The 72,089-nt window shown below is 37.1% G+C and overlaps 2 protein-coding genes across 2 annotated transcripts; both read right to left on the reverse strand.

Moving 5' to 3' along the window:
* Window positions 1-521: 521 nt before the first annotated feature.
* On the reverse strand, window positions 522-29,426 carry LOC145686019 (uncharacterized). The gene is made up of 3 exons (XM_081758865.1): window positions 29,061-29,426; window positions 10,487-11,194; window positions 522-3,921 (listed from the first exon to the last, which is right to left on the reverse strand). Exons 2-3 carry the CDS (start codon window positions 10,969-10,971, stop codon window positions 2,328-2,330), a joined length of 2,079 nt encoding a protein of 692 aa, XP_081614991.1. The 5' UTR covers window positions 10,972-11,194; window positions 29,061-29,426; the 3' UTR covers window positions 522-2,327.
* A 16,794-nt stretch (window positions 29,427-46,220) lies between these two features.
* Window positions 46,221-47,534, reverse strand: LOC145685178 (uncharacterized protein F54H12.2-like). The gene has a single exon (XM_081757532.1). The coding sequence runs from the start codon at window positions 47,532-47,534 to the stop codon at window positions 46,221-46,223; it is 1,314 nt and encodes a 437-aa protein (XP_081613658.1).
* Window positions 47,535-72,089: the final 24,555 nt, after the last annotated feature.

Genomic DNA, 72,089 nt, shown 5'->3' on the forward strand with positions numbered 1-72,089 from the left:
GTGATTAAAGTGTACAAGTGATCACTGCCAAAAATTATGGTCGACACGCCAGTGAAGATTAACAGCAAATCGTGGGTACAAACAGAAAGATTCAGATGTGAATACATTCCTGTGGCAGTAGTAAACCTGTTGGACTGCCATCATTTAATAAAATAACATGTGAAATGTCGAGAAACATTACAAAGACTCGACCTCCAGGCTTAGTACGAATGGTACTCCACAACTCATGATAACGAGTGTAAGTATCCCACCAGAATAAGTGAGTGTGGGAGTTGACCATCTACAACAGCTGATGTAAAAACTTCAGGACGTGAGATGTAGCTGTTACAGAAAATGATTGATTGTTCAAAGAAAAACTCGAACAGGTAAAACTTGGAAATTGCTCTACACCTGGATGGAAGTGGTATGATACTTATACTGTACTGCAACTCCTATATCCGCTAGCTGCACGACAATCACCGACCATGTGGTGGTAAACAGTAGCTTGAAACAACAGAAGAATGAGTAACAGTGAAATGAGGTTTTTTTTTTTTTTTTTTTTTGCATGTTTAATAAATTATGCCCTGGTTTGACGCGGTGTTCAATCTCAGCTGCAGAGGTCTTTTCAGTAACCATAAGTTCACGGATTCCTTTTCCATTTTTGAATGTGGGACAGTCTCGAGAACACAGTGTGCTGTGGCAGAACAATTGTCACAGATGGCAGAGGGATTGCAGGATGTAAATAAGTGGCAAAACGTTGCCATTTAAAACAAGGCAAAGGGAGGGGGTTGTACGATCTTATCTTAAGCGATAGTAAGGTACAGTAAGATTGGCAGGTAGTTCTGGAATTCCAGACGTAATGATGTATGACTCTGCTGGTTGTAGTTCGTCACTCCTGTGTGTGCTGATTCGCTTAATGTCTACGTCACGCTGCTTAATTAATTAATTTTCGATCTCGCTTCCAAGCTTCAAAGGTAGAAGCAAGTGACCACATTTTTAGTGCTTCATCTTTAATCAGACTATTCCCAAGGTCCATTCTAGCAATAACTTCTATTATTTATCACTAACAGTCTGTAGAAGAAAGTCCCATTTCTGTTTGCGAATATGTCCCGGGGGTAGGGGGGGGGGTGTCCAAGGCCAATATGTTGCAGATATTGAAATATAATAAAAATTAGAAATTTATTTAAATTGCCAACAGTTTCTTCCGTATCACGGCTGCTAGCTAAATATTGTGGAACGTGATCCACGATCTTTCTGTCTTTCACTTTCTTTATATGGTATTACTATCTAGATTGGTTAAGATGGGTTCATACTGCACCAAGTTTTACAGAGATTAACATCTCCCCTTCTTTCCATCACAGATCCGGACAAAAAAGGCGGGAAGGTATTTCCGACCGCAATCCTTGTTAGGAAGCTAAGCAAAAACTGGACGCCCTGTATGCGAGGATGCTAGGCTACTTCTATCATCAACTGAGGGTACACTTAAGAAGACCAACATGCCACAGGGTAATGATAAAGACCACGCTTCTTTGGAGGTCCAGAATGCCTCATTCCTCGTTTTCCCTTTTAGGACATCACTTCATCCAGTACGACTACGCGCTACCAAGCTTTACTCCGTCGTTACAAAATCGAAAGGCACCAAAATCAAACCCAAGAACCACAGCTAGGTCCAAAAAATTTTAAAAATGTAAATCTGTCGCAGTCCATGAATTATTGCCAGGGCACAACAGATGATCCACCCAGTGTTAACCAAACCATAGCCAGTTGTCATGTGAAGGCCAGAACAGAAAATAATTCCAGCTTCATCCATGGTCAAAATCTTTTAATAGGAACATTATTCTTTTGATGCATACTATTGTTCTGGGAGATACTTTTAATAGATATCAGAGGTATTACAGGAAGGGTAACGAGCGCCCTACCCACAACACGTAGAACTTGACGATGGGGTCGCCATATTCCCTGCACCGGAATTGAAGTAAGTTAGTGTGTGAGTTCAACTTAATGCAAAATGGACATCTCTGGGTTGAAACCATTATTCAAAATCAACAATTCCAAAATCCATGAAGTTTATTCTTTTCCTTCTTATGAGAATAAATAAATCAGTTATTAAAAACTGTAAACAAACTGAAGATTTATAGAAACGTTACATAGTATATTATACAAAAAACTGATTGAAACGTTCGCTTTTCTTTTTTAATTTCGTTACACGAATCGTCTTGATTTCTATGGATTATTGGTCAGAATTTCATTTTACTTATTTTTCAAAATAATATATTTTTAAATTACTATAAAATAAATTATATCAATTAAAATTTCAGTAAAATAAATTATTTACGTAAATTTGTATATTATGAATGACACGTGTTATGAGATTTTACATGTCTCATAAGGTTACACTTTTGAGTAAAGCCTTCACCACAAAATTCACAACAATACACTGTTTCCTGTGTGTGTGTCCGACGATGTTTGGTAAGTAGATACCGTTCAGGATAAGACTTGTCACAAAATTCGCACTGGAAGGGAGCGTTAGTAAAGTGAGTCTTTACATGTTGAATTAAATCACTTTTCTCGACGAAATGCTTTCCACATTGGTCACACGCTAACTGAGCACCATCTGCCACATGACGTCGTATGTGTTTTATAAGATGACTTTTATCTGTAAAACATTTACCACAATGCCCACAATCGAATGGACGCTCACCGGAATGTGATCTTATGTGTCTTTCCAACTTGCTTCGAGATTCAAACATTTTAAAACACAGCAGGCAGGGAAAACGACGCAGTTCTCCTGTATGTGCTTTCATGTGTCGCGCAATTTCATTTCGACTTGGAAAAACCTTCTGACAAAATTCACATTCAAATCTGTTGTCTTCTGTATAATGCAACAGAACATGATTTCTAAAACTCTCTTCACGAAGAAATGTTTTCCCACAAGAGTTACATAAAAACGGATTTTCCTCAGTCTCATTTTCTGGATGTTTATGCATCAACCTCATGTGAGACGCAAGGTCTGCTTTCCATTTGTATGAACTTCCACATATATCACACACATATCGCACCTCTTCGCCATGAAGCATTTGATGATCCTTGAGCTCGTACAATCGAGCAAATGTTTCTTTACATACTCCACAAGAATAACCACGGTCTCGATGATGATTCCGATGTGAACCCAATGCACGTCTTGTGGCAAATGATACCCCACAATCATCGCATGTGTATACCACTGGCTCATTCCCAACGTGTATTTTACAGTGCTTTAAAATTTGTCTTCTTGTTGTCACGGTTTTGTTGCATAAATTACACGTGTAATTATAGACATATACACCACGTTCCCTCCAGCGTGAGACGAATGGAGGAAGTTCTTCATGAACAAATGAATGTTTCTCCAAACCTTCCTTCGTTAAAAATGCTTTACTACACCTACTGCACGGATGCGTGGCAATAGGCTCACCACTTAAATGTCTTTTAACGTGATTAGTTATAGTTATTCTTCTACTTACGGTTCTATTGCAGATTGTGCAAGTGAACTTGGTTTGGTTTCCGACCTTGCGCTTGAGGATGTGTGGTAAATCTTCATGAATTGTCATATGTTTTTCCAAAGCAGCATTTGAGCGAAACTGTTTTTCACAGACGGGACATAGGAACAGAGATTTACCATCCATATGTATTTTGATATGTTGGAGAATTTGATTTTTTCGTGGCCATATTTTTTTACATACATTGCATTTGTAATTATTATTAGTTCGTCTCTTTTTGCTTCGCACAATCGTAATGTAAGGATTTTCCCCATGACCAAGTTCATGCTGCCGTAGCTGCTTCAATTTTTTAAAACGTTTCGAACATTTGAAACACTTATGCTTAAGCGATTCGCCACTACCATTAGCAGACGAAGGAAAATACATCCGATTTGCAACTTCGCTATTGATGCTCGTAGTCTCGCAACTGAAATAAAATAAAATATTAATTAATTAATTCCGTGTAACTGGAAGACTTCAACGTTCATTAAATACTATATACCTAGGTATTTCCTGTAAATGTGACATTATCTAACATATACTTATCAGTGATATAGCAGTGTGTAGTCCGTCTAGGACAGCTACCCAATGTCTTGCGCATGCTTTTATTTTCTTTCTTTTTTTTCTCTTCCTTTTTATTATATTATTATTATTATTATTACAGTAAAACCTCTCTAAAGCGGGCAGCCGTGGGGAATCAAAAATTGTCCGCTATAGAGAGGTGTCCGCCTTAGAGAGGTTTCAATATTTTCTTACGTAAACTAATAAATAAGGTAATATGCGATTAGAAAAAAAATATTTTTGCATGAATCACGTATTTATGAATATTTCCAAAATGTTATTGTACCTGCATTATCTTGCGCCATCCAATTCGAGGCACAACCTTAATAAGATGTTATAGTTCTCTGCACTTTACACTTATCGCTACTTACTACGTTTTCGGTGTATTGCTTTAATTTGTGAGTTAATTACAGTCCAGCAATGACTTTTTTTTAAAAGACAATATGCGTACCCGTGGTCAAAAATACCAAACTTGTCTTCTGTTTGGTTAGAGATTCCAGAGGGACAGTAGAATGATGTGTCATCCCAAACAGTGGGCAAATGTCAATCACTTTTGTTTCTGAAACAGGTTGGGTGGGAGTGGAATGCAAGCAAAGGATACAAGGGTGTTGTGAAACAGAGACCCTTCCTCAGAGTTGCTGGACAGACAGTTTAGGAGGCAAAATGTTCTCACACCCACATGTTCTTCCTTGGTGACATAGTATGAATTACTAAAATTGTATTTTTACTGTACTTTTCAACTTGTTTTTAGAGAAAGTGTCCGTAATAGGAGGTAAATAATACCTATAAAAGACAAGAAAGACTGTCCGTATCCGTACTAGAGAGTGTCCGCTTTAGAGAGGTTTGCCAATATGTTTTTTTTTTTTTTTTTTTCCTATTACGGTGTTTGGGGATTATAAAATGTCCGTTATGGGAGGTATCCGCTTTACAGAGGTGTCCGTTAGTAGAGGTTTCACTGTATTATTATTATTATTATTATCCATTAACCTGACTGATAGTTAAATGTTTGGGTTAATCATTCATAACTATATACCTCATAATTTCTGGCACAATATATTAAATAACTATATAAATTTTGACTTGATATATTGTGGAAAACAATAAAAAACAACCAAACTTTGGAACATGAATCCTTACATTACATGTACTGCAATGGAACGAATTTACCATTGCCATGCCATTTAGGCTAAAGGAGACGCAGTATTAGTGAAAGTGAATGACTATAAAGTAACTGGTGGAATGAGAATATGGGAGGAAACGGAAGAACACCACGAAGTTCGCGTGGCCGGCGATCGGTCCAGGAACCTCTCGCACGAGGTTAGGGCTCTATCACTGAGTCACCGTGACTCCCTCAGCTCCTTCATTAAAGGATAGATAAACTTATAACAATCATGGACCCAGAAGCATCTTTTTGCCAAATCTATAAAATGCAAGCACAAGGTAAGTTAAACAGATAAATTTTTGAAACACCCTGGCTTGAAATGTATGGGATCTAGGTCAAGCGGTTTACGAAACTGGTTTAGAAGTGGTATTATCTGTCCGTTTTACGAATTATTAGGGTTATGAGATCTTACGTTTTATCTATCCCGTAAAAGGATTTAGTACTTCTTTCAATAAATAAAAGAAATCATAATCCTCGACATATCTGAAATGCTTTTATACGATTTTGATAGTGCGCTTTTTTTATTATTATTATTAAAGGAACTGATTTTTCATACATTGCTAACAACGCAAGCCAATGATGCAATTTAATATTCAAAGACAAATTACAACAGACCGTATTTTTACCTCATATCTAGGTAACATACCCCAAACTTCTGATTAAGAAGAATGAACTGGTTTAGCATCTTAGCCTTCGTCTGTCAACATTGTATCGATCATATCGTAGTTTCGATCGATTGCGATATACTGATCTAAGAAACGGAAGCTGAAAACTTATGAAATCAGAGCTCCAAATGCTTGTAAATTTCGATATATCCTGTAAGTATTTTTGAACCTATATAAAAAGATGTAGGACTGTTAAGAGATGCAATCTTCATTAAGACACAGTGAAAGGCAACAAAGATTTGTGAAATATACTTGATTCCTTAGATTTGAGCGTAACGTCTCTTTCAGAACCAAAAGTATGTGACGCCAGAATCTATCGCTTAACGTGAAATCCGAGGCACAAACTTCCCAAGAATGTTATTTTTTCATGTTTTATGCCCAATGTTTTAAATGAAACTGGTCCAGTTTTCAATCAAAAGTATTCGGCGTTACTATAAGAAACTATATATATATTGGTTATGAAAATTATTAATATCACATCTCATCCGTTTGTTCCCCTAAATTCGTAAATTCTTCTTACTTTCTCTCTGAAAGATCTGATAACCCTACGTATTATCTCTTAGATAATAAGTAGACCCTAACAGTGCCACTCTACAAAAACAAGTGTCTAAGATATAGTGGAGAATCAAGCAGATTGGTCGTTAAGTACCATAATTCGGATGTTATAAGATACAAGTAGATAGAAGTTACCACTCCATGATGCCCAGACATTGGAAATAAGTTTTCTGCTATGTTAAAAAAAAAAAAAAAAAACTCTACGTGTTCTTCTCACAACGTTGATAAATAGACTTCAATTCCTTGTGCTCTGAACGCTTCAAATAACAAGGCACCCCGACATTTTCATAGGACGGAAATGAAATTTGGGCTGAGTTAAAAAGATGTAAAATTCCGGAATCTTTATGCTGATGATGAAAAGCGACATTGTTTTTTTTCCATGACCAGGTGGCAATTCCTTTTTATATCACAAATTGGACGAAGGATTTTCATTGTGCTATTTTCAGCTATAAATTTTCACACGTTTCACATGAGCAACGAAATATTTCTGAGATTGGCAATTCTAAGTCCTGTTTCACAGAAAGCATCATCCTTGTAATATTAATGTAGAAATGATAATAATTAAGTTCGTTTTTCTTCTATTCTATCTAACATATAATTTAAGCTTAATACACATTGTTATAACAATTATTATCACTAATAAGCCTACAAATATTTACAAATACATTTTACTGTTATGACGTAAAAACTCAAAATTTTTAAATGTGTTTCTGATGACATTAAACAAGTTCGTAACACAATACTCTTGGTTTTGTATCAGTCCGCTCTGTAAGTTGGGTAACACTTACACATACACATGCAGTAAATTACTCTAGCTGCGACTTTTCTTAGGACATGATATAACAGTGTCGATGCCAACAGGTTGGAGTTAGTATCAACTTCTACTAGATTAAATGAAAAGTTGTACAAGTAAAGCAACTTATTCTTCAATAATCGCTAATGAAGAACGCTGAAACAGGTAGTTGACCAAACATGTTAGAAAAATTCCAAATACCCTCAATTTGACTGTTAATGTAATAACACGCATAATTTTAATATATTCCTCGTCTACCGTTGCGACATAGTGAAATTTTGGCTCTCCACAGTGCCTGAATAAAACCTCCGAAAGTATATCATTATGGAGCATTTTCCCTTCATTTTGACCTATAGGATAGTGCTTAATCGTCCGTGGGTGCCATTTTTAGCACACACGGTATACCCTCCTAAAAATAGCACCAACGGACGACTGAGTACTATCCTATTCAAAAATGCTGTATTCGCGTAACTGGATGTGATACTTATCTAAGCACTTCTTCGAAATAACGTTCTTTGAAGAAAACAGAATTTTAATTCCTTGTAACTTTGTTTTTACTTGTTCGAAATGCGTCACATAATGACCGTAGTATTCAACGCTAATGTAACAATACCTCGTATAAAACCTAAACGGAAGCCATGTTTTAATTTATAGACACCCATAATCGCTACCCAGACTTTTGTAGTCTAGTAATTTACAGAAAACTGCTTGAGTGACGATAGCTTATTCAAAATTACGACATTCATTGTCATTAGTGGAAATTATCCCTCATAAAACCAACTTCATAGAGGAACCATATCGTTGTTTACTTAATTATCCTGCTTGTGTTGCTTTATACCAAATCGGGTGGAGACTAGGTAAGAATAAGGAAAGTCAAATTGGGATGTTTACGGAAGTGTGCAAAGAGCCTTTGACTATAGGTAATGTTCTTTACTATTTGGTCTAGGAATTAATTCGTGCGGTTGGTACGCACACATTGAAGCTGTAGTACAAACACAAAATACATAAATACCTTAAGAAAAATATTGTCCATCGCTAGCCACCACTTTCGCCCATCTGTCAGGCAATGTACGGATTCCGTGGCGAAAGAAGTCCTCATCCTTGGAAGCGATCCAGTCAGAGACCCATGTTTCGATATCTTCTGAAGAAGTAAACCGCTGTCCAATCAAATCGTTAAAGTAATGCAGCAGGACACCCCGCAAAAACACTTTATCAGGCACAAATTGCGCCATGTTCACTTAACTACAAACTGGTGTTGTTGACGCTTTAATCCACTGCCCTATACTACGAACGATACGCGATGACAGGGGTTTGCAACACATGTGTGGATACACGGAACTGTGGGACGCTCCGTTCGTTGCGCCATCTCTTGTCCACCCGCACGAATTAATTCCTAGACCAAATAATAAAATAGAGAATCATCTGCAGATGATGAACTGCTGAGTCACAGATGTTGAGAGTCGAACTCAGGATTCGTGGTACACAACACTACGGTACTTCGAATATGCATCGCCTTGTCCGTCTCACTTGCGTTATTACTTTTGTAGAGTTTATTTATTTATTTATTTTTTTGTCTGTGATACTGTGGCATCCTTAGATTACAACACTAAATAAAAAGTGTGTTATCGTAGGTTTTCGCTTAACATGTAGATTTGAAATATGTAATAATCTGACGTAGTGTCATTTGAAAAAAATACAACTTTATGATTGGTTGGCATCACTGTTAACCTGGTTGTATTGCACTGCATGTCAAACAATGTCCCCCTGTCGATATTTGCATGGTACAAAATTTCACAGTGATCTATCTATTACTTTGAATGTATCGGGGCGTATCAAGATAAATGATCCACCCTGTTATGTATATATATGATTTACTCGGTAGAGTTAAACAAATTATTGTAATGTTCTTATTAAAATGAATGCATCGAACTGAAACTTTTTTTGGTTTTGTTTTTAACGGTATATGAGTTTGTAAATGAACAGGTACGTTTGGCAAATAAGTGCTAAAAGCCATGGGATATTTACTTAATACCGTCTAAGATACCCTCGAGCATGAAGAAGTGCAGCAACTCGACTTGGTAGGGACGCGACAAATCGGTAAAGGGATGTGAACCCATGCAGCTAGGTAGTTGTTGAAGGTGGAGGATCCTGGGCATGAATGGTCGGTTGGATGATATCCCAAGTTCGATATCATCGAACATCTTATCAACATATGCTCGATAATTTTCATGTCCGGAAATCTAGGGAGCTGAATCATGTGTTGCAAGTAACCACAACGTTCCTCAAACTCTTTGTGCTCCACTGCGACCCGGTGACATGGCGCAGTCATCGTGGAAAGCTCTATTGTTGGGAGAATACAAGAAATCAATAATGGGACGTAGATAGTCACCAAGCAGAACATAGAGATGACCAATCAATTGTGGTTCAAGCGGACCCAAACCATGCCATCGAGACACACCCCACACCATTAACGAGCCAGAAGCAACTTGAATGCCTTGTTGACAACTTCGATCCATGGCTTTATAGGGTGTGCGTCACACTCAGAGCCTACAATCCGTGACTACCACCTGGAAACGTGACTCACGTAATCACTTACATGTTGCCAGTTATCTAAGGCCCAATCGACTTCCACTGCTGCCGATACTCAGCAGTTAGTAGCAACATTCTTATCAGCCTGCGGCTGCGATCTCTCATAGAGATCAAATTGCGCTGGATTGACTACTTGAGACACGTCGCTGGGCGTCCTGCATTGATTCATTCTGTCAGTTCACGCACTGCCGCTTGCCTGTTTGACTGGATAAGTCCGCTCAAACGTCGGCGGCCGTGAGCCATTCAGCACACATGGGTGGCCAATGTGTAGTTCCTGATGGGTGTTAATACCGTCAATGCTACACAGTCCATCCTTGACAATATGGAGCGAGAAAAGTTCAATAATCGTACGACTTTCGAAATAGCATACCTCATTCATCTTGGATCAACTACCATCCCACACTCAACTTCAATAATTCCAGTCAGTTGTCATCACTACAGTATACAACGTTTCACTTCACTCACAAAAGTTTAAGTGACTAAAACTTCTTCGCGCAATTCGACTGGTTTTCCGCGATGTTCCTGCGCTGTCAACAGGTTTCATAGCACTATCCCATGACTTTCGTCACGTAGTGTATAACAAACTAAAATACAAGAGCGAAGAAAAATATGAGAAAGACATCATAGCAAAATGTTCGTAAAGGATAAATAAAGGACCACTACAAACCTGTCTTGAGGGAGATCTTCCAACGCTTCTTCAAAATCATCATTTTCGTCGCTACTTTCTTCAACCTTTATTTCACATTTTATCGTCTGAAGAACAGTGGATTCGATTGGAACTTCACTTCCTTCTTCATCACTTTCATCTTGAGTACTGTTTTGACTTTCTGGGTCAGCTCTCGCAGCGTCAGCCGGGCAATCTGAACTACTACTGCTTTCATACTTATCCGTTGAAACTTCAGAAGGATTCACAGAATCATCTTTGGACTCTGAACTACTAACAAGTTCCGTAGAATGTAGTTCATTTTCTTCCGGAACCTCTACATCCATCTCTAACGGTATACATTCATTTTGGCGTGAAGAAACATCTTCGTTTTCCAAATGCATTATTGCACTTTCTCGTCGAACCAATACTTCATTATCATTTCCCATCTCCTTTTTAAATGATTCAGAAACTACTTCAATATTTTCATCTGAAATTGTTGCTTCCATTTTTTGAAAAGTCTACATCAATCATGTATCCTTTTCTTCAATTCAGAACGCTGATTCTACTTCCAGTTTTCATGTAACACCGAAACTACGAAGAATAAAATCAACTTTTATAAGTCTGGTTCTCTACTTGAGTTCGTATCCTACGCATCGAGTTTGTATTCTCAGCAGGGTTTCCCATAATACTTGAACCTCTCCTATTTTCAATGGTTCGTGTAACACAGTACTTGAAGAAAGAAAAAAAACAAATTGTAAGTAAAGTAAAACGGAAGGAAAAAATCGAATACTGCAGCAATTTTAACTTATTCTATACAGGACTACTTATAAGTATAATCATATTTTGCACACAGATACTTTCACACGTTAAATAAAACTAGTAACACTCGTCTTTCTTGATTATATCCTCTACATATGAGTAAATATAATTTTTTCAACATTTCGGCACGAAGATAGGAAAGTTCTTTTGAAGATTTCAAGATAGTGTACAATTATTACAACTGTACTCTAAAAGTTGTAACCTAAATGAGCGCTGTTTTATGAAATGACAGTTGCCATTTGTACGGTCTCACTATTACACATGCAATGTTATCTTCTTAATTTCCTATTGCTTTGACAATATGTATCTCATTTTCATTTCAAAGGTTATTTCAACTAGTTAGTTCCATTTGTCGTTAAGATATTTTAATTTTCTATGTGATTAGTGTTATAAAATGTTACGTAATATATTATTCATTATGTTCTCTGTGAATCCACTTCACAATTTAGTATAATAATATTCATGCTATCGACTATTTGCAGATTGTGTGTCCTAAAATATTGTTAGAAGAGAAAGTAAATAACGGGTTCGAAACACCGTACTAATTTTTCTCGCTCCCTGGTTGTTATCACCAATTAATGTAATATTTTTCCCGCCATTACAAGAACAAGGAGACACTAAATAAGTCCTGGGTAAGTCAAGCCAATTTACGTATTACATCTTAGCGCAACAGTTATTTCATTTAAATATCAATCATTTCAATTTCATCCCAATAATCTAAATTTTTGCATATATAAAATATCATAGATATGAGTATCCAGGTTCTTGATAAGACAATATTCCAGTGAAGAACTCCCGATATCTATTTGGCTACTTCGAATTATATGACTTTATCTCGATTTATATTTAGTATATTGCTTGAATAACACATGTAAAATTCCGATTGTAACTATTTTATTGTTCATTATTATTTCAGGTAACAAGAATAACATATAATGCTTGCTATGAAGTTTCGTTAACATGAGAAAGGAAAGGAAAAAAAATCTATACAGTATCAATTGTTATGTGTCGAAATTTGTGACATATCCCAATAAATTTCGATTACTATTCAGTTTTATTGTATTTGTCTCTTCAATAAATAATATGTAATTATTCACATTTACATTATGCCAAACTATTATATTCTCCCTAAGTTTTTATAGAAACCTGCGTTCATTAGCATACTAAATCGTTTAAAATTTTACTACTATTGTTTTGTCCTCCATCCTTCACCCTTTTACATTATGACTGTCATGATACTGAAACTTTTTCCTTATTTTTAAATTATACTATCATTATTATTATAATGATTATGATTGCTATCACCTACCAACATAATGCCTCTTCCAAGAGAGCTTAATAAATTATCAGGTTAGGTTAGCATCATCTTTGCTTAACAACTACTACTACTACTGTGCATACGATGATGAATCATGAAGTATATACAAATGAATATGAACATAAAACGGAACCAATGACTCATGACAGCACATTCTCTGATGCAGAGGGGAAAAATCAATCATACATTTATATGGATAATGAACGAACAAAAGAAATATATATATATATATATATATATTGAATTGCAATCAGGTTTCTCATAATCACACTTAGGTTAACTCCACGAACACCAAGCTGACTAGTCGGAAAAGGCTTTGGCAAATGAGGTTAAGTCCATACCGCGAGCAAATATCAGTTTTGTTTAATATTAAACATAGGTTCAAAGTGAATTTTAAAAGGGAAGCAAAGTCTTATGCATGTTAATTTACCCGAGCTAATTCAGACATTTATATTGATAGACTAACGTATATATATATAGAATTAGGTATACCCGTTAACTTTCTTTCCAAAATTAAATTTATTCATAGAATGTGAATACATATGTATTTTGATTCGGAATACCGGAAGTGAGGTTCGTTTAGAAGAAAAAACTACGCACACAGGCGGGGGTCGGAGCTTGTGCTAAACATAAATTTAAGTGGCAAATTGCCTGATTTTGGAGTAAACCATGAAAAAATTATATTATTTGAACTAACCTAGAATTTTAGGATTGCACAGCTCCATCGAAATTATTATTATTAACCTTTTTGGAAGATCCCCTAAGTGCATCTATGAAATCGGCCATTAAGCGGTCGGAAGCATTTCATCAACTACAGGAGTGCGTTGTCACCTGTGCGATTGTTTACCAAAATCTCAGAGGAAAACAGACTCACCGTTGAGGACGAAATCGTGGAGTTGGTTTTAAGCATCCTCATTACTAAGGTAATGTGATTTTGATTTTTAATTATTCGTCGGGAAGATGGGCTTAGTTTTTCAAGATGGCGTCACATGATTGCATCGATGGTCCCACATCATCATTTTGAGTAACTGGTCCAAAGTGATTGAATATTTTGGTGGTACCAATCTATATATAAAGTTTTCTTTTAAAATGTGTAGTGGCACAATGCAAATAATGCACTAAATTTTGCTTAAGGTCACACACCGAGAACGTTCCATGACTGTCTTCCCACTGACCATACATTGAAAAAGTAAACTCTTCAATAGTCTTGATATAAAATTCTTATCGTTAACAATTGAATTTCTTTTGGATTAGTATGTTGTTTACTCGGCGAAATAAGAATATTTCGGGATTTATATATATATATATATCTATATATAAACTTTTTTTTAAAAAAAAAAGATACGAGCTTAAAAGGATAAGCATTCAACAAGTCAGATTACCGTTTTCAGATAGTTCTAGCAATTTATTAAAAAAATACGTATAATACATATATATATATATATATATATATATATATATATATGTTTTCTTTAATTAGAAATATGACCGCTTCCCTAAATTTTTGAAGTCTAACACTATTTTTCTTTGGTAAGAAAACTTATATTTAACCATTAGTGCATTATAACAATAATAACTAAACGAATATCGAAAAGGTATCTGCTCAGATTGAGAACAAGGGTGCTGCTTATTTGGTTAGTTACTTTATTCAATCACAAGAACAAAACAAGAGTACGTGTTGATACTCACGTAGTCAACTTATAAAACCAAAACAATGCGTACAGGTCAAAATTAAGGCTACCATCACGCCAAAAGAAAAAAATATTTCAAATTAATTAACTTGAAAACAAAAACATTAACATACAGTTACGCAACAACAAATTAACATATCTGGGCACAGACAGATTATACTCCGATTTCGTACCACAATGTAATACTACCGAAAGGTAACGTTACACACTTTTATTAAATAAGTCATGCTGCAGTTATTACTACAACATTTATGTATGAAATACACTAGTTAACAAATTTAAACTTTTTGTTTGTTACATGAGAAAAATCACCTGATCTTAAAGGAACTTTTTGCGCTGAATTCGAATATGCACTCGGTTTCTCTCCATCACGTACAGTTTTCCCGTAACAGAGGGATTTTCGGGAAATTCCCTCAAAAATTTCCCTTTTTCAGATATTTTATTCCCCTAGCTCCTGTCCCCTTACATATAGTAACATAGAAATTACACCTAAGTATACCTTGATTCAGCGTTGGGAAGTAACGTAACGCAAGTAACGCGTTACTTGTAACGCGTTACATTTTAAGTAACGTTTCCTAGTAACGCGTTACATTTTTTCCAAAGTAACTGTAACGGTAACGCGTTACAAATTTTTAAGTAACGTACCTAGTTTGCGTTACTTTTTTCGCGTTACATTTCGGATGAGTAACTACAATATATGTATATTTTTTTTCGGAAATAAATGTTTCCTTCCTGTAAGTGAATTTCTCAGAATGAAACAATCGAGCATGAACAGTCACAGACACACAGAGAAACAGATAAGTTCGTAGTGCCACTTGCTGTTTTTTGAAGATGAGGACAGTCTTAGGGAAATCACGTGTACTGATTGCAAGCACCTGGAAGATTTTGTAGTAGATTTTGACAGCTCCAAATCAATACATTCAGTGAGTGAACTAGGAGTGAAATGATACCGGTAGTCTATTTTACTTTGATTCGTGTTGTTTTTATAAAGATGGAGAACGAAAATATTTTACCGTTCGAACATTTAAAAGAATGCTTTTTTCTTAAAAGCTGATGATGATGGTGGACAGAATTTAAAAGCAAAGTGTCTGAACTGTCCCGGCAGAAAATATTTATCATCAACTAGGATGCCATAATTAACGATTTACAATAAGGGGTTAATATGAATAAGCTGTGTTCTAATGAGCAGGCGTACTTTATTACTAGAAAATAGTTTGCTGATGGTATGTAATATTAGAGTTCTTTCAGTTCAGTTTGCTTATCCTACAGTCCAGTTGATTATAGAGTAGTGTAATGTTTCTCTATATTCTTTATTTTTAATTGTACATAACAACATTGTCCAGTTTCGAATTCAAGTCGAGTTTCGAGTCAAGTCAAGGGTAATATCCTCAAGTCAAGTTCCGAGCCGATTCAGTTTTTCGCGTCGAGTTTCGAGTCCAGTCGAGTTTGATAAATGGCTCGTTCGTTTTAAGTCGTCTTGAAATCATAGCCTGATTACACTGGAAAACGAAAGCCATGAGAAATGTAAGCTAAACAGTAATATGGAATACTTTTAGTGTTGCTCACGAGAGGGGACACTGCTCGCATCTCGTCTCGTCTCGATAGCGAGACCACAAGAGATTTTTTATAACAAGCTCAGCTCGGCTCGGTTCAACTGAGAAGATGGCTCGAGCCGGGTCACTTGGGGTGAACGATCGGCTCGAACTGGCTTGGTAGGGATGAGCCATTTGCTCAGTTCGGCTCAACTGAGCTGAGGGCTGTAGCCGAGTCGGTTGGGTGAGCTGTTGGCTCGGCTCACTTCTCGGTTCGGGTCGATAGTGAATAAGCTGTGAGTCGAGCTGCTCGAGTCCTTGACAATTCTAAACCCGGGCCGAGCAGTTTTGAAGATATCTGGCCAGTGCCCTATAACTTTCAACATTGTTCGGCTCGAGCCTGAATACTTAACCTAGACCCTCAACCCAAATTCAGAAGCTCGTGAACAATGTTCTTGACTCCTAGACTTCACGACTACCGAGGATGGCAATCAACTAGTTTTTTAGTATTCAACTACAAACTGCCAATCTTTCACTTTTATATACAGTGTTATAATAATAATAATAATAATAATAATAATAATAATAATAATAATAATAATAATAATAATAATAATATAAGTTGTAGTAGTAGTAGTGTCATTGATAATAATTATACTATGTAATATACTTGAAGAATGTACTCGAAACTACACACCGGATTTGGCTTGAGTCGACTCGAAACTCGACCCCAATTCAAGTTGAGTTGGAGGAAATTTTTCGAGTCGAGTTCTCGGGTAGAGCTCAAAGATGTCTGTTTCTAGTCGAATCGAGTGTCAAAGAAAACTCGCTCGAACTCACTCGTATCCATCCCTACAAGTAACGTAGTATGGCATTTTATTAATGTTACATTATATGAAAATGTTCATATATCAAGTAGAAATTTGTCCTTGCATTTACATAAAGGGATTCAGAACGTGCAATAATAATAATAATAATAATAATAATAATAATAATAATAGCGGTAGTAATAGTAGTATGGAAAATTGAAGTCATATTTTTTTCACATTTTTAAAGTTTCGGACCTAAAAGTAACGCGTTACTTTCGAAGTAAGGTAACAGTTACTTTTTTGGGGCAAGTAACGCGTTACTTTTTAAGAGAAAGTAAAGTAACTTGTAACGCGTTACATTTTTACAAGTAACTTACCCAACACTGCCTTGATTTATATTTAATAAACCCTAAAAGTTTCGTAAAAATAGCTTTGTTCTTTCTAGAGAAATAAATATATTTGTATGTATACTGTGTGCACTGTTTATTGCACCTGATAGTAATGCTTTCAGATCTCCTGAGTTGGGGTAAAAACGATTTGCTTTATTACTACAAACACAGACATAAAAATGAATATTTACAATAGTCAACAACACACTTGTATTGCTCTCTGTAAATTAGAAACGTGTATAAAAATAGAATGTACTTCCAACGTATATTTTTTTAAACGTACAGTATATGTATATCTCAATACATATATATACAATTCTCCAAGCAAATACACAATAAGTTATCCCAACGTTAAATCCGCAATTAGACCTATTCCGCACGGGGATGAACTTCCACTTCCCGAGCCCCCTACCAACTGGGAAGAGATATAGCCAAAAGACTCTGATGATGATCATGACCTTGTTGAACCATCGACATCAACATGTACATCCAAGGATCCAACGTTCATCCCTGACTGTGTTCGCGAGCCACATTTCATCCGGCAATGTGAACTTAATGACCTAGTCCGTGATTTGCACCTGACAAAACAAGAGGCGGAACTTCTGGGATCAAGGCTCCAGCAGTGGAACTTATTGGATGCAGAAACGAACATATCAGTGTACAGGAAAAGGCATGTTCAATTTTCAAGCTATTTCTCAATGCAAGATAATGTGTGCGTATGTACGGATATAAATGGGTTGATGGCGGAGCTAGGAATTCCTTACGTTCCAGAAGAATGGAGGTTATTTATCGACGCGTCAAAGGTCAGCCTTAAATCTGTCCTTTTACATAATGGAAATAAAAAACCTTCTATACCACTTGCGCACTCAGTGAAGATTAAGGAATCCTATGACACCATGTCAACTTTGCTAAATCTTATAAATTACAAGGACCATTGTTGGCAAATATGTTGTGATCTCAAGGTAGTTGGTATTTTATTAGGACTGCAGTGCGGTTACACGAAGTACCAATGTTTTTTATGTTTATGGGATAGCCGAGCTGATGACAAACATTATGAAGTGAAGGAATGGGAACCTAGAGTGAATTACGTACCTGGAGAATGCAACGTCAAATACGCTCCTTTGGTAGATCCTAATAAGATATTACTACCGCCACTTCATATCAAGTTAGGACTTATGAAAAACTTTGTCAAAGCGATGGACACATCTGGTGAAGGTTTCAAGTATTTGCGAGATAAGTTCCCTAACCTGAGTGATGCTAAGATTTCAGCGGGAGTGTTTATTGATCCCCAAATTAGGAAATTAATGCTTGATGATAGCTTTGACAGCAAGTTAAACAGTGCTGAGCTAGCTGCCTGGACAGCATTTAAGTGTGTTGTGCGCAACTTTCTGGGCAATAACAAAGCTGAGAGTTACACAGAAATCGTACAGGACATGATACAGAAATACAAAGAGTTGGGTTGTAGGATGTCTTTAAAAATCCACTTTTTGCACTCCCACCTCAGCTTCTTTCCTGCTAACCTAGGTGCTCTCAGCGACGAACAGGGGGAAAGATTCCACCAAGATATAATGGCAATGGAGAAAAGGTACCAGGGACGATGGGGGACTATTGTTGGGGTCTTGTTAGAGAATGCAACATTTCTTACAAAAGAAGGAAGTAGTGTACGTTTTTGTAACCCAATGGAAGTTTCATATATTGTGATAGTTTTGATTGTCTTTTCATGACCTTTTGGTACATTTGTATTATTGTTTATTGTAAATTGTCACACTTGTAAATTATATTGTATTATATTTTATATATGTGTTTGTGGTAATAAAGCAAAACGTTTTACCTCAACTTAAGAGATCTGAAAGCATTACTATAAGGTGCAATAAACAGTACACACAGTATACATACAAACATATTTATTTCTCCAGAAAGAATACAGCGATTATTACGAAACTTGGAGGGTTTGTTAAATATGAATCAAAGTATACTTAGGTATAATTTCTATGTTAGTATATGCAAGGGGACAAGATCTTGGGGTGTAAAATAAACGAAAAGGGAAATTTTTGAGGGATTTTCCCGAAAATCCCTCTGTTACGGGAAAATCGCACGTGATGGAGAAAAACCGAGTGCATATTCGAATTCAGCGCAAAAAGTTCCTTTAAGAACAGGTATTTCCTTTTATGTAACAAAACCTTTGTTAACTAGTGATATCAACACAAATTATAATAGCCGTTTAGAAAAATATCGAAGAAATCTTACCCCAAGGTTAAACTATTTACTTGTGAATATTTCTTTAAAAATACGAGGGCCATACTGAAAGTCTTGAGCAACATGTTTTCACAACCGCAATCTTTAGATGTAAGTTAAACCAAGTATATCATCTCAATCTACAGACCTTTTTTTTTTTTTCTTTCTTTGTTTCTTTCCAGACGACGCTGTTTGTTGCTAGAAAGTGACCACAGGCAGGATTTCCAAAATGGCAGCGATGTTTCGTTTCAAGAGTATGCTGTGATTGAGTTCCTTGTTAAAGACGATCAACCTGTTTCTGAAATTCACCGCAGACTGCAGCGTGCCTATGAGATGTGTGCCAGCAGTGTTAGGAGGTGCGTGAAACATTTTAAGGATGGAAATACGAGTATCGAAGATGAGCCTCGCAGCGGGCGGCCTCGAACTGCCTCCACGGAACGCAACAAGTTAAGGGTTGATGAGCTGATTAGAAGAGATAGGCGTATCACTGTGAATGAAATCGCTGCAAAACTTGATGTTGGGCATAGTGCGGTGCAAGAAATGATTTACAGCTTAGGTTATCAGAAAGTTTGTGCCCATTGGTTTCCACGTTTAACTGAGGACCACAAACGTCAGAGATTAACTATTGCCCAAACCCTTCTTCAGAGATTTCGATATGAAGGTGATGACTTTTGACGAGTATTGTGAATGAAGATGAAAGCTGGTTCCATCATTATGAACGTGAAACAAAACGACATAGTATGGAATGGCACCACTTGAATTCGCCACCGAAGAAGAAAGCGAAGACAGTTCAATCGGTAGGGAAAGGGAAAGTTATGGGGATCGTCTTCTGGGATACACAGGGTTGCATTCTGGTTGACTTTCTTGAGCCTGTTCAAACCATAAATTCTGCCCGCTACATCCGGACACTTTTCAAGCTCGTGCCTTGCGTGATAAACGTCCTAGAAAGAAGATCATCCTTCAACAGGGTAATGCGCGTTCACATACTGCACGTGCCACTATAGAGCAGATCAGGAGATTTGGGTGAGAAACACTTCCACATCCTCCCTACAGCCCCGACATGGCACCCTCCAACTACTATCTTTTCGGTTTTGTGAAGGAACAGATGCGAGGCCATCCCTAAGAAGTGAGTAAGAAGTGAGGCAGTGTCTACGGGCAGCTGGAACGGAATTCTATAGCAAGAGTACTTTCAAACTTGCAGAACGATGGAAAAAATGGGTGCAATAAAACGGAGACTACGTGGAAAGGTGAAAGAAAGGTCTAGATTGAGATGATATATTTGGTTTCACTTACGAATAAAGATTACGGTTGTGAAAAAATGTTGCTCACGACTTTCAGTAATAGATATATATATTTACATATATATATATACAGGGTGTTTCAAAACAACACCGACAACGTTTGGAAGGTGATTCCTGATACCAAGATAACACAAAAAGTATAGACCAACCTGGGTGCACAAATGCTTCCTTTCGGAGTTAGAGGCTTACGAAAACGTGAAAAATGAACTTTAAAGGTCCATAGTTCCAAAACTACGGGACCTACCGTAGCCGGCTTTAAACTTTACTAAGGAACTAATATGTGGCCTTTCCAAAAATACATGCTTCAGAATCCTGCAGTACTTCCGCAACAATTTTTATAGAGGTAGTTAGTCAGTACTTCAGATTATATGTCCGTTAACCAAACTGCCCGTACGAAAAATGTTGCGTGAGTACCTTAGGATTTTGAAACATGTATTTTTGGATAGAGCACGTATTATTCCTAAGTAAAGCTTTCACCATACTATGGTAGGTCTCATAGTTTTGGAGCTATGGACCTTTAAAATTCATTTTTTCATGTTTTCGGTACCCTATAAGTCCGAAAAGAAGCATTTGGGAACCAAGATTCTTCTATACTTTTCGTCTTATTTTGATGTCAGGAATCACCTCCCAAACGTTACCGGTGTTGTTTTGAAACACCCTGTGTATATATTTGAGCAAAATCGCTCGAATTGTTTTTGAAAGTGAAATGAAATTGTTCAGTTTAACGTCCCTTTAGGCTAAGGGAGACGGATGATTAAGGTAAGTGAATAATGATGGAAGAACTGGTTACATGTGAATGTCGGAGGAATAGAGTGTGTCTCGAGAAAACCCATGGACATATGTTGTCCATCACATACTTGGCTGGGGATCCCAGGCACCAGAGGTCAGCGCTCTGCGTCTTAGCCACCGAACTGTTGTTGGGAAATTTATCAAAAGAAACTCACCCCAAGAATAAAGTAGCACGTTTGGATTTTTTCACGAGACACGACTTATGCATACTGTAGCGAGAGTTTTGTGAGAGATCTTAACAAATGCGAAATGAATTGCAACGTCTTTGGTATTAACAGTGCGGTGTTCACACAAAATTCAATAGCAGAAATAAGAAGAAAAAAAAATAACTAGTTAACTGAATTCTGGAAAGTTACAATAATGTTCAGAAAAAACAATGTGTTTCTGTAATGAGTAATTTCCTATGACATGCACTTTAAAGTAATAATAAAGATATACTCTTCTTGCAGTGCGTGTTTCTAGTCTATATTTCAGTTGCTCTGGCGGGCAATTCTAATCAGTGCAGAGGATTTAAATTACCAGTCCTATGCAGCTCTTTACATAGTTTTTTGCTACTATCAGTGTATGTTGTAATTTATTTTAACCCTTAACTGTGCTGGTAAAAAAAAAAAAAAAAAAAAAAAAGACGTTTGTCCAGGGTTGGATCCACCTGAAAAAACCCACTTTAAAACCCACCTGGTTTTTGGGAGTTTTTTGTTAGTGTATTATTCGTACATCTAAGGTGATCACATTGAAAGTCATTTTTATCAGATTTTAGACTTTCCTTGGGAGAATCAGGTGCTTTCACGTTAAGATATAGAACAACATTCAACATGAGACCTTTATACAGTTGTGAATGCAATGAATGAATGAAAAAAAAAAAAAAAAAGCTTAGCCTGAGATAATTATAGAACAAATTAATGTATGGATTATGCTTATAGCCTGTTCGAAGTAAAATATGCAGTTTTGTACTTTAGAAAATACCCCACCAGCACAGTTAAGGGTTAATTTATTATTATAGCGTCCTTATATGAGGTATCCAGGACCAGTTTACTTACCTTACTAGTCAAAAGCTCAACTTATCAATATACTTTTTTTTTATCACAATATTGCGAGCGGTGATTATATTCAGTGAGAAAAAGCAGAAAGGCTATTACTCACCGCAAAAAATAGGTAGCAAATTTTCTTCTACATGCAACAGGTAGCGCTTTAGGTTCCATACATTCAATCAGTAATCACTTTAAGGTGCTCGTAAATACAACATAAAAAGCACGATGTTGTGGCCACCTAGCGTAGGTTAGTGTTTAGTTTTCGCATGAATAATCGACTTTGCAAACACCTACCGCCATTTCACACCTGCTCCCTATGGACGCATCTCCGCGGGCCCAGCAGGTTCGCCCTGCCCTAAATCGTTGGTGCGAGAACCTCGCAATTGTTTCCTTTTACGCACATACTCATATCGCCAGCAAATGTGAACTTCAACTGCACAAAATGAGGTATTGTTCCATTGCTCACTGGAAATATTTCGAAGAGGTATAGAAAGATAATTCGTGATAGAATTTTAATTTTTTTGAACGATTATTTGGTGGTCCCACTTGAATTTCACTTGTGCTACGTGGGATATTGTAATTTCACTGGAAATGCAATACCAATAAGTAGATAATTTGTGACAAGTTTCCTTTTTTTTTAAAAAAAAAAAAAAAACTTAAGTTGTGCTCTTAAACTTAACTTAACACACATGTAAGTCAATATTTACAAGATGTGTGTTTTATAATTCTACACTTAAATTAAAGTAGTGAAAACCGGATGGCATGCAAAAGTTATATACATAAAATCTGTTACAACCATGTGCACTGCGCAATTTGAAATTAGTTTCTGTTTTTCCTTCCTTTCTGCTTTTAATTTTCGCGACTTTCTTTCAGAAATACAATGAAATCTGTGCCACTAGTCTGATAACCGTTTTGAAATTTTGATTAATGTAGGGCAGTGCTTCCCAACTTCGTTTACCTGTTGAACCCCTCTCCCCTCCCCCAGCGTCGTGAACCCTGAATAGTTCACGCCTTCTCCTTGCCGCTCATTCTTCTGACACACTTTTGATTTCAGAGGCAGTACTCAATTCTCAAATACTCAAGATTTATAATCATAATTGTTATCAATTTATATTTGTTTCCACCAAAAGTTCTGCACACTATTATAATAAGTATTATTTTTGGGTTAAGTTCCGCAGTTGACCAACCAAATTAGAAAATTTAGGAGGAAACTGATAGAATTATGAGAAACTTAAACCTCAGATAAATGAAAAAGGTAACGAAGATTGCCACTGTACGCCGATTAATTACGGAGAAATGTATGCACGGTGTTTCAAATCTACTGTCTTAGTAACTAATCTAGGAAGTATGTGATGCAACATGGAAGTGAAAGATGCAGATCGATCCTAGCAAGACTAGATAGTGTCCCATAACTGATCGTTTCTTCGGGCTGGGTGCTATTCTATTTTAAAGGGGGGAGGGGGGTAAATTTGTTGAATCTACGAAAGAAACATGTGAATTGATTTCCAAAATAAGATTGTACAAGTAATCACAATAGCTATATCTGAATCTCTCTCATATGTATCTGGTACAAATACGAAGTACAATGCAAAATGTACTACGTAGTACTCCATAAAGAAGAAATGAAGTGAAGTGCTATGTGAAAGTAGTGTACAAAGTGAATGCATAAGTACCGCAAAGCTGTTCCACCTGCAAGACATGTTTATATGCCATACGAAGCATTTTTCCACTATTCTGGGAATTGCGTGTAAACAAATCGTCGTTGACGCAACTACGCGCAGGTCCTCCAACTGCCCACCTATCCTTGCTCTGTTAGACAGCATTCGTGTTTTTAGGAGACATGTAGCACAAGTTAGTTCTTATTTTATTGTTGGGTCATGTTTTATAAAGTATACTTTCTATACCACATGTTAACACGCTGAATTTATAAGCTAAGAGCAGTAAATGAAGTAAGTTTACGTCCCATAGGTATGCCGGCTAGACTAAAGGAGACGGTGATGATGAAAAATGAATGATGGAATGAATAAAGTGGGAGGAAACCGGAGAATCCAGAAAAATCCCACGTACACGGTGTTTGTCCACCACAAAGTTCACTGGGCACGAACTGTGATCGGACCAGGGACCTCATGCATCAGGGGGTGACCGCTCTACAACTGAGCTACCGCGGCCCAACGATAATAGAAGTGTCGAAGCTATATCCTTCTTCACAGTGATAAGGAAACAAGTTCATAATTCCATTCAGACAATGTTTTCGTTTTTTTCTGCATATGATCGAGTTTCCAACACTGTTAATTGAGAAGATTTTCTTTTGCGCAATGATACAATATCGTAAAACAGATCTAATTTGTAATTTCTAAAAGGAATACAAAATAAATCAGAAAGGAGTAAAAAGGAAATAAAGATACGCGATTATTCTAAATTTAATTTTACATTGCATAGAAACGATTTCTTTTCGCGTCTCATGCAATTAGCTTGCAATAGTTCAACATTAGCCGGAAGCAAACATGCAGATAGAGCAGAATGGAAAAAAAAAAAAAACAAACACACACACACAACGAAACTGCAGACATAAGATGGAAACACACTGAAGAGAACGTTCTCATCACAGGCAATTGATTTGCTGAGATAGGGACGCCAGATCCTTCGAACAACGCCGAGCGAACTTACAAATAGAAGCAAGGACTTGTAACACTAAGCTTTTTACCTCGGTATTTCAAACTCGCAACACCTCTGTGCGCGAGCTACTCCGATTTGTGTTATTTTGTTATCCAAACATATACGAATCTGAAGAAGAAAATACCTAAAATGAGAAAAGGACTATCATAGACTTTTAGGGTACTTCAGATCCTTAGAAGACACCCTCGTGGTCCTCCCAAAAGAGGGAAAATCATCGAAAACTTCGTCCATACCCAAAAGAAGGAAGAGATAATTGCCTAGCAGTCTACGATGCTGGAGTCCAGATTCATAAGTGGTCGTCGCCCAGAGTTAATCTCCAATCAATCTAGATGCTTAATGGACTAAAAACCTTCCCACCTCATTTTTCGGACTAGTGTCACTTAACAACCTTCAGGAACTGTGTATTAGTGAAGTGCTAGTGTGAGTGTTAATACAGACTACTACGAACTGGAATGGTTGGAACCAAAGCCGTAAGTAGTATTCATTTATTGGAAAATCCGAGACAGTTGCAGTTTCTATACATACATTCTCCATCCTGCTCTCATATCTGAATGTTTCCTTTTAGGCTGTGTTGTTTCCAATCCAACACCAACCCAAAAATCTATCGGGAATTAAATTTCAAATTAGATTCGTTTTAAGAAACAAAGGCACTCGCATTAAAGCCTCACACATTGCCTTTGCTGTGAATGAATATTTCCTTTCTGCTCGCACATTTCCTCCTCGAAACTGTGTACCTTTTCATTCACCCAAAATGCTCTCCCAATAACTTAAAAATGAAGATACGTTCTAGGTTGAAGGTACGGAAACCTCATCTTGACAAGAACGTTTAATGTGCGCTGTGCCCTGAGACCAGGTAAGACTCAGGAGCATATGCACACAACGTGGTGCCGAAACCCGATTTACACGAACCGTGGTGCCGCACCCTGCTCGTACCCTTGTGGCCCCAGGCTCACAACGTATTGCCCGAAACCCGCTTTTCCCGTAGTGGTCCTGCGGACAAACAACGTGATGCTGAAACCCGATTTATCCACAACGTGGTACCCGTGCTTTGTATGCATCTTACTTTTGTAATGCCATTCGTACCTAGGGACTTCACTATTCTTTTACGGCTCTTCGCCTTTAAGGATATTCGCTTTGTTTATGGCTGAACATCAGAGTGTTTCTTTTACTAGAACGACGCACTCCCAACGCTCTTGGATTTTGTGGCCGGGGTTCCCCGTTCATTCCCCGCCAGGGCACGAGTCCGAACCCGCTCAACTTTTTGGTCGTTGTCGCCCTTACGCCCTAAACGTGGCTTTGTGCGAGGTTCTGATACTTTGTCATCATGCCCCCCCCTGGATCAAGTTTTGTTGGCCGCACTAACTTTTCTATGGATAACTCGTCTCGAGTTCGATGTCCGCATACGTACTATTTTTGTGGTGTCTGTACTTCTCCAGATTTTCACTGACCTAAGGACCATGTTTAATACATTATCCATAGACAGACCATTATAGTTAGCGTAAGTTTTATCGCGATTGTTTACTATGCCATATTCATACCGACTACCACATATCCTGCAATTCTCTCGTTTTGTCGTGTCAGCTTCAGCTGAGTTACGTGCAGACGCGTAGACTTTTACTTGCTTTAGGTGAATAACCTTCTTATCATCATGAAGCATGTCATCTTGCTTGTTTGTGTAATTGTCTTCATGGTTACTGATGGTAGTTCTTTCTCAGTCCCGCTGTCCGCGCAGTATTCATTCCCATCTCTTGGAACAGTTTCAATCCCACGGCTTGGCCCTTCTTTATTCGAACACCTATTTTGTACCTGTTCGTATCCATTTGGATTTTGGCTTCCAAACTTATCGATTGTCTGGTTGCCCTACTTGGAATAGACATTTGTCGTCTCATAGAGAAACGGATCGGGAATTTCGTGACAGGATTATTTCTCAAATCCCTTGTCATTTTCAACTCGCGGAAAAACGGGACGACTTAACTTGTTCCAATCGTCGTACGAAAAGGGCTGTTATTCCCTTTTTACTTGGTATTACCACCTTGGGACTATCGTCGTACAATACTTACCAAATACACAAGATAAATGGTGTGGTCAACTCCTTAGAAAAACATGATCAAATTTTAGCGTCGGAAATAGACTCTCTTAAACGTACGCTTCACAGGGAAATTTCTATCATGCATGATGTTGTCCTTACTGTTAGACGGACTTTGGCAGGAATTCAGTCTTCGTTAGGAGCCTTGTATTGTCATCTTGCGAATACAGAAGGCTTCCTTATTGCTAATTTGACTCTTGTCTTGACTAGGGAAGACATAATTCGTATGTTTGAAGATATATATGCCAATCGTTTAACTATGCGTTTGTTGCCATCCCATGTTGCTCGCCAATACATACAGGGAAACAAACAATTACGTGATACAGTATACCTTTCGGACATAGGTTTGTTTTACTCCGTTACAAAGGTCTCCTTATTACAATATTCCCTTGACCATGATGTAATTACCATTCTATTGAAGATCCCTCTCGTATCCCACACGGATATAGCTCACCTCTATTCCATTGTTAATACCGGAGTTTTATCTGGAAACACGTTAACATCTCTTGTTTTACCACCATTTGTTTACCTGCATAACGCCAATTTTTATACTGTAAATATGGCCCATTGTCAACAGCCTGCTCCCTAAGGACGCACCCCCTCTCTAACCGCTAAGGCCCTCTGCTGGACTCCTGCTATGACCGTTAGATAGCATTGGTGTTTTGTACACTGAACTTTTTATGCTATATGTCCAGATTGTATTTTTAGTATACTAAGCCCTCCTGAAGTAAATCTTCAAGTGGTAATAAAGCTTCTCATTTAATGCGAGCTCTGCTAGAAGAAATACAAAGCTCGAATATTGCCTCTGGTCCTTATAAACACGTCTGTTCATGCAAAGTATGCCAGCACCTTAAATTTAACGTCTTTATGTTCGAACATTCGTAATATTTATAATTACAAATATAGTTTCGGGGTATGTTTAGTACAAGGGGTCCAGAAGCACGTAAAAAAACACAAAATTTACAGGAGAAATGAGTGATACAAATACTTAGACGTAACATAACGTAACCAAATCTAACCTAATCTAACATAAACTAACGTAAGCTAACCTGAACAAACCTAAACTAACGTAATATTAGTAGAAATAAGCGAAATTCTATCATTTTTTTGGAAATGTATGCGGGACTCCTACACTAATATAACATAAACTAAACTAACCTAACGTAACCTAAACTAGCCTAACCTAACTTAAACTAACTAACCCTACCATAAACTAACCGAATGTGAACAGAAATTACCAAAATTGTAACATTTTTTAGAGAAAAAAGCTGGACCCCTTCTGCTAAACATAGGCCATAGTTTCTATCAGTAATTTGCGTTCCCTTCGTCACCTCCCAGCGACCCCACAGGTTGGGAACACTGATTTTCGAAGTATGGCAACTAAGAAAGTTCACGTAACATATATCTAGATAAGTCTTCAACACTGCACCTCCACATGTAACAAACAGGACAATGTTTAGTAGAAGGGGCCCAGGTATTTTTTTTTTTTTAATCTGCAATTTCGGTAGTTTTAGTTCACATTACGTTAGTTTAGTTTATGTTACATTGTACTAGTGTAGGGGTTCTGCATAATTTTCGAAAAATTGATAGAATTTCCTCTATTTCTATTAATATTAGGGTAGTTTAGATCAGTTTAGGTTAGATTTGGTTACATTATCTTACGTCTAAGTACTTAAACCTAACATATCTTTGCCCCGTAAATTCTGAATTTTTAAAGTACTTCTGGACCCCTTATGCTAAACATTTACCAACAGAAGTATTACATCAGGTATGTAAAATATAAATCCTTTGTTAATTGACACATACCACCCGCAAACTTTCAATAAAAGTCCTGTATTCTTAATCTACTTCGTTTATTTATTGTAGAAATTAAGAGTAACCCTTCGTTTTATTCTGTACAATCTCAAACGCCATATACATACCATACACATATACTTGCATTTACTGCTACGTCCATCTCGGAATCCTGAACGAAAATACCTTCCACAAATTCCTTTACGTGGTGACAGAGGCGTAGATGTAAGTCTAAGGTTTGCCTCGATCCTCCTTAAATATTGTTATAAATAAAGTTAAGGCTTCGCCTCTATCCTGATATATTGTTATTAATGCAGTTAAGTCCAGCCTCATCTCATTGAAGACACAAAAAATTTCCGACCTTTTAACCCTTGCTCCTGACATCTATTGATTTCGACTAGTATTTACTCATGCACTGTGAACTTATGATGCATTTATGTCAAATTTATGCCAAGCAAACAAAATAATCTTTATTTCTTTTTCTTCTTCTTCCACCATTTACAGACGAATATAATTGTATTCTTCTTCTTCTTCTGTTTCGTATTAACTCGTATGAGGTTAAATTTAAATTGTAGTTGCTTTAACCTATCGTGACGTACAGTTATGTGGAACTAGTCCAATATTGTCCATGTTCCTTATTCAATATACTAATACTGCGTAATGTAAAACGTAATAACTTGTAAGTAATGATGCGAGGTGGAAAATTTGCCGTTATATTTTTTCGGAAAACTTTTCGTTCTAAAGAAATATTAGTGATCAAGTAACAATTCTTCGTTAACCATAAAATTGATTGAATTCATGTGAATTCATTAAGGTGTCGGGTCGGGTCAGGTTGAACACCAACCCGACCCGACCCGTGGCCCGAATTGACTGACCCGATGCGAGTATCCTGACCCGAGTCGGGTCGGATCGGGTCAACCAGACTCGTTTGAAAGCACTACGGTCACGACACTGGGTGAACGCCAAAATGCACTTCCATTGGGAATTAAACCCGGACCACGTGTACCGAAGTCTTACACGTTAACCACTAGCTAGATCAAGCGGGGGATTTGTATATGCATCTTAGGGAATGTTTGGCACTTTTGAGGTTTGGTTCTTTCTTTTTATAACTGATACCAATGTCCGACGTGGCAGAAATTTATTTATTTATTCTTGCTTTAGTTCTATGTGACGAAATTTTAATTCAAGGTTAGTGTTCTCACCTGCTCGGAAGGTGTCTTCCTGTTTCGCCTATTCCTGTTCTGCCTACTAGTCTCAAAGCAATATTTATCAAGATTTCTTCGTTATCAAGATTGTAGGCGAAACAGGAATTCCTGTTTTGCCTATTCCTGCTTCGCCTACTGTTAAGATGAAGGGATACTTTTGAGTCTGGGATTTTTCTTGGGAGTTTTATTTCTAATGTATGTGAATTAAGTTATTCCGTAACATAATTTAATATTAATGAAACTTTATCAATAGTCGCGATTTTGAAAACAACTATAATATGAACAACAAATGGAAGAAGTAAATGTACTTTCACTTTTACCAAATATTATCTTAGCTAGTCGAAAAATATTGCGCTCTGATTGGCGTTTCATTGGGGAGAGAACAAATCAGAATCTCAGAATACGTCTAGCTTTGAATCAGTGTTGGGCAAATTTCAATTGAATTAACAATTAACAATTAATCTGTAAATTTAATTGTTAATTGCAATTAACAATTGAAGTAAGTAATGGTTAATTGTTAATTGCAATTGGCCATTAATACTGAAGAATCAATTGCAATTAATCAATTGATTGAAAGTAATTGCAGTGGAAAGTAATTGCAATTGAATTCAGGCATTCAATTGCAATTGAAATTAATTGGCAATTAATTCAATTGCAATTGATTTCCACAGCAATTACTTTCAATTGATTGATCAATTGCAATTGATTTTTACTGATTAATTTTCAACACTGTAGTTCAGAGAGAGCGTGGGGCAATGAAAACTTTAGCCACGACTAATTGACTCACCACCCATCGTGACCCACGACCCACCGTGACCCACTCTGACCCACCACCCACCGTGAACCACTCTCACCCACTGTGACCCACGGACCCACTAAAACCCATTGTCATCAACTCTGAACTATGACTCACGCCCTCTTCTCTACTGACTAAAGAGTTTAAACTTGTAATAAAACAAGGCTATGAAATTATCACTCATCGGAGTTTGAATTTCTACGATCAATCGCTCAAGCACCGCTCTATTACAATAACGGCGGATCTGACCTTTCAAATAGAAATAAAATAAAGAGTTTGTTCGTGTCTGCCTGTCTATCTTTGTGCGGCCTGTGGACCAGATGAGTGTACCGAATTTTTTTCAAAATTTGGTCACGGTTAGCTTGGTCTAGGAACCAGATCAAGACGAAGAGTTTTTTCTTTAATTTCAAACTAGGGGGGGTCTCATGGGAACGTTTACCGGAACCGGCCTGGGGACCAGACAAGTTGACCGAGAGTAACCCAATTTTGGTCACGGGTACTTTGGTTCAGGTCCCACACCAAGGCGAACCGTTTTTGACAAAATTTGAACCATGGGGTCTCAAGGGGGGCGTTTACCGGGACATATACAAGTAGTAGAAAATGACCGATTTTAATGTCGATTTCATATTTTTCGCGTCGCTAAGATCAATGGTGAAACTCCGATCGCATTAACTTCCAAATTCACCCTATTCGGCTGCGGGCCGGGGGTCAACGGAAGGAAGGGATACCGAAACGTAAAAGTAATTCAAAATGACGGATATTAGTGTCAAATCCATAGTTTTCGCGGTCGCTGAGAACAATGGTGACACTACCATTAGCGATGACTTTCAAATTCATCCACCGTTGTATGCGGGCCTTGGATCACCAGAGGGGGGGAATTCCGAGACATGTAAAAATAATCGAAAATGACCGATATTAATGTCAAATCCATAGTTTTCGAGGTCGCTGAGCTCAATGATGAAACTCAAGACCGCGTTTACTTTCACATTTAGCTCCCATCAGCTAAGGAACAGGGGTACTATAAAGGGGATCACGAGACATGTCAAAATAACCCACAATAACCGATATTAGTGTCAAATCCATAGTTTTCGCGGTCGCTGCGATCAATGGTGATACTTTCATTAGCGATGATTTTCAAATTTAGCCACTATTGTATGCGGGCTGGGGGTCACCGGGGGTGGGGAATTGCGAGATATGTAAAAATAATTGAAAATGACCGATATTAGTGTCAAATCCATAGTTTTCGCTGTTGCTGAGATGAATGATGATACTTCCACATGCGTTGACTTCCAAATACAGCCCCCATCGGCTGCGGGCCAGAGGCGTTGTTTTTTCAAAATTGGAACCAGAGGATCATAGGGGCTTTTACCGGGATATGTAAAAAGTAGTAGAACATGGCAGATGTTAGTGTCACATTCATAGTTTTCGCGTTATCGGCTGGGGGCCAGATGATTTTTTTCACAATTCGAACCAAGGGGGTCTGAGGGGGCGTTCACCGGGACATGTAAAAGTAGTAGAAAATGACCAATATTTGTGTCGAATCCATATTTATCGGGGTTACTCAGATGTATAGTAACATTCCCGATACTGTTTACGTTCAAATTCAGCCCCCATCAGCCTTCCCAATGAAAACACACGTACTCACACAAAATATATCCAATTTTAGAAATGTTTCTTAATTGTTCTCCCGTTGTTCAGTTTATTTACATTGATATTTTATCTGATCCGTGCGAGAAACGGGCATAACAGCTAGTACGAAAGGGTAAAGTGTTTGTCATGGACCAAATTACAATGAATTCATTATATAGATAATTATTATAATTATCATTGATAATTATTTCCTTGTTGAATTATAGATACTTTTAAGTGGAAAAAAGAATACAATTTGAAAGTCCCAAATCAACGTAAAGTAGGCCAACGTAAAGGAAAAATGTATAAGATTTTCCATATATTTAAGCGTACCGTAGAAACTTAAAATTTCCATGTAATTAAGCCAAATTTACATTTTTGTGTCGTTTTGTGCGCATATTTCCACGTTTTGTGCGTCACCGTAAATGGGTCAATGTCATCCTACAAATATGGCGGAACAAGTTAATGCTATTCCGTCAGGAACGATTTCGAGGTCGTTTCCTTCACATCGTCTTGTGCGTGTTTTCTACCGTTTTGTAAGCCTATTTCCACGTTTTGTGAATCAAGGTAGTGGATCAAAATGGTCATTCAATGTTAGAAGAAAAATGACCCATTGTCTTACCAGTATCGAATTTCGAGGTCGCTTCTTTCGCATTGTTTAGAGCCTGTTTTGTATCGTTTCTGCGCACATCTTCACGTTTTGAGCGCCACCGAAAGTAGGTCAAAGAGGACCTACAAATATGGCAGAAAAAGACATATTCATCCCACTTTCAAGGCCCATTTTGACCCACTTCCACTGATGCACAAAGCGACACAAATCATGCATAAAAAATGTGAAGGAAACGACCGCGACATTCGATGGTGACGGAACAGCATTAAGTTATTCCGTTATACTTGCAGGCCATTTTGACCCATTTTCGTTGTCGCACTAAAGTGGAAATAGGACCACAAAAGGGTACAAAACAGGCACTATACGATGCGAAAGAAACGACCTCCAAATTCGATAGTGGCGGAACAATGGCTCTTTTTCCTCACACTTTTTGACGCATTTCTAGTGATGCCCAAAACGTGGATGTAGGCGAACAGAACGGTACAAAATACAAACTAAACGATGTGAAGGAAACGTCCTCCAAATTCGTTGGTGGAAGAACAGCATTAACTTGTTTCGTTATATTCGTAGGTCCATTTTGAACCACTTCCGGTGACGCACAAAACGTACAAAACAGGCACTAAGCGATGCGAAAGAAACGACCCCGAAATTCGATAGTGGCGGAACAATGAGCCATTTAATTCCCACTTTAAAGGTCCGTTTAACTCGCCTCGGGTGATGCAGAAGACGAGAAATAGGTGCAGAATTTTTTTTTTAAAGTGGCACTAACGATGCGAAAGAAACGACCTAGAAATTCAATAGTGTCGGAACAATGGGTCATTTTCGTCACACCTTGGAGGCTCATCTTAACACACTTCTGGTGACGAACAAAACGTGGAAATAGGGGCACAAAACGGAACAAAACAGGCACTAGTCAATGCGAAAGGAAGGACCCCGAAATTCGGTAGTGGCGGAGCAGTGAGTCATTTAACTCCCACTTTGAAGGCCCGTTTAACTCACTTCCGGTGACGCACAGAACGAGGAAGTAGGCACAGAAAACTTTTTAAAAAATATGCACTAAACGATGCGAAAGAAACGACCTAGAAATTCGATAGTCGCGGAACAGTGGGTCATTTTCGTCACATTTTGGAGGCCCATTTTGACACTTCTGGTGACGCACAAAACGTGGAAATAGGGGCACGAAACGGCACGAAACATTCACTAGACGATGCGAAAGGAAGGACCTTAAAATTCGGTAGTGGCGGAGCCGTGCTTCATTTTCGTCCCACCTTCAAGGCCCATTTTGACCGTCTTCCAGTGACACACAAAACGTCGAAATAGGCGCACAAAATGGTACGCGATGTGAAATTAACGACCTCGAAATTTGATATTGGCGGACAAGGGCGCCGATCCTGGTGGGACCTTAATCACTTTGTATTCTTACATTTTTATGTTACTTTTTTGCAATTTTCCATAATGTCTATCATTTTTCATTCATGTAACAATGTAGATGTAACCCGTTACATTGTACACAGAAGTAACTCAATGAAATACTAATAAAACTAAGTAAATAATACATCATGGCGAAACAAAAATAAAATCACAACAGTAATAAAAACATAATACCAGCATCAAATTCAGGTTCAGTCACCTTTAAAAAATATTTTGTGCTCTATCGAGTTTTGAAAAAACGCTCCTCAATTATTAATGTACAAAATAAATCCTTTTGAAGTTTGTCGTTTAAAAATCATAAGACAATAACAATCAACGCGCCTAAAATAAATGGATATTGAAAAACAACTTACCTTTGTGAGATTATTACCTTACAGCAGAAGGTCAAAAACATAATGGGCCTTATGCAGAGTCATTTTGACGTATTATTAGCGTCATACTAAAGGCCTGACTACTGCAGGAAACATCTTAGTCGAATTCTTTAGTATGGCACTAATAACGCGTCAAAACGACTCTGCATAAGGCCCAATGTTAATCTTATTTCACTAACTTCAAAGGATGTTATAGGAAACTATTTTGGTTTCATGATCGATTATAGAAGACGGTCTCATGTTGTCTTAATCACCATCATCGATGTTAATTCGATGCACCAGACATGATGTTCGTACGTGCTATGAGTATATATAAATTGAATTGTGTATTTAAGAAATTGAATTGAATTACCGGTATGTATTTGAAAAATTGTAAGAAAAATTTACAAATCGTGTATAAATATGTCACATTCGAGATAGAAATGAATGCCAACGTTACGGATGTGTATTATAATTAGGATGGAGGTTCAAGCGGAGAAAAATTGCTAGTTGTCCAGATGACCGGGACAGAAAAAATGGGGAAAAGTAAGAAACTAGTAAAATAAAAAATGTGAGTCATTTATGAATATCTTTATGTTTATTTATAAACAATTCTGTAGATGTATATGTAGTGTAAAGTGTAAAATTTTCACTTATCTCCCTCCCTTTTCGCAGAACACTAAAACAATGTTATCACCTCCACTGTCACCGGCGAGCCCCATATAAGACAGTCGTTTTATTATCGTTACTAAATAGTCTTTTCGGTGTCATAGATGGAGGGCGCGTCCGGCATTTGCTCGATTGATGACCAAGTCAATCCATCCCTGTTCACACTCCATACTTGTTTTTGAAAATTTCCGCGTAGAGTAACATAAACAAAAATGCGAAAGGTTATTGTAACTGCTATGCCGATCAGCACAAACTAGATCGAAAATAATAATAGTTAAGTATAGGTACATCACATTTTGGAAAGTAAATGCAATGCTCTTAATGGAAAGACATGTTTATAAGGAATCAAATTTTGCAGGCTGGAGATTCAAATGGCGCCTTATTTTATGTGTACAACTATAGGGTTAGTAATGTAAAATCATCTTAAGTGCTAGACGACGGGTATAATGAGTTAGTGAATATGAAAACTGACTATTTAGATAATATTTTCCACCGGTGGAGAATTTCTGTACAGTGGTGAAATGCTGTTATTTATGTTTAAAAGTGTAGTGTTACTAATACGAAACCATTACAAGTGTTATAGGAACTCATATCGCTGCGAAAACCCACCTTTCTTCGCTATAATTACCGTCGTTCATGAGAAGTTCCCTTCGTTTACATTCCCCCGCTACGGTCTGGGACCACCCGATTTGTACTTCCTTTACTGGGGTAGATAGCATTCGTGCTCATGGACGCCCGAATAAAATTTTCTAGGGAGGGCTCAAGTCCCTTTTTCCTATATTACCTTTCATACCGTACCTTTTGTTTGTATTAAGAAAATCTTTAAAAAATTTAATACATTTTCGAGAGCCAGAAGGAGGCTCCGACCAAACCCTGCCCTCACTTTCGGGCGCCCATGTTCGTGCTTCTTAGTGTCTACCTAGCGCAGAATGCTTTGTGCTTTTTACACTGTAATTTTTAAGGCATATGTCGGGACGATGTATTTATATGCTAATCATGAAAGATTGTAATATTTCAAGAATTACTTATAGTACCTCCAGTAGCGGATCTAGAAGGTAAAAACTGGGGGTACCCAGAACCCAGAGTATGATAGATATATCATGAGTTTAATATAAACTTTCAAAAATATATAAGTAATAACTTAAATTATTTTTGTCTTTTAGAAAACTGGGTGGCCTAGGCCCCCGGCTCTGGCCTAGATCCACCAGTGAGTACCTCCTCTGTGATTATCTGTGTCGGGCAGTGTCATGTTACCCAGCAAAAATCTTTTGGAGATCTGTAAGATGGATATTAGTCAAAGAATTATAATTCTTCAAGAATAATTCAACTTCTGTGGATAAATCTGACCTGCACATAGAAGTTTTACGTTGCGTTGTGTGATTAAATTTTTACGATAATAAACTTTATTTTTTATTCCCTCAATTTATCTTTTTGGCTTTTCTTATTTAATTTTCATTTACATTTGTATTGTTTCAGATTTGAACGTTCACTTTGGGGAGTTTGACAGTGTCCGTTGTTCTCGATTTTGTACTCTTCCGTATTGTGCCATATTTCTCTCCTGTTTTGACTTTTCCCCGATTGTGACATTACTTTTTTCACGTATTTTTACTTTATCATACTTATTACTTTGTACATCTTTGTTGACTTTTTGCTCATCCTATCATTTTTTATCATTTTCCCACTAATCAATCTTTAAATTAGTGCTGTCGAAATCGGTTTTTGAAAAAATCGAAAACCGGTTTTTGAAAAAGTGAAATTTCATAAAACCGAAATGTCGGTTTTGAAAACCGCTTTTGCGGTTTCGGTTTTGAAAACCGTATTTGCGGTTTCGGTTTTGAAAACCGCTTTTGCGGTTTGGTTTTGGAAACCGTATTTGCGGTTTCGGTTTCCGGTTTTCTTAAAAACCGAAAACCGCAAATGTCACAAAAAATTGACAGCACTAACATCAAGTAACGACGAGAGAACAGCTAAGAATATTTCCCCACTTCGTCTCACAGTTGCTAGATGGAGGGGAAACTAGGGAAAAAATGCTCAAAATTTGCAGAGAGGAAATAATATATTTTTTTCTTAAAATGTCTTAAAGTGTAGGGAAATTCTTGTTGAGTATACTTTTACAACTGGCAGAATAAAAAATAAGTTGCAATTTCTCACAAAGAGGCACGGCTATCATTATTGGGAAGTAAAAAAAAAAAAAAAAAAAAAAAATACAGAATAAAACATGATCGGTGTTTCCGTCACGTATGAACTATTGCAGGTGTCTGGGACTTGCGATAAGAAACCAGTCAACACATGCAAAACCACAACATTCACATTTATCGGAATGGCAACAAGTCAACAATAAAATTGTGTATTGCGATCTAAATTCTCTTTATTTATTTTCCTTTTTTTAAAAAAAGAAAGGGAAGTGGTGATTTTTGTTAAGAAAAGAAAGAGTGGGAGTAGTATTTTTAAAAACATGAAAGAGTAATGATAATATAAAAGATCTCAGTCTAAGTGGATGAGATTTCAAATTGAATTTTATGAGTTGCATGTAGAGTGATCTTAAATAGGGATATAACTTATTTTCTATTTAGCTTAGTGTTGTCATATTACCCGATTTTAACGGGTTCCACACGATTTTCAGGTTCTATATTCGTCCCCCGCTTAAACATATCGCAATCACGAAAAAACACCCGATTTTTGGGATTGGAGAAAAATCTAAGACGACTTAGTTGATAAAGTGGTGGTATGTTCAACATAAACCGCCACAATTCTGACAATCTCAATCGCGATTGAGTTAAATTTGGACTCGCGCTCAGGCTTAGGCTGTGGGCTATCTGAGCAGTGCGCGTGTACAGGTACATTTATTAATAAGAGATATGCTCTAATGCACCATGGTTTTCTTTGTGTAGTTCATGTCTTTTTCATGTAATGTATTGGAGGTTCTATACCAATCAGGGGCGGATCCAGCGGGCCCTCCCTAGAAGAAGAAACTTTCTTATTTTATATATAAAAATAAAACCCATCCCAAAGTTTGGAGCCCTTTAAAGTAGCAGTATGACAACCCACCGCCGGTCCTGGATCGCCCCTGATACGAATGTAGATATTGTGACAAACATACTTGAATTATTCATGCCTTCATAAGCTACAAGAATGCCGAACGACAATTTGAAGTGTAACTAAAGACTCTTATAGATGCGAATTTACGTATGTTAGCCAGGGCAGAACTCAGTTTGAAGCAAAATGTACACTCTGGAAAACTCAGTTTTGTTTGAAAAGTAGGCTGCAGAGAAGCAAAATGGACCCCACCTGATTTTTATATATTTTGTAGATTAGACGGCGAGGAACACGAATCTGAAAAAACAATTGACATTCTGAATTTTGGAACTCGAGATATTCGAATATAAAATGACCACGAAAGCAAACTGGACCCCACCTGATTTTTATATATTTTGTAAATCAGACCACGGGGAACACGAATATGAAGGAATTTTGACATTTCGAATTACGGAACTCGAGATATTCGAATATAAAATGACTACGAAAGCAAACTGGACCCCACCTGATTTTTATGTATTTTGTAAATTAGACAACGGGGAAAACGAATATGAAGGAATTTTGACATTTCGAATTTCGGAACTCGAGATATTCGAATATAAAATGAGCACCGAAGCAAACTGGACCCTACCTGATTTTTATATATTTTGTAAACTAGATCACGAGGAACACGAATCTGAAGAAGTTTTGACATTCCGACTTCCGGAACTCGAGATATTAAAACTTAAAATTTAATATAGACCATGGGCGCCCACAGAGGGGGTAAGATGAGGCAATTGCCCCCCCTTGAATTTTCGAAATAGGTTAACTTTTATAGGCTCTTCTGGTGACAAAAGTTTGAGTTTAATTGCTTTCAGAAGCCGAAGATGCTGTTTTTAAAATTTCTGTTAATGGTGCAGTGTTCAGAATGGACATGACTTTTTTTTTTACTAAGAGGCAAAAAGGTCAGAATAGCGTTGTCCGAATTCCGGAATCAATCAAGTTGAAAGTAACAGAAAGAAAGCTAGGTTTATATTATCTTCCATCTTTTTCTGCACAACACATGATACATCTCTTCGAGATGATAAAACAAATTCGTTCCTTGATCTATGTGTTCCTGGATCCACTGGAGACACTCCGCCTTACGCAGGGTAGTTTTGACGTATGATTAGCGTCATACTAAACGCCTCACTACTGCAGGAAACATCGGCCTATGTTAGTTGAAATGTTCAGTGAGTTCACTGTGTTCAAAGAACACATTAAAGGACGATCTGCAATGCGAAATATACTTCACAATGAATTCAAAATGAATTGATTTCAGTTTGTGAAAAGGAATTGCTTTAGTTAAGGAAGCACATAAAGAAAATCATTCTGAGTAATTGCTCATGAAAGTGTGGACATTTCTGGTGTAGAACAGTTGTCAGTAGAGATTAGATATTTAGACGCAACTCTAAATCAACCCAAAATAGAAGAATTCCTTGGTTTTGTGGCTCTACAGGAACTTAATGCAAAGGTAATTGTAACTGAAGTTTTATCCTTTTTGTCAAAATGTGACCTTGATATGTCGAAATTATGTGGACAGAGTTATGACGGATGCGACACAATGGTAGGAGCAGAAGGTGGTGTGAACAGAATAATACGAAAACAATATCCTAAGGCGTTATTTCTTCACTGTACTAGCCATAAATTAAATTTGGTTATTAATGATAATAATGAAGTTAAACACATTCGAAATTCAGTTGCAACTATGCAAAATATAATCATTTTTTTCGTGAAAGATCTGTCAGGTCTGTCTTGTTCATAATGTGCCTCTCTTCTGTGAAACATGGTGGTCTGCAAAGAACAAAAACATCACAATATTTTTTGAAAAAGTCTCAGAAATAGTGAATTGCCTAAAACAGCTGTCTCCTGGTGGAAACAGGAGCTCGCAACAAAGTACTCATTACGTGCTTACATTTTTCAGCGTCATCTGGTACATTAATATCAATGCACATCATGGCCAAATACAGTGCTATTTTAAAGCCAACTACAAATGCTCTACAGGGAGAGACAATAGATCTTTCCAAGGTACAAGAATACATTGAAGTTATTTTGGACTTGTTTGAAAATCATCCAGATGTCACCAACTTTTACATCTGGTACATGGGGCCCTCGGTTCGATCCCAACTCGCGCCAAGTGAACTTTCTTTTGGAAAAACACCGTGTGCGTGGGTTTTTATCGGGATTCTCCCGGTTTCTCCCACTTTCTTCATTCCACCATTTTCATTCATTACTCATCATCACCGTCTCCTTTATCCTTTCCGGCATAATTGTGGGACGTAAAACTTAAAGATTTCATTTCATTTGCTTTCACCAACTATACACAGCTACCGAAGCCTCGGCTGTCGCTGTTGGGAGTGTAACAGAAATATTCCTTCTCCTTCCAGCGACAACTTGCACAGTAGAACGTTCATTTAGTACTGTAATGAGAGTAAAAGCTTGGTTACGCCTAAGAATGGAGGAGAAAAGACCCAGTGGACTGTGTATATTGTGTCAACCGAAAATATGTGCTTGTAAACAAGAAAGTGTTCATACATCAAGCAATTATAAGATTCGCTAAGGAGGATCCTCGTCGACTAGAATTTCTGTTAACGAACACCAATGAATGAAATGTAGGCTAAGTAGATTGTTTATATTGTGTCTTTTTCCTGTCAATGCCATCCTAATTCTAATCTGTTGACTTTTTATATATGTTTACTATATAGCCTAGTTAATGAAGATATACTATGTGCTAAAATAATTGATCAGTTCGCCATGAAGGATTACGTGCATACGTCCTTTGATGTGAGATATTATCTATCTATCTATCTATCTATCTATCTATCTATCTATCTATCTATCTATCTATCTATCTATCTATATATATATATATATATATATATATATATATATATATATATATATATATATATATATATATATATATATATATATATATATATATATATATACATACAGATGGTGATCAGAAAAATGGAAACACCTGTAGTTGGCAACACGTCAGATGTATGGGTGGGCAGTGGTGTCGTGGCGCCCGCAGCGCCGGAACGCTGGTGGTGGTGTGTTAGGTCGATCTCCATACTACGTCAGGCGTAGTGGAACAGCAGTGTCTAGTGGCTGCAGCAGACGGAGGTAGTGTAAAATGGGAGACCTCTCAGATTTTCAAAGAGGGCAAATTGTTGGTGCGCGGTTATGTGGAGTGAGTGTGACGGCAGTAGCTACTGTGTTAGATGTGTTGCGTGGGACAGTGTCGAAGGTGATGACGGCCTACACAACACATGGGAAAACCACATCGGGGAAGCGGAACAGTGGGCGGAAGAAAATCATGAGTGACAGGTAACGCCGGGTATTAAAGCGCATTGTCACGCAGAACCGTCGTGCCACTGCGGAGAAAGTGACGGAGGAACTCAATCAGCACCTCCCCCACTATGTTTCGACAATCACAGTCAGCCGTGAATTACATGACATGAACTTACGAGGTCGTGTTGCACGGGCAAAACCGCTCATCAGGGACCATAACGCTTTCGCACGCCGTAAATGGTGCCGCGACCATGTAACTTGGACCGTTGAGGACTTGAAACGTGTGATATGGTCGAATGAGTCATCCCTCACAATATTCCCAACCACGGGCCGTGTTTATGTGTGGAGAACGCCCAAAGAAGCTTATGATCTGCAGTGTCTCCGCCCAACTGTGAAACATGGCGGCGGCTTGGTGATGCTGTGGGCCGCAATATCATGGTTTTCATTGGGTCCTGTGGTCACACTTAGCGGACGAATCACTGCCAACGATTATGTTGCAATCTTAGGAGACCACTTGCATCCTATGGTCCGGATGTTGTTCCCGGACAATGACGCCATCTTCCAGGATGATTATGCACCCATTCACACAGCTGGCGTTGTTGCAGCGTGGTTTGAGGAACATCTGGATGAAGTTCAACACCTCCCCTCGCCCGCCCAATCCCCAGATCTCAACATAATTGAACATCTGTGGTCCGTCTTGGAAACACGACTCCGGCGACGATTTCCACCTCCATCCTCTCTCACAGAATTGGCCGATGCTCTGCACAAGGAATGGTGTAAAATTCCACTTACTACCATTCACGACCTCTATGCCTCCATCCCACGTCGCATCAAGGCTGTTCTGAAGGCGAAAGGTGGCCCGACACCATATTAATCTGGTAAGTTGCAATTTCGTTCAGGTGTTTCCATTTTTCTGATCACCATCTGTATATAATATGTATGTATGTGTGTGTGTGTCTTGCCCCTCCTTGGAAAAATCCTGCGGGCGCCCATGATGTAGACGCTATGTATTTATATGAAAAAAAAATAACACTATATTCTCTATACGAAACATATTATGTCCTGTGAGATATATAAAGGTAACCAAGAAAGTTCTGTCGCTTTTTGTGGAGGTCTGTGTTCACTTGGTCCTCACACCGTGAGTTGAATGCGAATGGAGAAAAGGCGAGGGTCAGATGTTTGTGTGGGTATATCCAACATTCTACCTACTTGTGGCAGTTCAGTTACAACGTGAACTTGTGTAAGGACAAAGTGAATATAGAACCTTCACAGACCGTCATAAGGGCGTGTATGCTGTACGAGTTCAAACTTGGGTCAAACGCCACTGCAGCGGGGCGGAAGATATCTCAAGGCCTTTCCTGAGGGTGTCGTGATTACGCAGCCAGTCCAAGGGTGGTTTAGAAAGTTTAAGAACGGTGACAAAACACTCACGAAAGACGCACCACGTGCCGGAAGACGAGCACATGTACAAAATTAAGATCTTCAGGTAGCAATTGAGGCGAACAGTGGAGAGACATGTGAGGAACTGGGGCTAACATTCAATGTGAGTGGAGAAACCATTCAGCAGAGTAGAAGTACTGGAGAAGATGCAGGGGGTCAAAGGTCATGGAAAATTCCAGGGGGTCAAAGGTCATGGAACATACCAGAAGGGTCATCGTAGATCATGGCTATGGAGAAGGGATGACGTAATCAGTTGGTGTGTGGGAGAAGATGCAGTTCTGACTATGACTTGTGGGTGACATCATCATTGATGACTCATGTTCTAGAAGGAAATAGGAGATAAGATAAACCTATATATATATATTCAGGAAGGCATGAGGAAAAAGTGAAGACAGTATCAGTGCAGGAGAGAGCATCGTGGATACGAGAGTATTGCTGTTTCAGTGAACGTGATAGAAATTGTAGTATTTGAAGATGAAGTCCATCAAGCGCAAGTTTGAGGAGCAGCAGCAGCAGCAGAAGGATCAGCAAAATAAGAAATTTAAGCAGCAGAAAAACAAGAGAGAGGAAAAAGAAGAAGTGAATAATTTGTGTTTGCAAGAAGAGGAGAATAAGGGTGAAAGGAAACAGCAACATATTGGTGAAACATCGTATATGTTATGCAAGTCAGCGTTCAAACATTTGACAGTTGGATTGGATCCTGAAAGGAACTTTGAAGCAATAGTGCGGATCATGAGAGCCAATGAAGATGGAGTGTATGGTGTTTCATTGTCAAAGGATGATTGGTACTTGTTGATGCATCACAAGGAGCGAATTAGTGATTATTTGACAAGTGTGAGTAAGGATGAATATGAGGAAGAGTTGACAATCCTAAGATTAAGTGAGTATGCAGTTCAATTTGGTAAATCATTTGGGAAGAAATCCATTTATTTTTCTCCGAAGGATAGTTTGGATAAATTTTTGATTGTGTTAACGGATTGGACTTGGGGAGGAATAGTAAGAATGGAAAAGTGTGTAGATACTGTGTTGTGTTATGCGGATAAGTATAGTGATGTTGCTAGGGAACATTATGAGAATATTGTGAGCAAAAGTGTAGCAAGAGCTAAGAAAGACGATAAAGTGGTACAGTGTAAGAAAGACGATAAACGTGTAAGAAGTATGTTGAGAAAAATTGTAATGAATATGTGTAATGAAGAATCGCGTAATGATGATGATAACGATGATGATAATGATGCATATGGAACAATGATAAAATGGGAAGTGAATTGTATTTGTGTGGAGAATATGGTTTCAAAAGTATTAGATGAATTGTAAGTGAAAACCGTTATTGTTTGTACATGTATTATATTTCATTAATAAAACAGTTGAAATATATTTTATGCATTTTATTTCAAAGATTGAAATAACCCTTTTTTAACCTTAGAAAAATAAAATGATCTTTTATTATTATTATTATTATTATCATAAGAAAAGATCATTTTATTTTTGAAGTTTGAATAGGTGATGAAATAATTGATAATTAAAACACTTTCTTTAAATGTTTATAATAAGGTTTATTTGTACAGAAAATTATATTTACAATATATATATATATATATAGTACATAGGAAAGTGATATTTATAAAACTTTATAATGACAAGTTTTGAAGATAGTTTAATTTTGAGAGTGGTAACAAATTTAAAAATGCAATTATTCTTAACAATGTTTGATCATTTTGTTGCAAGTTTACATTTGAAAACAAATTTAAAAACAAAGAAAATGGAAATCGTCTTGACATATAAAAAAGAAATAAAATACAAAATAAACCACATAATGATGATTTTGAATGTTGAATAGCATACGTGTTTTTAGTCCATGAGATACAATTTCTCTGTAGAAAACACTTTACATTTTCACTTGGTTGATTTCCAAGGGAATCAAAATAAACACCAAAACCGCACTCACTAATATGTATAGCAGTCCAATGATAACCTGGTCCATCACTATTGTCTTTATTAACTATGATACCAGCAGGAAAATGCACAAACATAGGAAGATTATCGTTGGCAAAGCTTCCAACATATTCAGATGCCATTAACGTATCACGCAGAATAGATTGTAGTAATTCAAAGTTATCCATTTATACACAGTATTTATCTACAAAACACTTGGTAAAGTATTGAGGTGTATCACTATTAGTAGCAATACTTGCAGCAGCACTAGTATTAGTAAATGATGAACAATCACATTCGTCAGTAGATTTCGTGGATGGATCAATAGAAACTGATAAAGATATATAATCTAAATGTTTTATAAATCGTGAAAGTGCATACACATGACGTACAGCACAACTTATTTTTGCTAAGCTATGGTAAGTATGCATACAAGATGTAATAGGGAGATGTGTAAGCAAAGATGGTTTCGGACATCCGTGATCTTCTAAATTTATAATTTTACGTGTGGTGAGATCAGAAAGAAATTTGGATTTTTCTGAGCCATAGGTGAACACAATGGATGCATGACTTACATATTTCTTTATGATGGAAGTGAGAAAGTTATAATCCACATCCCCTTCATCCCACGAGAGACCGTGAATATTACGGGTATACCACATATTTTCATCTTGAGCACATGGATCAAGTTCACTCCAAGCGTATGGTGCATTAAATATCCATGACTGAATACAGTTTGAATCAGGATTAATCACAGCGAATTCTTTAGGAATGAGAGTTCCATCGCTCTCTCGGAAACCGACAAAGTCAATAATAAGACGAATCATTTTTACGTGTGTGTAGTCTTTTGCAGTAAATTGAGGACTGACTGACTATTGTGTGTAGTCCGTAAGAACGTCTCTATTTTCATTAATTTGTATGAGCGAATCAAACTCAGCATAAATGATGCACGTGATAGATGACGTCAGAGCAGATGCGAAACCAATTTTAAGAGTGAGCGATGATTCATGAATCAAGTCCCAACTTCCGTTATTTTGATTAACGTTAGGAGAAAGATTAAATGCATATAAAGTATATCCTTTTAGGTAGTCCTCTCGTGATATAGCATTTCCTGTATCTTGGTAAAAAGTTCCCGTTCCAGAAAAGAGGGAATAGTAGCATTGAACATATAACTTGTTTTGAAAATTTGGAGTTAAAGGTGTTATTGGTATACTTTTCGATCCTGCGAGGAGTTGAAGTTTATTAACGTTAAAAGTGTCAAAATAAAACGGGTTTAGTTCAAGTTTACCGTTATAAGCATCATTGGAGACAAATCCAAAGATCACTCGTTTTGGAAGTTTTCCAATAAAGATGTTGTCGAGATTATATGATGTCACATTTTGAGGTATAGTATGAGTTTTTGTTTCAACTCTTGTAATGGGGTACTTTAATGTAGATTTTTGTAATACTCGGTTGTGATAGAGACCAACTGTTGCACTAACAGTAACATGTCGAACAAATAATATAACATCAAGCAAACGTATTTTACAGGAAGAGTCAGCAGGTGCCATTAAGCAAAACGAATCTTTACTTCGATGTAATTTGACACGTACTCCAACTTTGTTGATTAGCAGTCTTGCCTGAGACATAATATCGGAGTGTAGCTTCCCAAACATGTCAAACGTAGCACTCCCTGCAGCATATGAGAATCGCTTTTTAAACCCTTTATTGTTATCATTGCAGTCATTAAATTTACCAGGGGTATCCTCATACCACAGAGCACTGGTTAAATGTGTAGATTTAGCTTCTTTAGTGTAATTTAAAAGCGTTTCTATATAAGCACGATAAGGATAAAATCCTCCAGCAGCAGCAGTTACTAGTGTGTTATTTAAAGAAACATCAACTTGCTGGAACATGGAATGTAGAAAATTGTTTAAGGGAGCTACAGTATCAGCTGTTTCAGAGAGTTTACTATTATCGGTTTTTGTAATATTACACAAAACATATAAGTAAATATGGGCAGGATCAATATAATTTGCACCATCACCAGGAATAGAGAATTCAATTGGACCATCGTCTCTAAGAGTTGATACAGGTCTGTATTCAACTATTGTAGAATCTTCAATACTTGTTTCGGTGGGAGGAACACTTTCTAGGTCTAATGCCGAATCGCAGCATGCATGACTGTTAGGATGTAGAAAAGCCATCTCCTTTATGGATCAAAAATATCACGGTTGTTTTTGCTAAGCTTTCTTTTTTTCAACTGAGGCGGATTTAAAGGAGGTCCAAACTTTATAGATATTTTACGTTTCCTTGTTTTCTTTTGTTGAGTAGGATGTTTTGCTTGTTTACGAAGACGTCGGCGAGATATTCTCTTCTTTTTGCCCCGTCCACTAAGAAGTTGTTGAATTTTGTTTTCTGCTTTTGCTTGCAAGTTTTCACCAGCTTCACGTAGTCGAGATTGCAGAGATGATTTTAAGGGTTTTTGTTGAATAACATCTCCAACTACTTGCATTCCTGTATGTAAGGCTTGTTTACCTAAAGCTTTTGCACCTTGTTTAAGTAATGGAACAGCTGCACGGAAAAGGCCACTAAAGAAACTACCTAACCCATGCCCACGTTGATATACAGGTCCACGAAAGTATGGAAGTTCTCCGAACCCATGAATTTGCATATGTTGTTTCCTTTTAGGCATGTTTATACTTTTAGAAAATGAAGTTTCACTGTCACTGTCCCGTATTGAAATGGTAATTTTTCACCCGCGTGATCCCTTAAGACTATTTCAATGGTATTGAAGTTGAACTTAGCCAATCGTAAGTAATGCAACGGATTAAATACAATAGATTGATTTCGACCGTATTGTGAATTGGAAATACTTGCTATTCGTAGTAACGGAGCTTTCGTGTCCCCTACAATTTGATGTTCAATAATATTAGTATAAATAAAAATTTGTTGGGGATATCCAATGTCAAGATGTGGATACTTTGTACCGTATGTTTGTTTAATAGCATTTTTATAGGGTTCCAGTCCAAGTTGCAAAGATAAAATGGGCGAAAATTTTATTTCCTTTAACGTAGAGTTATAAGTGAGATGAATGGAATTTCTTTTTGCATCTAATCGAATATGAAATAAATCAGTTAGACTATTAATTTTTTCTATTAGATTTTGAATTGTTGGGTAGTATCCAGGTGGAATTTTAATTTTACTCAACATAATTTTATTTCCATTTTCTAGTACTGACACTTGAATACTGTTTTGTCCATGAATTACATTGTAACATGTATTAGGAAAATGAATTTCTGCTAGACTAACTGTCCAGTTTTCATTAGAAATACTAGATGAAGATAATTTTAATTCAGCTTCTAATTTGTTAATAAAATGAGAAGGAGTATTTTGTGGGAAAACATTTAGTGAAGCATTAGATGATAGAGTTACGTAAAAGCTTTTATCATTACCCTCCACAATCATGATCAAAGATATTTTTGAAAATGTAATGTTATACTTGAAATTCCAAATTGAAATGGCAATAGCTTGCCGTGTTCGTCTCTTAAATCGACTTGAATAGTATCGAAATACCGTTTTTCAACCCGGATATACTGCCGAGGATAAAATACAAATGATTTTATACGACCGTATTCATACTCAACAACACTAACTTTTCTTAGTAATCCACCGAATGGGGGTTGATGTTGAACAATATTTACACAAATGTTGACTTCATGTGGTATATGAAAGTCTAAATTACAAGGGTAAGGAGCTTCTAATTTAGTAAGTGTTGGTTGTGGAGAGTCGTTCGTTTGACTCGCGTTCACATGAATTGATGTGTATGTTTGTGGAATATGTGTAGTATAACCAAACACAGGAGCTAAATTAGGTGCCAATGATATTTTTACATTTTGTTCAGGAGTCACCATTCCTTGTATATAAAGTGAGTTAGTATATGGATTTACTTGAAACAAACTCGAAAGAGCTTCAGTACTTGCGAGAATATGAGAAATACTGGAATAAAATCCAAATGGAACTATATATTCACGTTTCACATTCTCACTAGTACGTTTATTATATATACTAGAGATAATTCTATTATCACCCGGAATAATATTATAAAAACTCCACACAATATGCAGCTCTGTTAGGGAGACTTCCCACGAACCATCCAATTCAATAGGTTCGTCTAATTTGGTGGTGTAACTTGCTACAGTATTATCTGTAAATATATTCATACTTGCATTGGAGGGAAGCGTTACATAAAATTCACGACGAATATCCATACCGAAACACATCAAACCACATACTAGAATTTCGTTTGAATATCAGACTCTTTTATCCATGAGTTACAAGATGAAGGATAACCTAACCACTTCACATACATCTTCTTACCCCGCCTATGTAGAACTTTTTCAATGAGAAAGGTTCGATTCGGCGTCAGAAATATTTTTTGTAGTTCTTCTTCGTAGAAAATACCTTTGACATTTTCTCCATTCCAGTCTCGAAGATGGAAAGTAACGGGATTAGACGGAACTTTTTTTGCAATTATAAATATTTCTTGTGTCCATTTCGGAAGATATCCCTTTTCAAGTTTATGTTTGTATTTACTGATACGTACATAATCTCCAACTTCTAACTTTGAGTGTTTGGGTTTTGATTTGGAATTTTGTTTATACAACGTTTTCCAAACCTGAAGGAGAGTATCTTCATTCACATCTACAGGACGCATTCGAATGCTACTATGATACGTGTGATTATATGCATTTACTATATGTGGTAAAACATAAATGTACTTGTACGTTTGATTTGCTGAGAAATGTTTGTAAAGTTTTTCTTTTAACGTACGTATAAATCGTTCACATATAGCCGCCTTCAATTCCGATTCTATGCTGTAATGTTTAACGTTAAATTTTTTAAACACATCACGTACTTGAGAGTTATGAAATTCGCGACCTTTATCGGTTTGACAGTAGACAGGTGGCTCTTTATAGACGGACGACTTAAAGATTTTGGTTATTGCTTTGCTCATGGTGACACCTGATTTATTTTTTACTGGAACACAATTTGCATATTTGCTAAAAATATCAATGGCACATAGAATATATTTGAAACCTTTATTAAATTTTGCTATTCCTTGCATATCTGCGAGATCCATTTGCCAAGTTTCGTTGTAAGTGGTGGCAAAATACTGTTTCCGTGGATAAGTTTTTCGAGCTGGTCGATGCAAAGTATACACATCTTGACTTTGTAACCACTTTTTAATATTGGATTTTGAATATTTTTTCTTAGTAGCTTTATAGAGTTTTTGTACATGAGAAAAACCAGCTGGATGAGACGTGGAATAATAGATTTTATATAATTTCCTTTTCATTACACGTTCTCCCATTTTGAAATCAATGGTGTTTTTGACAATTTTCGGTCTTTCCTTTTTCCCTTTCTAGAACTGGATCCTAAGAGTACTGACTGACCAAGATATTCCTGAGGTATGTTAATCTGTTGAAGAATATCTTTAAACTGAGATATGCCTACGGGGTTACGTTTTGTTTTACGCGGACGAACTACATCATTAATTATGTCAATAATATTAGAATTTTCAATTGGTTTACCATCGATAGTAACAATTCCATGTTTGTCCCACGAAACTTTGTTACTAAACTCTAAAAGTTTTCGTAAAAGAAGTTCTGCACGTTTTTGATACGATTTTGGTACGGATTCAATAATTTCACTAATATTTGACTTTTCATGCTTTTGATTATCTATTTCTGTGTCAGTATTATTGGAAATAATAGGAATTTGAGTAGGTTCCCTAATATGAGAGACAAATTGAAGATAACGATGCAAAGCTTGCTGGTATAATTTCCACTTTTCTTTATCATCCACATCCGTTCGATCAAGAATTTGTTTCATTTCATGATCTAGCCTTGATTGATGTGTTTGCGACTTTTGAGTTGAGGCGTGTAGTTGCGTAGCTAATCCCTCGGGAATAAGTAACATTTTCTGTAATTTACTCATCGTGAAAATAATGTTCCAGCTAACCCACTTATGATAGGTGCAAGAAGCAATGGTAACAAGCCTCTTCCCGTTTGTAATAAAAGTTTTCTTTTCTTTCGAAGTGGTACGCGCTTAGCAGCTAACTGACGCAAAATGTTTTTATGCCGCTTCAGTCGAGCTTTTTGTAGTGAAGAAATGTGAACATTACCCCGCAGAGTGTTTGCTGCACATTCTGCAATGGCACGTATAGCTCCAAGAGGAGCCGAGGTTAATAATTGTTTGCAACGCTTTCCACGTGAGTTACTTAGAGCGCGCAACGTGGTTGCGTGTTTCTTCAAGCAATTCATGGTGAATACTAATACAACTGAAAGCTCTTCATGCATTCTTTAGGAGGAGCATAAACGATCGTATTTTCTCCAGGAAAAATATTTGTGCGCAGACGCAGAGCATCTGGAATCGACTGTGTCATGTCAAAAAGTAAATATGAATGAGGTTGTTTTGTTGCGTCTTCAAAGACCTTTACCACTTCATTTGCACATCTTGGCATAATTTGACGTGCTAAACATTGTATTTGTAACCTGTCACGCGGATTTTTAAAACAAACTATATAATGACTATTTAAAGAGATATCGCGCATGTGTCGTCCTTTATGGAAAAGATTTTGAACAATATAAATAACAGTAAGATTTTTATGATGTGAATATTTAGTAAAGAGATCAATAACAACCTGACCATTTTCCGTCATTAAATCATCAATAATAATTAACCCTGGTGAAGGTGGATGAAACGTTTGCATCTCTGGTAATCCTTCAATAAATTCAATGTTTGATGTGTTTGATTGTAATTGAGGTAACACAGACCCATAGCACCAAGTAATACTTTGAAAATATTCAGGAAATAATTCATTTTTGTGTTGTAAAAGACGATCTACGAAAACTGTTTTCCCTGCCCCGGTTGGGCCGGAGATTAATATTGTTGATGGATGACTAAATGTTAAAGCCATACTGACTAGAAAATGTAATACGCACTGGGTTAAGTATTACTGGTGAATGCACACACTGGTGTAAGTAATATCTATGGATGTTTATATCCAAATGGAAGAGACTCAAAATAATCATCATCAACTCGCCTTCGTTTGTTGAATACGAGTTGATGACAAGTATCTTGCGGTGCGCACACTACCCTGTAACCCCGTTTCCTCATGATCTTCCTGGGATTGTGTAAAACTCGTTTATCTATTTCGCCCAATACCATTTGTTTGAAATGTCCATAATTAATTATTTGCTTGTTTCTAAAATTTAATGTAATCCCCCTCACTTTGCAAATAACTTTTGTTTCCCCATTGCTTACATTTTTCATTCTATAACAATAATTCTTCGAGCCAAGAGAGATAAACGAGTTAACTACCCAACCTTCAGGAATCTCATTGGTTAATTCCCCGAGGTACGAACCTGTAGTTAACGGGGAAGGTTCACCTTTCTTACAAACAAAAAATACACTATCTGTATCACAGTACAGTAAACGACCTTGTCCAACCTGTTCCATGGCCATATACAAATCAATACGCGCGTATGCCGTAATAAAAGCTGCCAGTACAATGTTAGAGGTGCGATTAGGCTTATCGTATTTTTCTAAATTGCGATAAGTTATGCCCATAATATCACCCATTGGTAGAAGAGAATGAACTTCGTACTGTGGCCCAAACATGTACTTGTTATACTCTTCCACCTTACGCACAAAGACAGTCTCCAACAAATCTGTTCTTTGTGCAAACTTGCCATAGAGACTGTTAAGTAGGAGCTTACTTATAAATCTTAGTCCAGAGTTATATTCTATCTTCTCTGGATCTAACTGAATATTTTCATGCTCCTTGTACGCAGCTATATATTGCTTTTTTTCAATGTCAGAGACACAGTCTGAGGGGTACCCGCTGCTTTCTTGCTTTATTTTTAAGAAACAATTTACGTAATTTTCGAAAACACCTTTTGAGATATTAGGCTCATACTTGGCCATCTTAAAGTCCCACACTTCATATATACATTGAATTTGGTACCCCTTCTTCAGTGCTAACTTCAGTTCCTCACTAACCCATGTTCCGTGCAGGAGCCTTTCTTCTTTCGTGTGGGAACATTCTTCTTGATTTTGATTCTCCATGCACGTACGGCATAGTCCGAACATGAGTTTCTTGTTAACACTGTATGGCAAGACTGGCAAATACAAATCACGGGGTGGAAGCACAGAACATTTGACAAGACCGTTCGCTTCTTCTAGATTTGGAAAATCTTTGGTATAGATTTTGGGATGTCCGATAGGTAGTGCTTTTGACTTCATTTGATATGGATAAAGGGATGTGAAGTCCAGATACGATACATACGTATCCTCATTTCCCAAAGAAGTCGCATCATAGAATAAGCGGAAGGCTTCACACCGACCACCTCGAAATGCGTCTTTTGGGATTAGAGGATCTACCAAATTCGCACATTTATTGCGAATAAATGCAGCTAAATGTGGATTTGATCGTACATCGTTTCTGAATTCACATTCCCATTTCTCCACAACATTGTATTTTAAATTTCTTAGATACCTCGTTATACCTATCGTGCGCTCGTATCTGTGCGCTAATGTCTCCCCAGTTCCATCCAATAACACTTGATTTTTCGATCCATCAATACAGTGATGCCCATGCCAGTAACATCCATGGAAGAAGAATACGGTGTTAGTTGTAGAGTCAAACCCATCAACCTTAATACCACCGATTCTTGCTTCATTTCCGTTACCAGCATGTTGTAGTCGCTTTCCAGTGGTTTCTTCTAACCAAAGCAACCACTGTAAAGCTACTACACTTTGCCTGTCTTGATGGCGAAAACCATATGGCGGTATAATCGCCAGCTGGTTTTCGTGCAAATGATGGGTTCTAAATATTAAACTTGCGAGTGATGCAAGAGTGCTACATTGAAGAAATGGCTGCACAGCACTCACACTTTCTATGAGTTCTGTAAATTTTTCTATGGCCGAAATCAAAATTACTACATCATTCATGCAATAATCAATTAATTCCTTTTGAAAGTCGAAAACAACATTCTCTTTTACGCACTGTGCATGCCATTTCAACAACTCTTCCCGATCCTTTTCCGATCTACTGTCAGGATCATAAAAGTGTAGCGAAGGCATTTCTCCACGGTAATTTTGAAACTCACTGGTATTCATTAAATATGGGAAATCTCCCTTCCGTAACGAAACTGTATTTAGGCCTAAAGCTTTTGGCAAATCTGCCAATTTTAAGGGCATATAATTAAATGTGTCCCTGAAAATTTTCCTATTCCCGATTTTCATTTCAATGAGTTTATTACCCTGGAGAATCACCTTCGGAATGATCTTACGCTCTATGAGGAGATGACGCAAAACGAAGAGGTTGTCAAAACGTGCTCCGTAATGTGATAAAAATACTTCCATCGTAAAGTTTGGGCGCGGTTTTAGCGCATATGTTACGAACTCACCAATACTGCGGAAGACATGAGTTCGTTTGCCACAGGTCTTACAGTGCTCCAAATCCGAATTGCCTATGCATGAAAAACATCGCTGGATAGCAATACATAAATTTACTTCATAATCTTTTACATTTGGGTCAACTGTATCTACTAGCATGGTTTCTACGTCATAGGCAATATAAAGAAATTTCTTCACTTTAGCTGCTCTTTCTTTTTGGATGTAACATTGATGTTCCTGGTTCACATATTGGTTACACATTTTACAAAATTTTTCGGAGCACGTGTGAGCAGTTTTACGACGTCGAAAGTCGACTACTTTAAAACAGTGTTCACACTGTTTTACCTGCTCACAAAGAGATTTGGAGCGTGAACTACTTTGTTTATGTCTATCAAAACAACCTTGACCCACAAATCGCCTGTGACAATCATCGCACTGTAAAATTGTTACATCCTCTTCCTCTGGAGGGTGTGATTTCTCGCAGGACGAACACTGCACTTTACATATGTGACTTCGCACATTATCAAACCCCACCACACAATATTGACAAAAATAACATTTTTGTAAAAACCCCTTAATATTGATAATAACATCGTAATGATGATTGTTATAAAAGAGGAACAATTTCTTGTGAGAAAATTGTTCCCCTTTGTAGAAAATATTCATCATTCCATTTGTCATTTCATCTTCTTCATAAACTACAATTTGGAAAGATTGGCCAAAATAAGATTGAAATTTAATAATTTCACGCAGTGTTCCTCCCCTTTCTGACAAATCAACACCAGCATTCAGACACAATTCCTCAGCGGCAGCTCGCTGGTACTCTTCGTTTCGCTTCATTTTATTTCTTTCGCTAACTGTGCATGCACTTGCATACGTTTGGGCCACAACTAATGCACGTGCAAGACACAACGTATCCTTATTCCTAATCCTACATACTAATTTATTATATTTACGATTAATATCTCTATCATTCCCTTTCGCGAGACGATCAGTGCGAGGACGATTTCCTGTGCCTCTACGAGGATTGACTTTATAAATTTTGAAGGTAATTTCTGGGCCGAAAAAGAATTGTTCGTTGGAATTTAATACTCTTTCAATGTGATAGAAAATGACTTCCGAATTAATATTTCTCTTCTCGCGAAAGGGAACGTAGATCGGATTAGAGTCAGGAAGATTATTGTAAATCATCATACCAACTCTTGCATCCTCATCTGTGTTTATCAATACATTTTCTAACACAAAATCTACAAGATTTCGCACCATCCGTTCGGGATCATTAACCTGGAATTCGGGGTCTAACTTAACAGTAGTAATATGCGCAGCAGTTCTATATCGATGAAATTGTCTCTCCTCTTCGAATACAACTTTAAATGGGTCTGCATTACCTCTACCCTGCCCACGTTGAATACGATTACGACGTTGGGGTTGTTCATGAAATGGTAGTGTTTCGTCAAGAAATGCTGCTAATCTTCGTTGAAACTCTGCATTATTATTAGCAGCATAATCTTCACGAAACACTTCCACAAATTTCTCATATGCTGCAGCACGCGCATTTACATCTTCGAGAAGTCCTAATTCAAAATGAATTAAAATGTGAAAAACGTTATTACATCGATCTATGATTTGTCTCCAATGTTGCCTGACCTCATGAATAAATGCACCATACGCCAGAGTTGGTCGCACACCCGTTGAATAAATGTCCACGAATCTCTCATAAATGGGAATAAGCAATAAGGGAATATGAAATACTCCCAACATAAATGATTGTAATATAGCATCCAAAGCGTTACCTGGCACTTGTTCTGCATTATCCTGCTGCTGCTGCTGCTCATCTTGCACTTGCTCTTCATGTGGCGGGGTTCTGTATTGTTGAAAAAGCTCTTCATCTTCATTCAAAAGCTGTTCAAAAAACCTGTAAGAACAAACTACATTGAGAAAATATCCCTTTTGTCACGTAAAATACTAACTTCAAAAAATAATAGTTATACGTAACGAGTCTTAATAGTGTCTCTCTAAAGATTGTTTTTGGTCCCCCCCCCGCACAAAATCTAAAGATCATAAGCAGTAGTGTCATGTAAAGTACTAAGTTTGGAAAAAGTGGTTCTCTTTAACCAGTCTAAAGGATGATTAATAAATTACAACAATAATAACAATGACATACTCTAAAAACTGCCTTTGTGCTCCCCCCCTTTAAAATCTACAAATCGTAAGCACTATTATTGTGTAAAGTACAAACTTTAATAGTTCTTTTTAAGAAGTCTAAACGATGGTTTACACTTACCAAGAACAATATTTTACTCTAAAGATTAGCATTGGTGCCCCCCCCGCAAAAAATGTGCAGATACAAAGCAGTATTACTATGTAAAGTACAGACTTTAAAAATAATAGTTCTTCCCCAAATTTTACAACTAGTAAGCACTATTATTGTGTAAAGTACAAACTTTAAAAATAATAATTCTTTTTAACAACTCTAAACGATGGTTTACATTTAGTAATAATGTCTTACTCTAAAAACCGGTTATGTCCCCACCCTCCAACGAAAAATTTTATTCCATACATTTTTTTCTTCATGATTAGCAATAACAATGTTCTACTCCAAAGACTGGAGTTGGTGCCCCCCCCCCTCCCAAAAGAAATGACATTTTCATACTTACATGGTTTCTTCTCCTCGCTTTTCCTCTTGAGATTCTATGCCGTTGTTCGTTACCATATTGTCTTCTTTTTTCCCAAACGCTTGAGTCATTGAAATGCTCCAGTTGTACGAAGGCGACGGTTCAGGGCCTTGTTTCAACAAGTCTTCTAAGGACCTATCATTAAGAAAAAAGTGATTAGATAACAATTAAAAATGTTTATATATGAAGCTAGAAATCACATAACCTATTCTCAATTTATTATTTTTTATAACAATTAAAAAATGTTTATATATGAAGCTAGAAATCACATAACCTATTCTCAATTTATTATTTATTTAATTATTTCCACAAACTAAGAAATAAAATTAACAATATAGACATTTGAAGTACTTTAATACATTAATATTTCTCGTTTTAGCAACGTAAAATTATTACTAAATTAAGAATAAATAAAAAACTTTTTAATGATTTATACTTACATGCTTTCTTCTTGTCTCATTGCTTCTTGGCCACCTTCTACAGTTGAAACTTCTTTCCCAAACGTTTGAGTTAATGAGAAGTCCCAATTGGCAGACGATGACGGGTATGGGCCTTCCATTAATAACGATTCCAAGGACCTATAATAATAATAAAAAATCAGTTACTGTTTATGCTGTAATACATAATAGTAAATAACTATCCACGAACTCCTTTCTGGCTAAACATACGCAGCTTATGCGTGGGACCTCATGTGGTTCAGATTGCATATTCATCAGTAAGTGCAGGTCTCGCTAATTTTAAAATCAACTAAACTCGTTAATTATTCATGTTTAAGCTGAACATTACTCTTCTTAAAACCACGAAAAATTTATTTCACTGATACTACGATAAAATAATAATCAACAATAAGTTTCTTATGAGGTTGAGAATGTAAAAAGAAAAAAAAATATGTACAACTAACCTGTTTTCTCCTAAATGATATTCTTGAAGATCACACCCATCTTCTTCCTCCTCCTCTTTTTGCTTCTCTTTCTCATTACGCAAGTATTCCTTTCCAAAAGCTTGCGTAAGAGAGAAGTCCCGTTCGTACGACACTGGGGGTGGTGCGTCTTCCCTTAGGATGATCTCCATGGACCTAACATACAAAAGATCCACAATTAATGTCAATTAAGTAGAAAGTCTTCTGAAATTAGTTCTTTTTTACATATTACCATACTAAATAATATTATCCCCTTCTTCCATAAGACTAAAAGAAATTTATTTCAACATTGAAAGTACAATTTTAGTGGACCCTCCATTTTGTAACCACACCAAGGAAGTATTATAAAATAAAAAATTAATTCTTATTAAATTGCAGCTAATACACTAAAGCAATATAAATGTCCGTTGTAAAGGCAAGATTTCTTCAATTTAACAAAACCTTTACATTAAAAAGCAAACTCAAATTTCTTTAAAGACTACAAAAGCTAATTACTCTAGAATATTTTTTTCTCAATCATTCAAATTTATGATTATTTTTAACGAGTGTTCTTAATCCAAACGATCATTATAACATACATTTCCTATTTTTAAAGTGTTCTTAAAGAAAAATTATCTCGAAACTTTTCTATGATTAAACTTTCCCATGACATACCTCTGAGATTCGTTTTCTTCCCCAAATTCATTTTCATTATGCTGAAGCTCTTCCTCGACACGATCTAAGAGGTCATCTAGTACCCTATAAGAAATTACAATAAATGATCGTTATTATATAATTTATCTTCACTAAAACCTCATATTATCTTCTCCATTCTTTCATCAAAAGTGTAAATAAAATTAAATAAATGATGTGAATGACTGAAATAATGAACTAAAGTGTGTCTGAAAGGAACATCCTAACAAAACTCTCGCCCATGTTATTTATTCATCACAAAGCACCTTCTTCAACATGAAATTACTATATAAAACTTCATAAAGTAATGCATCAAAAGACAGTTTTACTCTATATTTTTACGTTAATGCAGTTTAAATTTAAGAATAATTTCAAGTTTATATCCATAATTTGTTATCTTTTTTAAAAATTACAAACTTTAAACATTAATTTTCTTCTTACTTACTTCAAGTCGTTCAATGTATTCTTCCAGTCAGCCATGATTTGATGATGCTCAAAAGCTTTTCCCACAGCGTCTTCTGCACAGCGTCACAAAATGCTCTAAACTATACAAACTCTTCCATCTTCACCCATTATATATACTCATAAAATTAGCACACCGTATATTCTAGATGTTTACAACACCACGCAAAGTACAGGGGCCACCTAGGATGTTTACAACACAACACAACGCAGAGTACAAGGGTCACCATTACACATACAACACAGGTCAAAACTAGTTATCTCTTATCACAACACTGGATTTATCCGGAAATGCCACATGAAGTTTCTCAAAGTTTCTACAAATCTAGCGACACAATGCCAGTTCATTCATTTTTTAATATACAATATAACAACATAGCATATGCTATGACTAAAATCATGCTTTACATCTCATTTCTGCTAGTAGTTTCTCACAATAGCATGACATCATTCAATCAAAAACACGATAAATTAAGAAGAAGCTAATTCCCAAATTGAAATGCATCAAATTAAGTGCGTAAAAATGTACTTGCGTTACCCACTAGGAAACAAATTTACTAATCTGAACGCATTGCTGTGATTCACTTTTTCAACTTAACCTCTGTGTTCAATACACTCAACCAATATCCTAATAATTGCAAAAATAAATGTTATTCCCTGATTTGTAATCCCTGTTTCTCACTCTTAACATGTATTTCTTTAAAAAAAATAAAATCTCTGAATGTTACATCCGAATGAAATGAAAGGAAATCTTTGAGTTTTTAAGTCCCACGTTATGCCGGTTAGGCTAAAGGAGGTGCTGATGATGAGAGACGAATGAAATGGTGGAATGAAGAAAGTGGGAGGAAACGGGAGAACCCCGAGAAAACCCACCAGCCCGGTGTTTGTCCTCAACAAAGTCCACAAGGTGAGAGCAGGGTTTGAACCCAGGACCCCAAGCACTGTAGGTGAACGCTCTACCACTCAGCCACCGCGCCCCCTCCCCCAATGTTACATCCAACTATTATACCACATACATTAAAGGAAGTACGAGGAAACAGAAGAATTATGAAAAAACCCGCACATACTATTTGTTCACCACAAACCCCCTTTCATCAAACCATTAACCCCTCATACCAAAGATGAACGCTCTACTATCGACCCCCCCCCATACATGCTTATGATCCATGTAGTTTCACGTTCGTTTAATTTCCTTAAGAAAAGCATTACAATAATTCAAATTCCACTTGTACATCGTTCTCATATAGCGTCAGTATTTAACATCCCTTTTCAACACCGAGGATATATGAAGGAGAGCTTAACATGGAATCCGCAAGATTCCACCAGATATCGAACTCAGATCTCCAATGCAAAAGATACATACGCTATCCATATCGTCATGGGAAAGGTCTACCCTTTTCCAGCACCAAGGCTATATGAAGCATTAAACCTGCAGTTTAAGGTGGAATTCAAACCTTGTATTCATTCGATTTTTTAAGATTCTCCCACAAGAAATCAAACTCTGACACTCGATGCACTAATAAAACTCAGGAGGATTTACCCCGTACTAACAGAAGTAATTAAGTACATTACACAAATTATTTCATATTACACACTTTCCATCCTCATTCGTTTCCTTTACAAGAGGGTTACGCTGACTCATCTAGTATAGCGCTTACTTTTCATGTGTGCACTCCCCCCTCCCCGCTTCGATCCCCTCCGAAAGTAAGTTTGCGATGTACAACATTGTGCACACGGGTTTTCAAGAGGTATTCTTGTTTCCTCCCGCTTTCACATTCCACCAATTCCTTTATCATCATTAACTTGCTTTCATCATCGTCTCCCTTAACCGAACAAACGTAATCGTGGGACTCAAATATTTCCCTTTTTTTTTCGTTTCCTCGACAATTTCATATAAACTACAATAGCTTAAAAACTTCACCGTAATGTACTAATTTGGTTGCATTTTCAAGGGCACAGCAATAATTTTTATCTTTCCTTGCTCTATGATAACAGCATTTAATGCCCTCCAAACAAGTCATTTTTCTTAAGCTAGGAAAATATATATCATCCAAATCTATTACTGTTCTTCCTAATATTTTACCTAAATATTTTGCTTTTTCTCTTCCCTTTGTGTATATTTGTCTACATGGTTTGCTGTATTCGATTAATAATTTTCTTACTTTAGAAAAAGATATTTCGCCATGCTCCCACATAATACCATGATAATTTTCGCATAGCCATTTTGCTGAACGTGCTTCTTTTTCCTTTAACCTATCTACGCAATACGGAGAACGAACTATCCAGTGCCTGAAAGAATACGTATTAATTTCTACAATACATATTTCTTTCACTATGAATTGATTATTATTATTTTTATAAGATTGAAATTCTATTATTGCTTTCATTTTTTAAAACTTAAAGTAGTGGATTAATCACCACAAGAAAAAAATTGTAATCAATCCTGTTAATTAATTTGTATTTACTTTATTTCAAGAATAATCATCGATGACATAGTCACCACGCTTCTCGACGTTTCTAAATATTCCAATACAATTACCAACTACGAGAAGTTTCTCAAGTTCCATTTAGGGTTGATTACTTTCAGAGCAAACGTGTAGCAATGAGCTCATCTTCGATAAACACTTTATCCAATACTTATTCATTACCCTTTCAACACTAACGCATCCATAGTTGACCAATGTCCACTATCAGTCATAACACTCAGAGTAAACAGGTAGCAATGAGCTCATCTTCGATAAACACTTTTTCAAATACTTAGTCACTCATTACCCTTTCAACGGTGACGCATCCATAGTTGACCAACGTCCACTACCAGTCATAACACTCAGAGTAAACAGGTAGCAATGAGCTCATCTTCGATAAACACTTTTTCAAATACTTAGTCACTCATTACCCTTTCAACAGTGACGCATCTATAGTTGACGAATGTCCACTATCAGCCATAATAAACAACAACCCAATTCCTGAAACTTACGTCAATAACGACTCATCTCCATTCTAACAGTCTTAAGAAACTTCCAGAAACAAACTAGAAACTTCTCAACATTTCTCGTACAAATACCGAAACTAAAATAATAATGTTGTGATTCATTAATGATTTTACTTCTAATTTAAGGCGAATAAACTTAACATATGTCGTCAGAAGTAACAGATCTCCCTCCCTAATATATTCATTTTTTTTTCAATACGAATAAAATAAATTTCTATTTTTTTTCAATCGGCTTCTTAATGTTAAGAAAAAAATGTTTTAATACCTATATTAAGTATTCATTTTTTTTACATTCCGCCTCGAACATATCCACTGTTTGATCCCTGCAGGGAGAGGTTATGCTGCATACCATATCCAAGTAATAGTTAAAATCTCGTTTTAAAACACTAGCTCCTTTTGATATAACCTCAGGAATGCTTACTTTTGCATTTTTATCCCCCCTTTTTATTAAATATACAATCCACGCTTTAAAACATCAAAGGTGACATATTATTATTTTACAACTCTGCTTTCTGACAATGCATTAAAGTGATCGTCCCGTTCACAAGCATGGCTACATGTGACCTGAATCTACACGTCAAGGTCCTATCCCAACCACTGTAATCATTTTTCTTTCAAAACGCTTCCAGCAGCAATTGAATCCGGGACCTATTCATTCATTATTCCTATCGTTCAGCGTACAGAGTATACCTATAAAACAGTAAAGATTTAATATTTCCTAAAGAAGTTCATATATTCTTTATTTAAACAAATTTCCTCTGCCATATACTCTCACCGCATTTACTTCACATCCCTGTTATGCCGAAAAAGAAAGTACAAACCAGATATTACTAGTATCATCTATCATCATTCACCATAAGCAAATCTCTCCCCCCCCCCGTCATCTACCCTGTCGTCTTCTACGATAGATGACCCCCTCTCTTCTCCATACTCAACCCGGGTTCGATTCCCGGCGGGAGCTCATGTGGTTCGGATTCCACGTTAATCAGTAGGTCCACGTCTCATATAGCCTCGCTGCTGAACGGGACGCTAAACTAAAATCAACTCAACTCAACTCTTCTCCATACCCATGATCTATGATGACCCATCTCAAGTCTCCCCCCTGTCCCCCCGTCATCTACCCTGTCCTCTTCTACGATAGATGACCCCCTCCCTTCTCCATAGCCATGATCTACGATGACCCTTCTGGTATGTTCCATGACCTTTGACCCCCTGGAATTTTCCATGACCTTTGACCCCTGCATCTTCTCCAGTACTTCTACTCAGCAGCACCTCCATCAACTTGGGAAGCATTACAAGTTGAGTCTATGGGTCCCACATGATTTTTACTCCGGTTCAGAAGGCTACGCGAGCAGACACCTGTGTTTCTTTGCTGACTCGTCTGAGGAAGAATTCATTTCTGGACAGAATGTTGACATGTGATGAGAAGTGGGTCCTGTACGAAGCTCCACGGCATCGTCATCATTGGTTAAAATCCCATGAACCGGTTCCAAAACAGCTGAAACCAGTAATGCAGCAGAAAGTGCTCCTGTGTGTTTGGTGGACTGCTCGCGACATCGTGCATCGGGAACTGCTACCGGCTGGTCAGAGTAGAACATCAATGCGACTAAGTACTGTCAGCAGTTGAGCCGTGTTCAAGAAAAACTCAAAAGCCTGGAGCCAGCACTTCTCAATCGCTAAAGGGTTCTCCCGTTATGGGACAACGCTAAGCCCCACATGGATAGAATGACCCGGGACACCATCCTACGCTTTGGATGGGAAACACTATTGCATCCGCCATACTTTCCGGACATTGCACCGTCAGATTATCACCTGTTACATTCCTTGGACACTCACCTTAGAGAACTCCAGTTCAACTCCGTAGTAGAGGTGCGAAATGCACTTGATACCTTCTTCGCTTCACGGCAAACCAAGTTCTACCGCGAAGGAATCCATGCCCATCCCGAACGTTGGCAGAAGGTCGGTGATACTGATGGGTACTATTTTTGATCTTCCAGGTACGTCTTAGGTGACATATCGATGCTCTAAGGTGTTAGGTCAAAAAGCGACAGAACTTTCCTCGCTACTTTTATACATACTATATAAAACTACTGTATAAGTTCTAGTATCTCGGATTCGGGAAGTCGGAATGTCGAAATTCCTTCAGATTATTGCTCATATTGGTCTAGTTTACACAATATATAGAAATCAAATAGGGTCCTTTTTGCTTCCGTGGTCACTTTATGTTCGAACATCTGGAGTTCCGAAATTCGGAATGTCAAAATTCCTTAAGATTCGTGTTCCTCGTGGTCTACAAAATATATAAAAATCAGGTGGGGTCCAGTTTTTTTCCATGGTCACTTTATGTTCGAATATCTCGAGTTCCGATATCCGAAATGTCAAAATTTCTTCAGATTCGTGTTCTTCGTGTTCTAATTTACAAACCGTTTTGCGGGTCCAGTTTGCTTCCCTGCAGCCGAAAAGTACATTGGAAGTGTCATCAAAGAAATAACTAAAAAAAAAAAAAAAAGTGGGAAGGATCCCAGGTCAGTATTTGTAACACACAAGTTCACATCAGTCTCTGTATGGTTTAGAACCCGCCACTTTTCTGATTTTAAAATATGGCAACCCTGATTTAGCTGTGACTTGTACAACCATAGAACTATCCCTTTCGCGCAGAGCTGCACATATTACCGTAATAGTCTTGGAGCAAATAAAAAAAAAGTTAAAACACACATATAAATCAATACAATTGTTTCGATCGATAGATGCTTTTACAATTCTTAAAAGGTGTAGTTAAAAACAGCAAACATTGTTTCTGCTTTGAAAAGGACAAACAATGTTTCGCTTATAAAACCGCAAACACGGTTTCGGGCTTCTTTCGCTTTCGAAAAGAGCTTTTGCGGTTTCCGTTTGGAAATCCGCTTTTGCGGTTTCAGTTTTGAAAACCGTTTTTGCTGTTTCGGTTTTGAAAACCGTTTTTTCCGGTTTCGGTTTTGAACACCGCTTTTACGATTTCGGTTTCGAAAACCGTTTTTGCGATTTTGGTTTTGAAAACCGCTTTTTCGGTTTCGGTTTTGAAAACCGTTTTTACGATTTCGGTTTTGAAAACCGTTTTTTCGATTTTGGTTTTGAAAACCGCTTTTTCGGTTTCGGTTTTGAAAACCGTTTTTGCGGTTTCGGTTTAGAAAACCGTTTTGCGGTTTTCGGTTTCCAGAAAACCGGTTTTCTCAAAAACCGAAAACCACAAATGTCACAAAAATTCCACAGCACTTCTTTAAATTTTACACGTTTAATTAATTTTGTAAATTGCCGATAAGTTTTATACAAGACAGTGGTAATGTTAAATTTTGCCAGTTTATTGACGCTATCTACAACAACAATAACAACGCTCACTTTCTCTCGTCCTCTTCTTCTTCATTTGAATTATTTTTGGTTAATCTAGTTGCTATCCTCCTCTTAACTTTACGTAACAAAATAAGATCGACATCTGAGAGAAGTTGGTGTAGGACGTACGTGTGAAGTACTTTCAATATGTTGGCTCTAAGTGGGAGGTATGTGACAAGTTAATTCAAATAAGATGTATATTTTAACTATTAAGAAATTGCAACGTATAAGAATATGTTAATGTTGATATTTCCTGTATCAAAGTAATCTTGTAGACTATGAGATCTGGATTCGATTCCCGGCGAGAGCGCATGTCGTTCGGATCCCACGTTAAGCTGTAGGACCACGTCTCATAGTGTCATTGCTTAGAGAGACGTTAAACTGAAATCAAGCTCAAAAGACAAGAATATCATAGAAATTTACGTGCAGGTGTAGTTTTGGCTCACTACCAGAAGTAATTGTTAATAAATTGTAATTCTTTCACTAATTTACTTCCTATTGTCTCCTAAAAGATTTGCGCTGAGCGACATGAAAATATCTGACGGCATAGATAAAATTCAAGGGGTCCACCAGAGATAATTATTGAAAAAATACAATTCTTTTTCGATTCGCGTATAAATACGGTATAAGAACTACAGTGCAAAAGCACAAACCAAGCTGTGGTACTAGGTGGCCACTAAAAAGCACGAATGCTATCTATCCGAGTCTGAGTAGGGCAAAGCTGGTGGACCTGTGGGGGCAACGCGGAGGTGCGTCAGAAGGGAGCAGGCGCGTAAGTGAGGACATTGAGAAAGAAGTGGATTTCGGCAAATATGCGAGTTTCAATAGCACATGCCGTGGCTTTGCACTAGTAACGTTCCACTTGTAAACATAAAATACAGCTTCTGTATACTATGCAGAAATACACCGCCGGCGGAAAATAACGTCTAATAGAGTCATCTTTCGTAGGCACTCACGTATTTTATCCACCATAAAGCATTTGTAATGATTTTACACTTGTAAACCTGAAATACGGCTGTATTACTTTGTATAAAATTTTGACACTTGCAGAAATATGTTCGTTATAAGTATATCTTTTCATACAAAGTATTCAATTTCTCTTGTAAATCTGTCAAAACTACATCAGCACCGAGATTTACATTTTTTTTTTTTTTTTTTTTTTTTGTAGAAATTATTTACTTTGTTATTAGTTCTTTTAAAATTGAGCCCTTTTGCTTTTACACATACCATTGTACTGATTGCTTGCAAATACTGCCCTAAAAGGATATAGTATATATGAAGCTGCATCAGTTCCCGAAGGAGCAGGACGCTCATACTTTTAGGGATTTTTCATTGAGTATGTACGAACTTACAAAGGGGGTAACAAAGCGACTTTTATTTACTTATCGACTGATACGAAAATAAAAAAGAACGTACCTGTACTTTATATCTGCATGTGTAGTGCACTTGTACTTTATCTATGACTATGTGTGTGTGGGGGGGGGGGGGGATTTAACGCATATCGCATGTCTTGTGCACATGGATACTTCTTACTATTGCACTACGTAGAAAATTTATGGTATTTCATGTAGAAGTGGTAATAGAACACAGAAGAAACGCAGATCAGGGGGTTCTCATGTATACTATTACCCCATAAAAATTAGAGCAAAACCCAACATGTGCTAGGTGGCCAGTGAAAAGCAGGAATGATATCTACCCGAATCAGATGAGAACATTAGGGGGATCCGAGCGGCAGCGAGGGTGGTACATCCGACGGGAGCAGGCACGTCACCGACTGTGGCTAGCTATACTGGTGAACAAGGGAGAAATTGTGAGTTCGTTATTTTTGTTATTATTTTTCGTGAAGTTAACTAAACAAATTTAATGTGGTATTCATAGGTGGAAAGCTGCTTGTTGCTGGTAGTAGTTTGAGAGGAAACATGCTGAGATAAGATATTAGGGTATAATGAGGAAGTTAGTTCCTCATATTTAATGATGGCAACTCGATGTGACGGATATATCATTTTGAGTTTTATAATAACATGGGCTGTATTGGTAAAGAAAAAAGTTATTACGTTTCGGGGAGCGGGACAGACAGAAAGTAGAGCAAATGAAGGAAGACATTGAAAATAAACAATGAAGGAACAGTTATATATTCAAATGTATTGATTGCGTAAAAAAAGTAATCACATGGAAGGTTATTTATCAGGGTACTTATTCAAGTCCTCTACCATAAACGATCAATTGTTTATAGTTTCCCGAAGGCAGTGTCAAAATTATACAAACTATAGGGTCATTCCATGTGAAATCAGCAAAGTCCACAACCCGACCATCTTAGATTTTTACCAAATTTTAGTATTTCGTAGGGATTGTCGAGATATGGAATTGTGCAAAGTTGTAGCTTCCTGTGTGACGAAGTTTCTGAATTATGGGGGCTTAAAAATACGAAAAAATCGCCCACTTTGGGACATACACGAAACTTTCGGGCAACACTGCTCTTGATCTAATTGGCGTAGAGAGCTGATTCTTGTTTTGTTTGAAAGAGCATAAAATAAGCTTTCCAACGATATATCGCATGCCTAGTTTTGGAACAATATCTATTTAAGGTCACCCAGTGTGACCTTTTGACCTTGAACTTTTGAGGATGCATATCTTCAATTTTTCTAAATTTGTTTGTACCAGAGAGAGTTTTAATGTATAAAGCAGTTTGCAACACTGTAGCATTGCACAACAGCATGATAGATTGCGCAGTCATCTGCTACAGAAAGGTTTGGAAGATTGAGAGGTGTGGATACGTTAGAGGAATGTGTTGATAGAGGACTGAGTCCACACGTTCAAATGTACGATTGAGCTGTTTATGTGCTGGTGCTGACTTTGTACTTGAAAACAGAAGCTTGATTGTGGTTTCTGTTTAGTCATTTTTACAATAGTCAGTCTTATTTAACGAATTGTTATATCAGAATAATGTCATCAAGATTCAAGAAGACAGTTTGCTGCAATGCATTTAATATAGAAGGACATGGGAATGTCAAAAGAAATTTGAGAAATATGTTGCCTTAGATGATTTCAAAGTGTTCATCGCTAAAAGATGGATTTAAAATTTGTGATTCCTGTCGTAAGAATTTAGCAACACCTTGTGATGCGGGTGCAAATCCTGTAATAACAGAGTGTGATGATTAGCAGCACCGATGCTGGAAATAGTGATATTGAGCAGTGAGTTAGAATCTCTGAACCGCAGCCCAAAAGATTACAAAATTATTACATTTCTACAGAGTATGGGAAGCAAAATGCAGCAGAAAGTGAAATTATAACGCAGTTGAAAGAAAAAAATTCGAACATCGGATAGAAATGTGCAAGTAAAATTCCTAACTGTACTTCCAAAAAGTTGACCTGTCAGAAAACATCAGCAAGAATTTCACTGGCACTAACTACATGGCTCGTATAGCAAAAGAACTTACTCATCAACAATCTTCATATCTTAAGGATCTAAAAGAAAAACTTCTTGATAAACAGTCCATTGTTCTTTCCGATTTCGCAGAAAATTATTCGTTCGTTTTCGTAGAAGCATCACAAGGTTTCCACTGGAATAACGGTCAAGCAGCTATTTTTTGCATTTACTCCAGAAATCCTCAAACGTCTACAGTTATAACTGACAATGTGATCGTCAGATATGACTGTCTCAAACATGATACAATTTTAGTGCACCTATTGCAGAAAATATTTACCTTTCTAAGAGATAAATTCGGTTCTGAAAATTTAATAAAATTTTTCTTTCTCCGATGGAGCAACAGCTCATTACAAAAATCACAAGAACTTCATCAATATTAGATACATTAAAGTGATATTTCTGTACTTTTTTTTTCCCGCCGCGCATGGAAAAAGTACGTGTGATGGACTCGGGGAAACTTCAAAGAGACTTGCTGCAAGTGCAAGTTTGAAAAGACCTTATAGTGATCAGATAATAACAACAAAACAATTTTGTGATTGGGCAAGGCAAAATATAAAACACATGAACTTAAAATATGCCACTAATAAGGAATACGAAGCGGAAGCGTCACTCATGTGGTTTTCGTGGTACATTATTTAAAAAAAAAATCTTTTCCAGTTTTGACACGATAGCTGTCGCTTTTTTATTATCAGTAAATTAAATGCAGTATTGCAAATTGCTTTATACATTAAAACTCTGTCTGGTACAAACAAATTATTACTAAAAAAACAATTTTATTGAAAGTTCTCATTACTGTCCCAACTTCTATTTCCGTTATGTTAAAGAGTAAACTTGTGTGTAAATTATATGCGAGTTTTAGAAAAATCGAAGATATGCATCCTCAAAAGTTCAAGGTTAAAATGTCACACTGGGTGACCTTAAGTAGATATTCTTTCAAAACTAGGCATGCGATATATCATAGGAAAGCTTATTTTATGCTCTTTCAAACAAAACAAGAATCAGTTCTCTACGCCAATTAGATCAAGAGCAGTGTTGTCCGAAAGTTTCGTGTATGTACCAAAGTGGGAGATTTTTTCGTATTTTTGAGCCCCTATAATTCAGAAACTTCGCCATACAGGGAGCTACAATTTTGCACAATTCCATATCTCGACCATCCCTACGAAATACTAAAATTTGGTAAAAATCTAAGATGGTCGGGTCAGAAATCCCTGTTTAATTTGTTGGTTTCACATGAAATGACCCTATAGCGGTAAGTAATCGCGGTGAATATGTTAAGAAACTAACCTAACGTAACGTAGTGCTCTTAGCGACATCCTCGTGTACGCGCAAACTCACCATCCCTGATGTGCCTTTTTCCTACAGACACTTTTCCAACCCTCGGTCACACTGCTGCGCTCCCACCCTGGTTTGGTAAGATAGCGCTCTTACTTTTTAGTGGTAGTCTAGCAGTTTGTTGATTTGTGTTTTTTTTAGTCTAGTTTTTATGACATATTTTTAACTTTTTAGTAATAGGGGGCCATCACTATCAAAGACAGAAAACAACGTGTCCTGCAGGGTTCTAACCCGCATTCACTTGCCTACCCCCCCCCCCCCCCCCCCTAGGCCACACATTTCCCGACGCGTTATTTGCACGGAAAGCGATGAAGTCCTCTTAAAGTGAATATGCACCAAGGAATACATGAGAAATACTTTCTAAGGTAGTGACAGTTAATTTCCTAACAAATGACGAAATTTGGAAAAGGTAAATTTTTGGATTTGAAACGCCAAAATCAGGTAAAATATAAGTAAGTAAATAAAAAAATAAAAATATTTACAGGGATAATGAGTTGATGTTACGGAAATGTAATTACTAAGTGAAGGTATATACAAGTTAACCTAACCTAAACAAACAAAAAATACGGAAGAAAAAGCGAGACAGCTGATGTCTACAAACCGTGAAGGTGAGTAATAAGGTACCTTACCTGAACAAACAAAAAATTCTCCCCCCCCCCCCAAAAAAAAATATATATATATATATATATATATCCAAAATTGTGTCAATTTTAACGTTTTTAAGCGTGAAAATACTCGACCAACTCTGCGGCAGGAAGGTCCTTTCAGTTGCATTAGTTGATTTTCATCTCTAGTAAGTATACTTGCACCAAGGAGTTAGCTTCGTGACCCACCGAGAAACACGACAGTCTGAGAGAGCAAAAGCAGCCAAATAATACTGGGTTAGAAGGCATGGTATATATACAGGGTGGTAAGAATCTATTTGAATGAACTTTGGGAGCTGATTCCCGTCTCTTTATTGCTAGAATGTCTTGACTCAGGTTTTGCTTATGAACAACACCTATACTAACATCCTTATTCAGATCTGCATCACCAGCTTCTTGTGGCTGTTCCATATGATGATATTTTTTCCATGTTGTACAAAACCCTTTCATTAATAAAATTGCATTTTCAGTTTTCTTATTCTCAGCATTTCAGCATCTATCAAAACATGCCAGATAAGAACGTTCTAATTTCATCAATTCTGGGAACAATAATTCAGATTCCAATAATTAAAATAGTTTCATTAAAACTCCCACGGTACCCAGAGTACACGTGCGGATACTTCGGTACACACAGCTTGAAAATCGCAGTGATTGATCGTTTGAACCGCGAAAATATATGATCTTTAAAGCTTAAGTTTGTCAGAAACAGTATTACTAACCATTGCAGCAATAAAAGGAATTACTTATTAGCAGGGTTGGCTGGTTTAAACCAAGGTGGTTTAAACCAAAAAACGAAAATGTTCGTAAA

This window comes from Thermobia domestica, chromosome 5 (assembly GCF_964235325.1).
Source record: "Thermobia domestica chromosome 5, izTheDome1.hap1.1, whole genome shotgun sequence".
NCBI classification, from domain to species: Eukaryota; Metazoa; Arthropoda; class Insecta; order Zygentoma; family Lepismatidae; genus Thermobia; species Thermobia domestica.

Excerpts from the sequence above, each read along its gene's own strand:
- LOC145686019 (XM_081758865.1), bottom strand. The coding sequence starts at position 10,971 with ATGGAAGCAACAATTTCAGATGAAAATATTGAAGTAGTTTCTGAATCA. Across the intron at positions 3,922-10,486 it reads GAAGATCTCCCTCAAGACAG|TTGCGAGACTACGAGCATCA; the intron begins GTTTGTAGTGGT and ends ATTTTATTTCAG.
- LOC145685178 (XM_081757532.1), bottom strand. The coding sequence starts at position 47,534 with ATGGCTTTTCTACATCCTAACAGTCATGCATGCTGCGATTCGGCATTA.